The sequence below is a fragment of the Alosa alosa genome, chromosome 11 (genome assembly GCF_017589495.1).
Source record: "Alosa alosa isolate M-15738 ecotype Scorff River chromosome 11, AALO_Geno_1.1, whole genome shotgun sequence".
Classification (NCBI taxonomy): Eukaryota; Metazoa; Chordata; class Actinopteri; order Clupeiformes; family Clupeidae; genus Alosa; species Alosa alosa.
The window spans coordinates 24,302,717-24,371,159 of NC_063199.1; the positions used below are offsets into that span (position 1 = coordinate 24,302,717).

Consider the following 68,443-nt stretch of genomic DNA (forward strand, 5'->3'; position numbering starts at 1 on the left):
ACCTCGCCCCTCGTCTTTAAGACAGAGGAAATGGAGCTTGTCTCATTGGAGGCGGGGGCGGTTGTGGGTGGTGATGATGATGGTGCAGCGAGTGAAGTGGAGGCTCACAACTGTATTTAGCGTCGCTTTTAAGGGAGCCCCCATGGCTGGCATAATAGCCGGCGCAATCGCCAGTAAACGGCTGTTGCCGCCTCGTGGTCACTGTGTTTAGCACATCTTTGGGCATAAACAAAAAAAAAAACAGCGGAGGGGGTGAGGAGTGGAGTGGAGATGGAGGGGGGGCACTTTTCCTCTCGTTTAATTGCATCTGTAATTTATCGCCTGACTGCTAATTAAATCTCCAGCCAGTCGGCCAGCCGCGGCGATAGGCATGTGCCAGGCCTCCTTCCTATTCGCACAGCCTGCCACGACACACCACGGCCCAACCAGCACGGATTGGGTGGGGAGGGGGTGCATGTGCCTGTCTTTGTGAGGCAAAAGAGGGATGGATGAGAGGGAAAGAAGGAGAAAGAGAGAGAGCCAGGGCCCCTGGTAGAGGAGCAGCACAACCTGACAGCGCAGCAACACTTGTCAGAAGAGTCACCACGGTTCATACACACGCCATTCCATTAGCCTGACTGCGTTGGAAGGAAACCGATGAGTCACCCTTCCTCTCTCTCTCTCTCCCTCTCTCTCTCTTCCTCCCTCCCTATCTCTCTATCTCCTTCTCTCTCTCTTTCCCTTCCTCTCTTTCTCTCCATCACTCTCTCTCTATCTCTCTCCCTCTTTCTCTTCTTCCATCTCCCTCTCTCTGGCTTTCTCTATCTTTCTGGCAAGCATTCACAGGGGTGGTGTGATGGGAGATCAGTCCAGGACCACGAGAGAGTGGGCAGACATCATATATGTATTAGCCCTGCCTATTCCCAGCAGTCACAGTGCAAGCGGCTGCCGTGATGGCAAGTGACAGCTGCCCACTTGCACTCTTCAGCACACAGCACACAACCCACCCCATCCATGCCAACTCCGCTGCAGCCCCTTTTATCCCTGCCACTCTGGGTCCACAGTCAGGCACAGGAACAGGCACAGGCACCGGCAGTGTCGGAACATCACGTCAGTGAGTGGCTGATGATTTTTACTAAAAAGCAGGGCTGTACGTTAACTTTTTTTGCTCATGGCACTGGTGCTAAGGAGGTTCATAGTTTTGTAGCACAATCCACAAAATCTCTAGCATCGGTATAGCATACACTCTAGCTTTGTTTTGTAGCATGTGCAACATATTTGTAGCACTGTACAGCCCTGCTAAAAGGGCTTTTTTTTAGACAATCAAAGACACTTACACCATTGGGTAGCCATAGTGGTTTGTTCACACAGACAATCAGTAGCCTACACCTATAGTAACCTAATGTTCACAATCAGGGCTCACAATCGTCTCGCTTGACTGTCTCCTCTCGGTTAATGTGCATGTTTGTAGGGAACTCTAGCGGCTGAGATTAGGGCTATAAACATGAGGGATTAGGCTGGTGACACGTTGCCCTCCCAGCGCCACACCACAGCCTGACAGAAATGGAGCGGAGTCTGGGAGGAAGCAGCTAGGCGAGCCAGCCAGGGAGCTTCTGTTCTGCTCCACTTCATCACTCAGAGAGTTAGGGCCCATTCACTTCACTTAAGCACCCTCCCCTTCCCCCACTCCACCACCAATTAAAGCTATTGGAGTGTGGCAGCCATGTTCATCAAGAGCACATGCCTACTGTACTATGGCTGTTACTGCCGTTTTTGTTCGGTTCAATCAGAGTGTCCTTCATACTTCTTGCTGACATACAGAGGAGCTTTTGTCTCTATTCACTGCTGTGTATTTTCAGAACCACAGGTTCTGTTTGTTACCCAGATCATGCACATTTATCTAGCCACTTACCATATCCCCAAGTCTACCTGTTTTTTTAACGATAGAGGATTTTCTCAGGGAACATGGCAGTGAGAGAGAGAAAAGTGGGGTTGAGTTTGGGGTTGTGGATGTGCAGTGTTTGTTTCTGAAGACATCATTAAAATGTTCCCTAAGACCATATGAATTAATTACAGTCTTTCCCATGCCCTCGCAGACAGCAAGCCGAACGCTGGCATAATGAAGCAGAAAAGCAATTATGGCAGGTTGCACAGTGCTGAACCTGAATATTCCTGTCTGTCTTCGCCTCTGCGGCAGCAACTATCTCCCCACCAATATGCATTTGTTTTGCATGAAATTACAACCTCCAAGTGTCTCTTGTCTCAATTCATTGCGCACAAATGTGAAACAGTCAAAAATAATAAAATTGTCTTGTTTGCAATTCCACTGAATTTGTCGGTGGTAAGTGAAATTAGAGGCACTAGCAGGGACTTCTGGAGAGCAGGGGCTCAGGGAGAGCTACAGCCATTCTTGCCTGGTAATGAGCCGTTTTCTTCCTTCCTTCGTGGTATTCAACGGACCAAGATGTCTGTAAATGTACATACTGCATTTCGTGATAATCGGGCAAACTGCTTAAACAAGAATAGGAACAGTACTGTATGTGTGTGCGATTAATGTGTTTCAATACAACACCATTTTACTGTGGACTCGCATGCCTGAAACATGGTTAAATAGTGATGCCAGGTTGATGAAAATCCCAATAATTGTCATAACTAAAGTACAATTAAATAAAATAAAAATAGCGACGTGACCCTATCCATGCCTCTACCCCTTTAAGAAGGCACAGGGGAGTTATCTCACCACACTCTTGCCTCTACCCCTTTAAGAAGGAACAGGTCTTGGGAGCACCCTGAATACGGTGCAGCAGATGCAAATGAGCATCACTAACATGGAGTTGAAAGTTGGAGGAAAGTTTATGGCTGTTTTTATGTGATGCCCCATAGAGTTGAGCTAATATGCCAAGAAATCCTTTACTGTCTACAGATTAATGAAGAGCACCAATCCGACTGGAGGCTAGGATTTCCACTCTCACAATGTCAAAGAAGATCAGTGTAGTCATCATATCTCTCACTCTTCTTTCTCTCTCTCTCTCTCTCTCTCTTTTTTTTTGTCCTCTTTTCCATCTGAAAACAGTTCTCTCATTTCTCTCCTTTCCCCCTCTTTACAAAATGCTATTTTTTGCCAGCTCCTTCCTTTCCTTCCTCCTCAATTTAGGGCCACTGACAAGGCCGTCCTGTCGTCTGCCCACTGCTGTTTTCTAATGTGTATCATCCCAAGGTTTGGTGCATACATACAAGTGCTCAGGCAGACAGGATGGTCCAAACCCCAAACTAAAGTAGAGCCAGAGAAGTCTGATGGCCCCATCCCATGTCTCCAGTCAGTGTTATCATGCCTACATCTGAAGCAAATAATGTGGCAGCGGAGAAGAGTGAAGGGGGTGAGACAGACAGACTGGATGGAGGGAGAGAGAGGGAGAGAAACAAACAAACAGGATAACAGGCAAAAGAGAGAGAGAGAGAAAGAAAGGGAGAGAAACAATCAGGATAACAGGTGAAAGGGAGGAGAGAGAAGAGATGGTGGAGGAGGAAGGGAGAGAAATCAGTTTAATGTGATGAAGATAACATCTTTGGATGTCGGGCCAGACATGCCGACAAAATTGTTTTTTGAAGGGCATGGCGCTGCTCGTGTTGTGCAGAAAAACTGTGCTGTCGTTCTCTGAGAAGTACAGGGAGCACTGTATGAGGGAAGATATATGATGTGTCTTCTTGCCCGGGAGGAGGAAGGTGCTAAATCATTTCTGGGCCTCTCCGCCAAGTTCTCCAACAAGCAGGCTGTGTACCGGAAACAACTCAACCTTGAAATATACACCTTAAAAAAAGAGAAAAATGTTGAAGTATTTATTTTTGTGCACATTTGTGTGTTTGTGTGTGTGTGTGTGTTCCCATACAAATAACCTGAAAGTGGCAGAAGAGAAGGAAGGAAATGTGACAGCGAAAGAAACCCTCATTACCATCCCAACCGCCTTAAGTGCATTATTTCAGAAACCAGCGATGTTATTGCCAACCCGAAGCGATTTGCTCGGCACGCCGTTCAATTACGGCATTTCTGATTCCAGTCCTGCTGCAAGATTCAACTTCTTTGCCCCTGGCCATGTTCAGCAAGCATGACACATCTGCAGCAGGAGCCAACTTCCTGTCTTCAGTATTCATGGACGTCAGTGAGCGCCGTCCCTTTTGATGTGGACTTGACCTTCAGACAATGGATCCAGATGCCTTTACTCCTGCTCCTGCTAGTCGAGCTGTGTGCAAGGTTGCCTGTGAGCAAGGTCTCCACATAAAAGATCCATGTTTGCCAATCGCCCCAGAGAAAAACAGACTTGGTTTCCAGGTGCGTGCGTGCGGCAAACTTATGAAGGGGTCAAGGAAGCTCTATTCCACATCGACCTATTATACACACACACAAAACACACACACACACAAACCCACACAGAGACACACACACACACACAAATCAGACAGACATGCACATTCTCAAATTTCTACCAACTCTTATGGGCACACACAACTACAGTCATGCTCAAAGCAGGCAATGAGGCAATAAGGGCAAGAAAAGGCATCAAGGATGCATGTGTGTGTGGGTGTGTGTGTTTAAAATACCGAGGTGTCAGGCTATTCAAGACTCTTGAAATGACACAGAGACTCGTGTACATGGAACAATGAAAGACACAGCCCTGCTTCTGAGCATTCCACATCTGTGTGGGCAGTCAGAAAGACCGAAAGATGTCCGGGGCGGTCAGAAAGACTGTCAGATGTCCGTTTTACAGTACACAACCACACAACCAGTTCCTCTTCCTGGTCAATAAATCCACCTAATAAAATCCATAGCTCACCAAATAAACCTACACTCAATGTCTTCAAAACAATGGCCACTTCACATCAGACGGAATGTAACATCACTACGGAAGTGTATTAGGGCCACATGAAGAGAGAATATTTTTGCAAATTCTGAGATAAAAGTCAAAATTTTCAAGATAAAAGTCAACATTTTCAAGAAACCAAGTCAGAAATAATTTCTGAGATTAAAGTCAGAAATTCTGACTTTAATCTCAGAAATTATTTTTGACTTTTATCTCGAATATTTAGACTTTTATCTCAGAATTTTCAAAAATATTTTCTCTTCATGTGGCCCTAATACACTTCCGTACATCACAGCGCACCACTGTCACAGACATGTCAGGAGAAAAAAAGAACTCAGCTTAGTAGTGTGTGTGTGTGTGTCGGGGGGGTCTAGGAGCTGAAGCTACACTTACTTATTTTCTCAGGAAAGTATAGAAAATCCATCAAAGCAGGATGCACAGTAAACCTCTGTTATCCCTGTGTCCACATCAGCCACCACCCCTGGAGTCCAGACCCGACTGAGATAATACATCAAAGCACATGGCCATTCCTCCAGAAGCCTCTTTATGTGAGTGCAGGCGCTTCGTTGAAAATAATTGCCTAGCAACCTGCCTCTGATGCCTATAATGAATCAAGAAGCTGGAGCCCTCCTGGTTCGGTAGAGGGGTGGGGAATGGGGTCGCCTGGATATTTCAACTGCTTACTACAAGACTCTAATTGAGGATTCTTCTTCTTGTCGCCTTTTATTTAAAGGTGTAAAGTGGACAAGGTTTTCTCAACCTTCTTCTGGTTGCTGGTGTTTTTTTTTTCCCCATTTTGGTTACACACATTGCCTTGCTTTTAATCCCAGTGTCTATAAGATGGTTACTGTATGTACTCAGTGAAAAGCAATATGTTGCTGATGCACAATTTCCTGTTGTGCATCACTGAATGCACAGCTGGGACAATCTGATGGGAACATGCTTGAGTCATACGTGAGGCTTGTGCGCAAGGGCGCAGGAGGCACGGGGGACGTGGGGGATATGTCCCACGCAGTTTTGAAGAGACAGCCGTCGTCCCCCTCACTTTTGATAAGGAAAAAAAGCCTTATAGGTACGCTAAATAAATAATAACCTATAGGGTTTGCACTAACTATGTAAAACTCCCCATTAACAGCATCACATCTACTAACAAACACCATAAAATAATCCAGGCTACTTGCTTAGTGTAATCCTCAAATTATGGCTGGGGTCTTTTGCAAAGCACAGCATCTTTATTTAAGGCAAGCTGGTAGGCTATTCGAGGCAGGCTTTTTTAATTTCTAACCTGCATTTAGACATGCGTTTCGTTTGGAGCGGCATACCGGTAGGCTATCAAAAGCATAACATTTTCGGTTTGGTTTGAGATTTAATTTACTTTTGGACTGTTTGATTATATTGCTAAATGTTTAGACTGATGGGCACTGAAATCTGGGAGATATTTGATGGTTCACGGTTATGTTTCATGCAGTTGAAAAAATGTCGGGATTGTGACATTGAAGTGAAACAAGCGCCGATGTTTATTGCGAGACAAGGCAGCCATTCATTGTATGGGGTTGTGCTGTAGCCTAATAGGAAAATATTTGCGTAGCCAAGTAGCCTAAATTGAGTTATTGTTTAATTGTGCATGATTTAGTAGGCCTACTTTTTATTAAATTCGTAGGCTGGAATGCCTTGAGTCGAGAAACAATTGTGTTTAAATGTAGTAGGCTACCCTAGGCTTCATCCGGCAATTACCCTGAAAGGGGCGGCAAGAGAGTGAGCTTGAGAATGTGTGTTGGAGACCCATGGTAGGAAAACGATTTTTCTTTGCCAACCGTAGGCTATTAATCCAACCAACAATATAATAAAATATTTAGAAGAGGTGTTATTTCATTGACTTAAATCGAAACAATGTATCAAAACATCATCACTCACCTGAAATCTACAATATTACACTACATATTTAGCCTGACGTAGTCATACTCAATTCTAGTCAGAATATGAGTCTGATGCTGCTCCATTGGGACGTAATTATGGGGCGTTTTTCAACTGATACAGGGGGGGAATGCCTCTGCACTCAATTGGATAGACCTAACCAATCAGAGCAACGAAATAGCTTACCGTGAGGTGTAGGAAGAAAACACACAAACCATCCTTCTTCTCCACAAATGCCTTAACATTGTTTTCTGGTCTTTTGTAAAAGTTAGTGCCATCAATAACTCCTACAACACTCATTAGTGAAATCTAAGAGATACGCAGTAGGGTAGGCTATTAGGAAATATCCTTCTAGCCACAGTCTTTTTGTTTCAAACATAAGCCTAATCTAAGCATGCTCAGATGACGTGATAGACCAGGAGCTGTTGCTCACCTGTCCATCATCATACTTGCTCCACAATGGAGCAATGCCAGACGGAACTTCCCGACCTCAAATGTTGTGGGCGGGACTAAGTTCGGAATGGCACCCAGGCTACTACATATTAGTTGTACAATTAGATGACATGTTATGAGAGGGGATGCCTGCTGAGACATTGATTGTAAACAAGGTTTATTTCTTGTTCATCATGTTTTTCAGTGATGCTGACATACATGGCCAATCATATAATATCATATGAAACATGACTGAGAAAAAGGGCTCTATTCTGAGAGACGGAAAAATGCATTTCAGAATTGGATTAAGTGTCCAGAATTCAAACATAAGATTCTGTGTGTGTCCTTTTTAAACTGTTCCAATCATTGTATATATCATTGGTTCCAATAATTTGTTCTATCAAGCAGCCACAAGGGGGCACCCAGGTCAAAAGTATGAACCGATTCTTAGAATACTGATTATGGAGGGTACTACACGAAACAGAAGTTTACAGGCCATTTGAACTTAAAGCTGTGTGTTCCTGCTAAACTGGCGTATTCTTTATCAAGCGTATGTTCAGAGATGCTGAATTTGAGCATTTTTTGTTATGACATTCTTATTGAGACTGACAGCAATAACTGTAATAAAAGTACACAACAGAAGAACATAGCAAATGTAACAGAACCAGTCGCTCACGGCTCTCACGGCTGAGAGGTCATGTGTATTTGATTGACAGCTGAGTTTCAGTATGGCTCTCACTAGAATCACAGTCTATACCCACAGCTATTGAATTAGTAAACACTGACCTGACCTTAAGATAACAGTTGCCATGTTTCCATTGCCATGTAAGCACTTTTGATTCATCTCCATAGATTCAGCCATACGCTGTGTCTTCACACTGTTGTTTGTTTAACCCTCATTAAATGTGTCTGCTTTTGCTAGGCTGCCCTGAGGCTTGGGTCTGCTGTGAAGTGGATTACATACATTCTGTTGTGGTAAACACCATCCCCTAGAGAACATGCATCCATGCAAGTCCAGCCTATTTTCAATCCAAAGACAGAATCTCAGCACAACAACCCCTGCTGTTAAGCATATGTGTGGAAGGGGCAAAACTCGTTTCACAGACTCCTTCATGTGGAAATAATGAGTTGATTAAGGCCAACGGCATTGTATTCTGAGATACACTTTGTTTAGTAATGTGACTGTTCAAAACACTGCATCTCACCTATCGCATAGTACTGGTCTGTTTTTCTGTAGTGAGATTGACACTTGAATTGAGAGTGACACTTCAGCACCTCTAAAAGGTACAGGGACTATAGAGTTGCTGCAGGTTGAAACATGTTGACACTGTCACTGATCTACACCCATGCAGTTTTTATGTAAACTAACTATCTACCTCCAATTCATTTTTGAGTGCCTTTAACACCATGGTCTGGTGTCGCTTTAGCTTGGACTGACTACAGTCCCTTTGAATGATTGTGTAAAAGGTAATTTAAGGCACCATATTGTTTGGCTGTATCAACTGGGATAGGTCAAATAAAATAAAGCTTAAAGGTTGTATCAGCGATTTCAGGCCCAAAACATAAATGATCACATTCATCAGTAACACTCCATAATAAGGTGCCATAATAAATAGCAAACTAGTAATTACCTAACCCTTTGTTAATATTTGTTAATTGTTACTGAAATATCTATTTGGCACAAGTTAATAGTTTTTTCATCATTAATTAAATATTAGTTGTTTGCATAAAATCTGGATGTTAATGTTTTAACAAATCTATTAACTAATATTGTATTAATATTTGTTAATAGTTAACTAAATGTATTTTTGGCACTAATTAAGGTATTTCTTACATCATTGAAATGTTAAATGTTTATTAACAAACTATATGTTAAAAGAAAAGTTAATTACATATTATTATTTAAGTAATTGTTATTAAACTGTTGGTTTAAGCTTAATTCATATATATATAACTATCACTATGAGGGACCCTTATAATAAAGTTGGTTAAGCTTAATTAATATATTAGTAATATATAACTATCAGTATGAGGGACCCTTATAATAAAGTTGGTTAAGCTTTATTAATATATTAGTAATATATAACTATTAGTCAGATGGTGAAGGGACTGGGACCAAAACTGGCTTATCACATTTATTCCTTTAGGAAAAGTTAAAACAAAACATGCCTTCAGGCACTGCCATACATAAAACAGCATCTGCACAAGCAAAATAAAAAGAAGTAGTTGAATGGGCTATATTACATGCATCATTCCTATACCATCACTGTCAGCCCTAGGCTACTAGCAAGAGAGACATGCAACATGGAATATTCAGAACGACAGTAAATTCATATTCTGAGACTCACTAAACATTCACAGACGTAGACCATAGGTAATGCATAAACATAATGCTAAATTTTACAGCTAGTCACATAAGACTCTGTGTATGAACTCGTGGTCATAATTAAAACATTAATACACTTTCTCTAAGTTGCTAGAATTGCACCCAAATCCTAACAATACATGTAAAGTAATACTGTATAATACAGGTGATATATTGAAGTTTTTAACTTACACAACATTTTACAGTTACAAAATTAAAACAAAGTGAGCAGTGCTTTGTACAGTCAACCTACCCAATGCAAAGCATAATGTTGCGCTTCTGATCGGGTACGTTCGGCAACAATACAAGGACAAAACGCAGCAGAGCTGCAGTATACCGTTTCTCCAAAGGGGGCTCCAAAACACCAATCTCAATAAAGCTTAATTACGGCGAAAATAGCGGCAACAAATTACATTTGCTGCCAGGGCTAGTCTAGCAACTCTCCGATGGCTTGTGAGCTCGAAAAATTAAACTTCTATCAGGCCAATCAAATCGTGTATAGAGTTGTTAGGAGGGCTTAACATAATGATTGATGGCAGAGTTGCAACGGTTTGGCTTGAATTCCCTGCTACTTAGATAGATAGATAGATAGATAGATAGATAGATAGATATATATACTTTACTTTATTTATCCCCAAGGGGAAATTCAAGGGTCTCAGTAGCATACAGACATCACACACAACATGCACTTACAGCAGAAATGGTAAACATAAGTATAAGTATAAACATATAACTAAACTCCACTGTAGGCTACAATACAAAGACAGTAGAAGATAAGAAAGATAAGAAAACTAACAAAACTAAATACTAGATACACTATATAAATTAAATTAAGAAAGTCCAATGTGCTTGAGGGTGATCAAGCATAAGACGCGTGTAGTGACAGGACCGGGACTGGTAAGGTGCTAAAGGGAGTGAGTGTCATGGTGAAGGTGCAAAAAGTATTTCAACCATAGTCCTTAGTTATGTGTGCATGGCAAGGTGCTCAAGAGAGTGAGTGTCATGGTGAAGGTGCAAAAAGTATTTCAACATTAGTCCAACAGTGCAACAGTGCAAGAGTAAGGTCTAGAGACCAGCATAAATAATATGGACAAATAGGAGAGTAAAGTATAATGTAGACAAGGTAAAATAAAAAACTAGTTCAGTGCAAGAACAGATTGAGGTAATAGGGTTATAGCCATGCATTCATTCAGTATTGTAGCAGAAGCCTGACCGCAGCCATTGATCATGTGTGCTAATATAGCATGAAAAACAGTGTAGCAGTAAAACAGTAGTAAAAACATTAGGCTGTGTACATTAGTAAAACAGTAGTAAGCAGTAGTGGGCAGTCAGTACTCAAACATGGACATGGAGAGGGTGGAGAGGCAGACAGACTAAGCAGAGAAGTCTATCTCTCCTCTTCCCTTTAGTGAGGCATTGAACAGTTCAATGGCCCTAGGAACAAATGACTTCCTCAGCCTTTCAGTTGTGCATGGCAGTGAGCGAAGTCTCCAGCTGATCAAGCTCTTTTGGTTTTTGATAGTGCTGTAGAGCGGATGACATTCATTGTCCAAGATGTTGATCAGTTTGTTTAGGGTCCTTTTGTCAGATATTGAAGTGATGCACTCCAGTTCAGCTCCCACTACAGAGCCAGCCTTCCTTACCAGCCTGTCAAGTCGCCCAGCATCCTTCTTCTTTGTGCTTCCTCCCCAGCATACCACTGCATAGAAGAGGGCACTGGCCACAACAGACTGATAGAACATCCTGAGGAGCTTGCTGCACACATTGAAGGACCGCAGCCTCCTCAGGAAGTACAGCCTGCTCTGTACTTTCTTGTAGAGGGCATCAGTGTTGGCTGACCAGTCCAGTTTATTGTCCAGGTGGAGACCCAGATACTTGTAGGTGCTTACCACCTCCACATTGACCCCATCAATGGAGACTGGTAGCAGAGCGGGCTTAGACCTACGGAAATCCACCACCATCTACTTGGTCTTTGAAGTGTTTAGTTGAAGGTGATTGAGTTTGCACTACTGCACAAAGTCCTCCACCAGGCTCCTGTACTCCTCCTCTTGCTTGTCCCTGATACACCCCACAAATGCAGTATCATCAGAAAACTTCTGCATGTGGCATGACTCGGTGTTGTAGCAGAAGTCAGATGTGTACAGGGTGAACAGGACTGGAGAGAGCACAGTTCCCTGTGGCGCTCCGGTGCTGCTGATCACAGTGTCAGAGAGGCAGTTCTTCAGTCTGACGAACTGTGGTCGCTCGGTCAGGTAATCTGTAATCCAGGTTACCAGGTGAGCGTCCTCTCACACAACCAACCACTGGCAGTTCATGTCATTAGCTTTGTCTGTCTGTGTATATTACTAATCTGTGTAGATATAATATTATAATCTGTCTGTGTATATTACTATATTACTAATATATGAATTAATCTTAACCAACTTTATTATAAGGGGCCCCACACTGATAGCTATATATTACTAATATATTAATTAAGCAACCAACTTTATTGTAAGGGTCATATGAGGAGTGGTCCATAATGGGATATGCAGAAGCACAGTTTAATAACAAATAGATAAATAATAATATGTCATTAACTTTGATATTAACATATAGTTTGTGAATAAACATTTAACATTCAAATGATGTAAGAAATAACTGTTAATTAGAGCCAAAAAGACATTTAGTATTACATAAACTATATTAACAAATATGAATACAATATTAGTCAATAGATTTGTTAAAACATTAACATCCAGATTTTATGCAAACAACTAATATTTAATTAATGATGAAAAAACTATTAACTTGTGGCAAATAGATATTTTAGTAACAATTAACAAATATTAACAAAGGGTTAGGTAATTATGGAGTGTTACCCATTCATCTAATCTTTCCTAACGATCCGCTAGCTGCCTGCCCCATAAGCAGGCCGTCAAAAAACGCGTCTCTGTAGGCAGCCTAGGCTCCGAGATCTGTAGGCCTACACAAAAACAATTGCTACTAACAAGTGTTGGCAACCACTCAAAGGCAAAATAAAGTGTTCCAACCAATAACCGACAAGATGCGCGTTTAGGAGAGTTTCACTTGCACGGGAGGGAGGGGGAGGGAGTAGCGAGCTAGCTCTCTGTTTTGTTTGAACATCAACAGTCAATCGCTGATACAATCTTTAAGTTCCTAAGTCTCGGAGTATTGATGAATGGAATTCTAGATGAATTCCTCACATGCGCGGATCTACGGGGTGGCAAAGGGTGGCAGCTGCCACCCCTGGGACACAGTCTTGCCACCCCTGTTGCCACCCCATTTATAAATCAGATAATATTTTTTTTAAGTAGGCTATATTTTATGTTCATACATGTTGGTCTGAGAACTGTGAGAAGTTGTGAAACCCGCACCAAGGATCTTTGGTTTCACCCATCACCATCAGCGCAGTGACCCCCGCGAAATTTCACCATTGGCAGCAAGTTGCACAGTGCATGGAACTAGATGTCAACGTCTGTACAACGAAGTGGTAAGCTTTTATTTTGAAACAGCTTTTTATTTTGAATCCATCCCAACCTCGAGGTTGTAATGTAAACAGAACTAACATTAGGCTAAAACAGAGACGTGAACATAGTGGAATGAAACAACACAAAATGTTAATTTGATTGTTTCAGCACACTCCAAAAAGACCCAAGGTTAGTGTTCATTGAATATGTACTTATCAATGTGCATTTTAAGTAACTTTGGACTGTAATTAGATCATCTTTTCACTTGCTAAGTTGAGTAGGCTAAGTTAGTTTTAATTGACATGAATGAACGAATACTTCCACATTTCAAAGTAAGGCCTAGCAAGAGGGGCTTTGATTTCGGTAGGTTGATGTGTATTAAGGTTTTGCACCTACGTCATAATGTCATGTGACCGTTTGTTTACAACTAGAGTGGTAGGCAAGAATGGTAGGCAAGGCACTGCAGAGTGGTAGGCAAGCCTACAACAGTCGGGTTGCATAGGCTACACATGGCTACAAAAAGCTTCAAAATTGAAATTTGAATATCAAATATTGACCGGGATGCGGACCACTTGTGTAGGCCCTAACAGTTGGTTTTACAATAAGAAGGAAAAAGGCAACGAACGACCGTTTAGCCTACCTATCCTTGTGGTTGTGGAGGATGATCGTTAGCAGCTGTGAAGTATTTTACTCTCAAGATGGCCTAATGGTGTAGCCTACTGTCTACTTAAGACGTAGGCTAAAAATACAATTATCTACAGTCATCCAAAATGAATGCCAGAGATAGGCTATGAAGGGAAAAAGTGCAGCATTTTAAACATGGCAAGATTATTTTACCGAACAGTTTGTTCTAATTTGTCTCGTGGAAATTAGCGGCTTGTGGACATCAATCACCTATCTTCTGTCCTTCTATTTCAAGTTATCATGAGTGTCATTTGATTATCACAAAATAAATTAAAACAGAATAGGCTTATGTGATAGCCTACAGCTCAGTTAGGCTAACTACATGTTCCTTTCTGGCCAAATTTCACAGCTTCTAAGAAAGTCTATCGTCTTCGTGTAAACCGAGTTTTGAACAGAGAAAAAAAGTTAGGCTACCATAGGCTACATGCAGGTTCTCCTCCCATAACGTTATCGATACAGATCAATGCACCAAATCAGGGCGATTTTAGCGAAATAACGTTCCTGTGACAGGCTATCAAATATTGAACAATGGGATAACGTTTCATCATCACCTTTATTGATGCCTGAAATGTTGACATTGCTGAAATACAGAGATGTAGCCTACTGAGAGGCAGCTGCAGACAACGATATTCAATGGGTTCAACTTGTCCCTTGCCTACCAGGTGGATGTAAACAAAGCTATAGAACCTAGAATAAGTCACATGAAAAACTTTAATATTTTAACTGGCTGCAGCCTAAAGTGTTGACGCACGTGCATGTGTGTTTGTGTCAAAATTGTCATGCATCAACTATCCCAGCATCTATGACTATCCAATTTTGGTCGACATGTCAAATCAGTCTAGGATATCTAATCGGTGTCAAGCTGGTGGGGGTTGCGTTTTTCTTTTTCCTTTCTTTTCATGGTGTAAATCAATCTACATAAGTAAAAGTACATGACTGAAATTCTACTCAATCACAATAAGTAAATGTACTATTTTCAAACAAACCCTACTCAGAGTAGGCTACTAGACTAGGACTAGACTTGATGATGTCAAAGCACATCACATATATAGCTTAGTGCATGAGATGTAATTGCTTAGATTCCAGTTAAATCTTCCAGTTTCATTGGGTGGTAGATGGGTGGTAGATTTCAATCATTTGCTGGTAGATGAACCAACAAGCTGAGGCCAGCACAGGAGTTTGTGTTCTCAAGAAATTAACATGTTGCTTGTTCACTTGTGTTTGAGGTTTCTTAATAGGAGATTTATAAAGGTACTTTAATACAGTAACTATACATGTACTTCATTATTCACCACTTTGTGAGTGAGTGAGTAGCCTAGATTGTGAATGGCAAAACATAATTTGGCACTAAAGATCAGGGACTGAAAACAGAATGATTTTCATTTAGGTTCGTTCTGAGCAAAAACATTATTTGATATCATAATATTATAATACCTATATAATATTAGGTCTTAAAAATGCTTGATAGCCTAACTTCAGGCACAGAAAATGTCCTTGCTTTAAGCCTTGCAAATAGCCTAACCTATGTATGGTGCTACCAACTGCATGACAGGCCTATAAATATTTGCAGAGTGTCTCTGGTATTTAACAAATTGTTTCAGTAATTTAGACTACATACTTGGAAAAGGCAGTTAGATAGTGTTGGATATTAATGTTGTTGTTTTTTTATCAACTAGTAGTTCTAGCCAATTATGCAGGGGAGATACCTATTCATAACATCTGACTAAATTCATCTTATAAGGGGTCTGGGTAACACTGTGTGGGCAGGTGACTTTCCAAGCCTATGGAGTTTTGAATAATATCCAAACAAAGGATAATCGGAATGATAAATACCGTTATTAACCGGTTATCTAAAATTGAAAATGACGTTTTCACTCCGGAACAAGTGAAATTGGTTTTGCTCCCGTTTTCAGTTACGTCCTTCCAAAAACTGTGTTCGTTTCTGGTTTGCATTTTCATTCTTTGAACCGTTTCTAATCCCTGCTAAAGATATTTGGCCTTTAATTGTAGTGGGGGTTGAAGTAAAAACCTTCCAAAGAATTAAATAATTGAATTAGATACCCATACCCAGTACTTAGTTACTGTCCACCAGTGTGTGTGTTTACATGTTTATTAGTGAGGTGGTAGATTAATAATTACATTCTTGTTATGTACAATTTAAATTGTTGTATTATAATAAATCCAAAAAGAATGTTTTGACTAAGAAGGTACTTAATTGACTCAGTCTTTATTGAATCAGATGGAAATGTTTTGACAGTCACAGCAAAGGTTATCATTGAAACAAACCTGCATTAGAATCTTGTTTCAATTCAGATAACCTAAATCTATTGATGGCTTATTTTGTATGACTAAATTTGTCCATATTCCCTCAAAACTCACTAGAAGACATCATTTGAGGGGTCATGTTTTTAAAAAAAATGTCTCCAGGGGAGCATATACCCAAATCATCAGAATCTTGTTTCAATCCAGATAACCTAAATCTATAGATGGCTTATTTTATAAATGTGTCCATATTCCCTCAAAACTAACTAGAAGAAATCATTTGAGGGGTCATTTTCTTTTAAAAATGCTGTGGAGGAACATACCTCCAAACCTCCCTAGAATTGCTTTTTGGCACTGTATAATTACACAGAGAAAGAAGTTCACATATTAAGACCCACATCATCCAAAACGCCAGCTACATCTCCGATTTGCCTCCCACCTCGTGTAATGTATAAGTATATACACTCTTTTGATCCCGTGAGGGAAATTTGGTCTCTGCATTTATCCCAATCCGTGAATTAGTGAAACACACTGCACACAGTGAGGTGAAGCACACACTAATCCAGGCGCAGTGAGCTGCCTGCAACAACAGCGGCGCTCGGGGAGCCGTAAAGGGTTAGGTGCCTTGCTCAAGGGCACTTCAGTCATGGCCTACCGGTCGGGGTTCGAACCGGCAACTAGTGATGTAGTACTTGAGTCCGGTCTCGGACTCGAGTCCGGTCTCGAGACCAATTTCTGCTTTCTCGTCTCGCCTCGGACTCGTTCCTTCAAAGACTCGGTCTTGACTCGCGGTCTCGACCACAGTGGGAGGAGAAGGACTCGTAATTTCAGACCGAGTCCTCGAGACCAACGATTTTTATGTTCATATAAAAACAGACAACACATAACAACAATAATAATAAATGCAATGTTGACCGGCATTATTTGAAAATGACATCCCATGGTGCAATGCAAAGATACTGCCGCCAGAGCCGCTTTATTTATCTCTATGGCTCTGCTGCCGTGAGTGTCTGTAGGTCAGCATAGTCCATATTAAGACGTTAAGACTGCTCCTCTAAACAATTCCCAGTCTAGCTTAGTCTGTAGGCCTAACTGTTGATTATTAACTGGGGTGATATTAAATTATGAATATTAAAACTGAAATTTTTTTATGGTCTTGGTCTCGACTCGGTCTCGACTCCTAAAGGACTCGGTCTCGACTCGGACTTGCTTCTTCAAAGACTCGGTCTTGACTCGGACTCGACTGTAATTGAAAACCAACAGACTCGGTCTCGACTCGGTCTCGACCCTTCAAAGACTCAGTCTTGACTCAGACTCGGCATAGGCGGTCTCGTCCCCATCACTACCGGCAACCCTCCGGTTACAAGTCCGAAGCGCTAACCAGTAGGCCTCGGCTGCCACTAAGATAGTGACCAGGAGTGGGGTGTAGAGAACAAAACATATTCAATGAAATCCGTAGAATTTTAAGTTTTGAATAATGTCCATGGCCCCCCTCCTGGAACCTCATGCCACCCCTTTGTCACCCCAGGAAAAAATCTCTAGATCCGCCCCTGATTCCTCATGATCAGTGTATGAAAGGAGAGTTTAGGGTGAGCAAGTCACTGTTGTTAAATCTAACCGATAATGTTTTTAATGTCTAAATAGTTTATTGTTCAATTCTATTTATCAAACAGATATTTAAATTATTTTAAGATCAATGAACAATTCCTGACTTGACAAATTATATGTGCACACAAATTCATTGGTTATTTACACAGGATATTATTCTAAATTCTAGAATCCATCTTCAGTAAACGTTCTATAGAATCTTTGGCCCTGACAACCAGTGGCAACCAATCTCAAATGAATACTATGAAAATAGCATCAAAATAAACAAGATTCCCATGCAGACAAAAACATTCTGTTTTTCAAAATCTTCTACCATCTGTGAGCGGCATGGAAAAGGTAAGGTTATCTGCAGTATTAGGGTGACAGTGTGTTTTGTTTGAAGGCTTTGATATTAAGTCTCTACAGGATTAAAGGAAAACAAAAGTGATTTGATGTAGCTTTCTTCATCTCTACTTTCTGCCAACACCTGTTTATATGTACAGGATCGTGTGAAGCACTCCACTGATGACCACTATGGTCCTACAACAACGACTGGGCAACCAAAGAGCTTGGCTGGCCACTGGGAGCATGGAGAAAAACATCCACACAGTGAACATCTGCAGACAGAAAGGACATCTGACCAGCTGCTCAAGGTGATCGCTGTTCAACTAGACACCACCATTGTGAGGAGTAATGTTAGGACTTGTGGACTAGAAACATGACTACCAACCAGTTTTCAGCTAGACCTGACTTCTGCATGCCTTGTACATTTAGCTATCAATCCTTCAATAGGCATTAACATGTGATATGAAATTGTGTGACTGCTGCAGAAATGCCAGTACTGATCTAATGGTTCACTTCTATATTTCATAGTTGTTCCCTCCAGTAGAGCAAGTAATGTTAGATCTAATGTTAGATACAGCCCTAAATCACAAAGGCATGTAATGTTAGATAAAGACCTAATCCAGACTAGTGTCAATTGAACGTCTTTATCCATGTTCTAAAACCAATAGTAAACAACTCCTGTCCTCAGATTTCTGCAGCACCCCCCGCAACCCCAACAAATGATGCCAAGAGTACCTCTGAGCCTGCTGTCTCTGCTGCTGCGATATGCCATAAAGTCAAAGTGGGCAGGAGCAGGAAGTTGCTGAAGCCTCGTAAGGTGTCCAATGAAGAGACCCAAGCTGAGGGCAACCCAACAATTTCTCAAGGTGTTCTAGTGAGCAGACTTAAACCACCCACCTCAAGCAGGCACACTCTGCCCTGCAAAGAGATCAAGAGGACAGGGCGTTCTGCTGTCCCCCTCATACAAATCCCGTCTAAGACAGGGAAAGGAAAAACATGTGGTCATCTGCAGAGAAAAAGAGTGGCACCTTGTAACTGGACATCACCAAATAATGGCACACCTATCCTCTTTCAGCCAGAGAGCCCATCGATTCATTCGGTGGTGAATTAATTTCCAGCTTTTTTTACAATTTGACATAGTAATACTGTATAAATAGAGCTACTGTACAATAACTATCATTTCAATATACAGGATATCACCAAACCAAAACCATACCGGTGCATTAATCCATTGAGTAGAATGAAATTGCTTTAAAATTAAGCAGAGAATTGGGAAGCACTTAATCACCTTAGCATAGTATGAGTTGCATTTAATTTGCCCTTCTCCCCTAAGATTTCAGAGAGAAAAAAAAGTGTGCCACAGTCAAAGGATGACAAGGCCATCAAAATCCCACCAGCTCTCCCAGAGCCAACTCACCCCCTGGCCTCTTCTCAAACCACCCCCAGCACCACCGGGCAGCCAGAGACAACGGAGGAGCCCCTCCTGATCCATGGCCTGACTCTGGAGGAGTATCGGGGCGTTTATCATTCCGTGATAGATCCCATGCTACTCACAGCCTCCGGCAACTCACGGCGCTACAGCCTGGAGCTGGGCCGCATCATTAAGCAGCGCCTCTGGGAGAGGCTCTTCTGCCCTCAGCTGCACGAGGAGGTGCAGGCCGACGGCCGGGTCAAGATTACCGAGACCTTCTGCCACCCGGCTCTGTTTCAGCACCCGCCCCTTGTGGAGCTGGACGTCTCTGATGAGCCTGCACCAGAGCATGCTGAAAGGAAGCAACCAAGGCCAGGCACACACAAAAGAGGGGGCAATACTTCAGAATTCCTAATGGGTTACAACTTGTGATTAGTAATCATATTTGTTATGTTAAAATGGAAAGAGTTTGCTATAAATATAAAAAGCTTTGCAAATACATTTTATTTAAGCTGAATACCCATAACTGCCTTCTGTTTTTCTTTTCTTTTTTTCAATTTTGCATTATACTGTCAGTTGCACGTAGCCTACTGACTCTTTTTTGAGTGACTGTCCCAGATAATTAATATTAGGCCTAATTTCAATTCTGATCTGAGAAATGTACCAAAGCAACTGAGAAAAACTGCAATATTATGCATAGTTTGTTCATATTAGCCTATGTTATCAATGTGGCAAACAAGCAAGGAGATTATGGATTAAAGTGGCAATGCACCATATAAGTTAAACAGCAAACAATTTGCAGCATGTACCGGATTTTCACAAATCAAATAATCCTAATTATGAAGTATGGGATAATATAGTCTAGATAATATATCCTAATCTATAATGTATTACCCGCTTTAAACCTCCAAACCTTGCGAAGGCCTTTTTATATTGGAACTTTCTTCAGCATTCTGAAGAGGTGTACGCCTATAAAATAAATTAAGATGACATACTGCATCTAAATATCCAAAAGCCCAAGCTGCTAGCTCTCTCACTAGCACAACTCCTTAAGGCGTCGGGAGGGAGGTTTACACAACGTACATACTGCACAGCTACGTACCAGCTAGCTGCAGTTACACTCTTCCCCTAGCCTCATGCGCGATTCAGCCCGTACTTGAACCCGCACCATATGCATCACCTCGGATCATAGGTTGAGCGCGCTAACAATTGAGCTAGAAGCCCAGGCAGTTAACTTCCTTATTATCACGTCTTTAAAGTATAGCGTAGCGGCCTACCAGGAAGCTACCGTTATATCTAGCAATGAAACAAGAGATCAGGCTGAAATGTTCATACCTATCATATCATCAGACATAGGGGGGGATGTTTGTTCAAAAAACAGCCAAATCTGAGATAATAATGTCGAATCGAATATTTTAGTGTTGAATTGATATGGAATAACCGCTACTTGGCTTTCTGTAAGTAGGCCAACAGGGAGGGAAACATACGTCTCTGGAGGGAAAGTAATCTCATCGCCCCCTACTGGCTGCATGTCTGCATGTCTTAACCTAGATAGATAGATGGATGGATATAGCCTAGTAGTATATAGAGTATATACTCTTTTAGGAAATTTGGTCTCTGCATTTATCCCAATCTGTGAATTAGTGAAACACACTCAGCACACAGTGTACACACAGTGAGGTGAAGCACACACTAATCCCGGCGCAGGGAGCTGCCTGCAACAACAGCGGCGCTCGGGGAGTAGTGATGGTGGGATGGGTGTCTTGCTCAAGGGCACTGGTCAGGGTTCGAGCCGGCAACCCTCCGGTTACAAGTCCGAGGCACTAACCAGTAGACCACGGCTGCCCCCTTTATTGATCCCCAAGGGGAAATTCAAGGTCTCAGTAGCATACAGACATCACACAACATGCACTTACAGCAGAAAAAGTAATATAAGTATATAAATATAAAAAACACTCCACTGCACAATAGAGACAGTAGAAGTTTAAAAAAATACTAAAATACTAAATACTAAATATACAAAAAAAAAACTAATAAAATATCCACATAGTGTGCTTAAGGATGATCAAGCATGAGGCGCTTGCAGTGATGGTGCTCTATGAGAGTGAGTGTCATGGTGATGGTGCAAATAAGTAAGTCCAACAGTGCAACAGTGCAAGAATAAAGTCTAGAGACCAGCATAAAATAAATATGGACATATAAGAGAACAATGACAGGTAATATAAAAACTATATCAGTGCAAGAATAGGTTGAAGTAATAGGGTTACAGCCATTGGTCAAGTATTAAATAAAAAGTATTAAGTATTAAGTACGGCCACAATCCAGGCTGTGGGAGAGGGAGGGGATATGCATATGTGCTAATATAGCATGCAAACAGTGTAGCAGTAAAACAGTAGGCTAGTGGATAGTATGTACACAAACATGGAGAAGGTGGAGAGGCAGACAGACTATTCAGAGAAGTCTATCTCTCCTCTACCCTTAAGGGAAGCATTGAACAGTTCAATGGCCCATGGAGACAAATGACTTTATTAGTCTGTCAGTTGTGCATGACAGTGAGCGAAGTCTCCAACTGATCAAGCTCTTGCTTTGTAATAGTGGAGTGGATGACGTTCATTGTACAAGATGTTGATCACTTTGTTCAGGGTCCTTTGTCTGATATTGTAGTGATGCACTTGATTAGACCTGCGGAAATTTCCTGAATTTCCCCTCGGGGATCAATAAATCTATCTATCTATCTAAATCCACCACCATCTCCTTGGTCTTGGACTAAGTGTTGAGTTGAAGGTGGTTGAGTTTGCACCATTACACAAAGTCCTCCACCAGACTCCTGTACTCCTCCTCTTGCTCGTCCCTGACACACCCCACAATTGCAGTATCGTCAGAGAACTTCTGCATGTGGCATGACTCAGTGTTGTAGCAGAAGTCAGATGTGTACAGGGTGAACAGGACTGGAGAGAGCACAGTTCCCTGTGGAGCTCCGGTGCTGCTGATCACAGTGTCAGAGAGACAGTTCTTCAGTCTGACGAACTGAAGAAAGACTTTGTCTTTCTGGTCATGATGAGCAGCTATATTGCTCAACTCCATCAATAGAACTGAAGTTTTCAGCCTGACTCCTTGATGCAGCATAACGTCTATAGATGATATGGGCAGCTGGGCTACTCAATTTCAATCTCCATTTCTGCATTCATCCGGTGTTCTAGGACCACACTGCTTCCTTCATGTCACCATGAATGAAGACTATGGATTTTTGGGGTATTCAAGAATGAGCCAAAAAACGTGTTTTTTATATGTGTATATAAGTCTATTGGTATTTTTAGATTTGGTTCTACTGTTAATGTAAGCTTATTCTATTTAAAGAAAATAGCTGTAGCCTAATAAGCTTTACTCTTATGAGTCACATGTTTAGTATTTTTTTCGTGCAGTAAGTTATTTGAAGTAGAAGCTTGAAAAGTAGTCATTTACAAGATCAAGATCTGCCATCTGACCAACCAGTGACGAATTGACCAACTTTTTTCTTCTTTTTTTTTTTACCAGTGACCAACTTCAACATGGGAAACCTTCGTGTTTTCCGCTGTCGTTATCAAATAATATGATTGGATCAGATTGGATAAGCTTTGTCGTTTCAGCCAATACAATGCTGCAGCAACATAGCTGCGACGGAAGTGAAAACGTAGAGACACGCCCACAGTGCCAAACAGCGGAAATGCATGTGTTGCTCTCCCACCGATTTACTCACGTGAAATTAAGCATGGTGCGGTATCCTTATTTGCTAAGGTAATCAACAATGTCCCACGGCTTATATTTATTATTCAACAGGGTGTTACTGGATGTGTGGAAATCTCAGCGTTTTAATTGTGCACGTATAACTGAACTAATTCGCACGAGTCTACAAACTTACCATTAGCTATAGCTAGGTTAACGTAGCTCATTTTAATGTTAGTTGTAGCACATTCCAAGATAGGTTGTTCACCCTTTGATATAGATTATTTCATTTAGCGATATCATGACTCCGAGTGAAATGTGTTATTTAATAATTAAACTGATTTGTTTGTAGGTAAAGAGTACTTGTACAAGGAGTTGTTCATTCATCATGGCAACCTTTCGGAAAAAGGTGGACAATCGCATTCGAGTTCAGATTGAAAATGGAGTTTTGCAACAGCATCGTACAATGTTTGTCATTGTCGGTGACCATGGCAGAGACCAGGTACAGTTACATTTTATAATATTCAGCAACACTTCAGTTGGTCAGTTTGTTCTGTAAATTGGTAACTGTTAAATCAGCCCCATCTCAGTTTCCATCTTGTCTGCGCTTAGGTTGTTATTTTGCATCACATGTTGTCAAAAGCTACGGTGCGGGCAAGGCCATCGGTGTTGTGGTGTTACAAGAAGGAACTCGGATTCAGCAGGTATGGACAGCGGCTTAGATTAATTTTATTGCGATGTAAATTAGTGACTGCATTAAACCATAATATGTCTGGTGTTTATGACTGCAGTTTTAAGCCTATGCCATATCAGCTGTGTATGAATCAGGAACTTTGTATTCTACTGTACATTTTGTTGTAGGTAAGATGTTGTACATATGATGATTTTGTTACAGTAACCGAAAGAAGCGAATGCGGCAGCTGCAGAAAAAGATCAAGACAGGGACTCTGAACTTGAATCAGGACGACCATTTGAGCTTTTTGTTGCTGCAACCAACATCCGTTACTGCTACTACAATGAGACTCATAAAATTCTGGGCAACACTTTTGGCATGTGTGTCTTGCAGGTAAATCACTAAATGCTGCTTTTTAAAATTAACAACTAGTCTTCGCTTTCAGTATGCACATACACGATGGAGATGTCTACACACTAATGGCAGTATAAAAAGATAATCATCGTCACAGACTCCTATCTTCTCACTTCAGGATTTCTTCATGTTGTCTTCCCTCCTTTGCAGGACTTTGAGGCCCTAACGCCTAATCTCTTGGCACGAACGGTTGAGACAGTAGAGGGTGGAGGTATTGTGGTCATTCTTCTGAGGACCATGAACTCGCTGAAGCAGCTTTATACAATGACAATGGTAGGCAGCACATGGCAGCACATGGCAGATACATGGTCCTTTTGTGGACATAACGATGTATTTCAACCTTTGAAATATGGTTTATACATTACCATGGTCTAAATTAATGCTATTGGCAAATTGCAAAGGCTGCAATGAATTGTGGAGCTAGTGACTCTGACCCAATGGTTAATATTGTCACATATGTTTTTTAAATTCTTGTGTCATTATTGTGTGACAGTCATGGTCTGCATGCTTATTAATCAGATGTGGCCCATCTTAAAGCTATATTGATAGCTAGAAGTGATTTGTCTATTTAGAAGCTAGAAGTAATTTGTATATTTTCTTTTATATCCTTGGATTAAAAAGTGTTATCTTAATTGGTAATCACTTGATTTAAATGAATTATAGTGAATCTTTAACTGATTGCTGACTTATAACTCATATCAAACCTCAATCACAATTCAATATTTTCCCCAAAACTTTCAGGCCTGCTTTAAAATGCATTTCCAGAGAGATGAAGGTTTTTTTTTTTTTAAAGTTTAGTCTCAAAAACTTGTGTCTCAAAAACTTCTTCTAATAATTCTGTGGATTTTCCTTAGGATGTCCATTCTCGCTACAGGACAGAGGCTCATCAAGATGTGGTGGGAAGATTCAACGAGAGGTGAGTGACATGTCTTGCAAGCATTAGAGTTAGACATTAGACAATTAGACATTGCAACATAATTAGAGAGATGTCTTGGATTTATACTGGTTTACATTCTAGGTGATAGTTCAGTTTTTTTCCCATTTGTGTACATGATGTATTGTGTTCTTGTGATCTTGACTATGTTGGGATATAACGTTTGCTATTATATGTCACACAGGTGTGTACTATAAATAATCAAACCTCAAATTCAGTGTGTGAATACATACTAAATGATCTCTCCGGCCCAATGTCTCAATGCAGGTTTATCTTGTCACTATCATCGTGTAAGACATGTGTAGCCATTGATGACCAGCTCAACATTTTACCAATCTCCAGCCACATCGCCAACATTAAGCCAATTCCACCAAAAACTCAGGTAAGCTCACGCTGAAGCACTCAGGGCCAGATGTACTAACGCTTTTGCTCCCATTTCAGGCGTATTTGTTTCGCAATGTGCGTGTAAAATCATTGCGAGGTATGTACAAACAGGCCGCAATGATGTAAAAGCGCAAACTGCCTGTCGCGGGAGCTGAAAGTGGCAGATTGCGATTGTCATGTCATGTCATGTCATACATATGCATTCATGGGAGGATCCAGGGGATAGTTGGAGTTTAGCGTAAAAAGATGGGAGGGGAAGAGTAAAGAGCGCCTAGTTATGTATTCCGCGGTATGTACAAAGACTGCTCCTGAAAGTGCACGTCTATTCTGCGCCTAAATACTTCCGCCTTGTAAAAGCAGGTGTTAATCCACATTGCAGTTCAATGCGTCAATAAGAGAACCACTTTCGTTGGCCTTTCGAATGTCTTACTTTCACTTTCACGTCATTCACTTAAACTTTCTTACTTGCTAGATTTGACACATCTTCCATAGCCTACGTGCACAAGTAGTTTAAGTAGAACTACTGATCTTCATTATCTCCCTGCTTGTTGACATCTTATCATGTATGGTATTATTTCATGATCGCTAAACGTTTGATTCTTTTTAATGTTGTCATCAGTTAACTTCATTCAACTGGCGCTTTGTAGGCACTGCCATTCAGTTCGTAAATTGCGTTTATGGCTGGAGAAGGGCAGAGAAAGGCGCTTAGTTTGCACTAAGGATTGAACGATTGATAAATACGACGGAAACTTGGGTCTGACAGCGCTCGCAATCTGCGGTGTGTCCATGGCGCTGATAACGCTACGTTCGCAAATGTACGTACATCTGGCCCTCAGTGCAGCTATACACCAAGCTTCCTCTTAAATGAACATGGCAACTTTTGTGGAAATCGACTCCTTTGCAGTCTACTTCAAAATTAGAGAACAGGATAAATACACCAGCTACACCAGTTAGCCTATAGCTAAAAGGGAGCTATGGGCTAACACTCTGCAATATTAAGATGTACACAAATGGTTTGATTTGTAGAAATGGTTTATGGCACATGCCGTTCTGGAAAGATATGTGAAAATTGTGTTTTTCTCCACAGGATGACCCTCCGTCACCTAGGGAACAAGAGCTGAAGGACTTAAAAGAGTCTCTTCAGGACACGCAGCCCGTGGGCGTGCTTGTGGACAGCTGTAAGACCATGGACCAGGTCAGTCAACTCCGCTACTTCCATTCTTGAAAAGAAATACAAAATGTTCTCTGTTTTCTTTGACATAACTCAAAGTGTCTATGTAGTTGCACTATTTAGACTTAGTGGAACACATACCTTGAAGTGATTGTATGTTGATGATTGAAAACTAGCAAATGCATCTATTCAACACTGCAGGAGTAAAGTCTTTGGGATGTGTTTTTTCCGTAGGCCAAGGCTGTGCTGAAGTTCATTGAGGCCATCTCAGAGAAGACCCTCCGCAGCACAGTGGCCCTTACTGCTGCTCGAGGTCGGGGCAAGTCAGCGGCTCTCGGATTGGCTGTAGCCGGGGCTGTCGCTTTTGGGTACTAGTCACATTCTTCGTACTCTGCTTATAGACCCTTTCATCAATAAAACCAAAAACAATGCTTGAACATTCTATTTGGGCCCCAATCTACTTCCTCTACATTAAGATAACATATGGAATGTTAAAAAGGAAGTCTTGTGGGGCCAACTATGATGCTGATAATGGAACTCTTGAAAGGGTCCATAGACAGACTTAACACTGCACTCCCTCTCTCAGTGGTGTTACATGTAATAAAATAATAACAACAACAACAACTTTTATTGTTATTGTTATTATAAAAGTAATATTACGTGTAGTATGTAGAATTTTAAAATTATTTTGTGACACTAGCTTAATTGATCTGCCCATGATTTACTCTTAAATTGTCACAAATTACCTTTTTTCCCTTTTCTCCAGTTACTCCAACATTTTTGTGACATCCCCAAGCCCTGACAATTTGCACACTCTGTTTGAGTTTATCTTCAAAGGCTTTGACGCCCTCCAGTATCAGGTATTCTTTAAGGATGCTTTTGTTTTCATGTTATAAATAAAAGGTTTTTGGATGGAGATATTTTTCGCTACAACCAGATGGCATTTTTTTCCCTTAAATGTATAGGAACATTTGGATTATGAAATTATTCAGTCCCTCAACCCAGAGTTCAACAAAGCCGTGGTCCGTGTCAACATCTTCAAGGAGCATCGACAGACTATTCAAGTAAATGTTTACATTTGAAATAAAAACAAATGTGCACTGGCAAAGGACGAGTATAACTTGGGGGTGAGACTTCATCTGGTTTGAGACTTCATCTGACACTGACCTTATCACTGATTAGATTTTTTATTATTAAGTTGTTATACTACATGCAATTATGAAATGAAAAACAGGTTCTTGAATATCTTAAAACGTATGCTATAAAAGTAAGAGGATACATTCTGTGTTGCATCTTTTGTTTTAAGTCTTATCTTTTAAAGACCTTTTAATGTTAGTTATCTTTCTTACAACATCATCCAGTATGGATTTCCAGCCAGCTCTGATCAGATGAAAGTGTTTAATATTTTGTACAGTAGAGAGAAAGTCCCAGTGTGCACCTGTTCTACGAAGGCTCTGTTTCTGAGACCCAGCACTCTCACCCACAGTACATCCACCCAGCGGACGCTGTGAAACTAGGCCAGGCCGAGCTGCTGGTGATTGACGAGGCGGCAGCCATCCCGCTCCCGCTGGTCAAGAAACTGCTGGGGCCCTACCTCATCTTCATGGCCTCCACCATCAACGGGTCAGTAGAGCGCCTCTGTGTTACAAGCACCACTAATACCAGCCACACACACACACACACACACTGCAAAAACTGCTTATCTAACAAAATCTAACCAAGTGTTATTAATCTTATATCAAGATAAAAAAAACTAGTTGGTATTGTTTTCAGTATAAAGAGACTTACCTAGCGCTTTTTTGTGAAATCATTTGACTTAATTAAAAAAGAATTTGACTTATTTTAAGACATCTCATCTTGAAAACAAGCAAATTTGTCTGCCAGTGCGTTAAGCAAATTTGTCCTAAAAACAAGCAAATTTGTCTGCCAGTGCGTTGAGCAAATTTGTCTTGATAAGACTCCTTTAAAATAAGTTAAAGTCTTCTTAAATTAAGTCAAAATTATCTTTTGAGAGGGCGCTAGGTAAGTCTTTTCATACTAAAAACAATACCAAATAGATTTTTTAATCTTAATATAAGATCAATAACACTTGGTTAGAATGAATTTTTTGCAGTGCACACACACACACACATTCTCTCTTTCTTTCCTTCTCTGCTCCTTTGGATATCATGCTGTCATCTACTCCTTCTTTCACTGTTCCTATGTTCTGCTGTCAAACTGTTCATCCCCTCTTCCCTGCTGCTTTTGCCCATACCCATTTTGCGTTTTTCCTCTCTTGCTCTCTTCCTCTCTTGATCTCTCTTTCTATCTTGCTCTCTCTGTCTATCTCTCTCTCTCTCTCTCTCATGTTTTTTTCCTCCCTACCTGTGTGCACCCTGCAGGTATGAAGGCACTGGCCGTTCTCTGTCTCTGAAGCTGATCCAGCAGCTGAGGCAGCAGAGTGCATCCAGTCAGCTGAGCTTGTCGGCCGAGAACAGAAGCACCAACACAGCCAGACTGGCCGCAGGTAACCCACCACTGGACCGCCACATCACAGGAATCACTGCACCCCAACCATCCCAAACTCACCAGTCGTGGTAGAATTCCACACGCTTTCAAAAGCTCCCTAAAGCTACATGTTTTTAGAATAGAAATATTTATTCAAAACTAAATACTATAATAAACTTTGGATGCTTTTCTACAAATGTCCTCTGCTGCATGGATTAAATGTGTCACGTATAAAATTGATATTGGTTGTGCGCTTGCAATTTCTGCAGCTAGCGAGTGGATAACAATAATCCATATTCAGTCCAGAGTACAGACAAATTAAATACCATTCTGACAGATTTTGTAAAACAAGCCTATATCCTGCTGTGGCTTTGCCAGGGCTTTCAGATGTATAGTAGGCTTCTCAACTTTATTTGTAAGTATTATTTGTAACTAGTGTAGTTAGACATTAGACAAAAGCGTCTGGCAAATAGCATAAACATGTAATGAATTTGTTTGTCGGCACGGAAGCGGTTTGATTTTCACACAACTCTCCCCTGTCGTCTCCCCCAGCTCGTTCGCTGGATGAGGTCGCCCTGCAGGAGTCCATCCGCTACGCGCCCGGTGACGCTGTGGAGAAGTGGCTGAACGAGCTGCTGTGTCTGGACTGCCTGACCATCCCCCGCATCATATCGGGCTGCCCGCTGCCCCAGACCTGTGATCTGTATCCTTCAGTCTGTTCGGCCGTTACAGACTATAAAATGCATATATCTAGCAGTATGAATACAGCCTAAGGTGGAGTTCACATAGACATGCTTTTTTTCACCTCCAAAACACCAGCTTTCCAAAATCTCTCTAAAAAAAAAAAAAACAAGTTGGAAATTGATTGAGTACAGATTCTTGCTATGATTATAAATAGCTAGCTCCTTGACTTGGCTAAGACGGGTATCTATACAACGACCCATTGTTGAAAAAAACGTAACCTCTGTTTTTTTTTTTTTTTTTTTTAAGCGCCATACGTTTTTAAGAGCCTCACGTTTATATGTGCTATGGGCAATCTGGAAAAACTTTGAGGCTCTTAAAAATTTCAATGGTCAGGCACATTTCAATGGTCAGGTTGGATGGTTCCATGAAGAAACAAATGAATTTGAGTCTCTATATCTATGTGAAGACTGTCTAAAGCTCCCCTTGAGCAGTGCTGTTGTTTTTACTGTTCAGCTGTTGCTTTTGTGTTCCATATGGGTGCACAGAGTTGAATTCTGGAAGCAGTGCCCCTGATTCTCTACTTCTCTGGAGTGGAGGTCTCGTAGTTTTCCTTAACATGTTTTTGCAGGTATTATGTGAACAGAGACACATTATTTTGCTACCATAAAGCATCAGAGTCCTTCCTACAGAGACTTATGGCTCTATATGTCGCATCCCACTACAAGGTGAGGGGGGGGCGGGGGGTCTCAGTGTCAGTCATACAGATACACAGTTAAGCCCAACATTACTCATTTACAAATCAGTTATAGCTTAAACTAATCCGTTAAACTCTTTTGTTTTTTCCCCACCTCCAGAATTCACCCAACGATCTCCAGTTGCTGTCGGACGCCCCGGCCCACCACCTCTTCTGCCTGCTGCCTCCTGTTCCTCCCACACAGAACTCCCTGCCAGAAGTCCTGGCTGTGGTACAGGTGAGGTGTTAGAGCTCGCCCGCTTTGGCTGCAGCAGCGCTCAGGCATGGGCTCTGTGTCTGTCTGTCTGTCTCACCCAAGCCTGCTTTGGCTGCACCAGTGCTCAGTGTCCACTGACTCTCCAATCTGTTTCACCACAGGTGTGTCTGGAGGGAGAGATATCCAAGCAGTCCATTCTCAACAGCCTGTCTCGCGGCAAGAAAGCCTCCGGTGACCTAATCCCATGGACTGTGTCAGAGCAGGTAACGCATCTCCAAAAACTAAAACTAACACAGAGGCAGTACCGGGCATGTAACTGTGTTCCGTTCACGCTATGTCGGCAACAATTAACTTCCACTGTCATCAATGGAACTAGCTACATCAAACATGACAGTGGCGTGTATGTTTGAAAGAATTACACCAGTCTTCTAAAACCATTTTTACGGTCCGCAAACAGAGCACTTCAGTTCTAGACCTGATGTAGCTCAGCTGTAACACCGAAAATTGGAGTTTGGTGAGAGAATTATTGATGAAAAGGCACCACTCTGAAATTAGGTTTTGTATAGATGTGAGGGGCTGAGGGTCGGACTGATGGATAGTGTCAAACCCTGACTGATAGAAATGGATGAAATAATCTTTGTTTGTCTTTGCTTTTAAATCCTTTTTGTGTCTTATTTGTGTCTTTAGTTCCAAGACCCAGAGTTTGGCAGCCTCTCTGGGGGACGAGTGGTGCGAATTGCTGTGAACCCGGACTATCAGGGGGTAAGCGTGCGTGTGTGTGTGCATAACATGGTGTGTGTGTGTGTGCATAACATGGTGTGTGTGTGTGTGCATAACATGGTGTGTGTGTGAGTGTGTGTGTGTGTGTGTGCATATCATGGGGTGGGTGTGTGTGTGTCTGTTTACCTATCATGGAGTAAGCGTTATTTCATGGCCACTTCATGTGTCTGGCCTGATCTGGCCATGGGTTAACATGGTGCGCTCGTGCCTGGACTTTTGAGCAGGATTCAGCATAGCATCCTAATCAGTATTCTCTGACTGCCTATTCTCTCTGTCTCTCTCTCTGTGCACGCACGCAGATGGGCTATGGCTCACGTGCTCTGCAGCTACTGCAGCAGTATTATGAGGGACAGTTCCCCCTGCTGGACGAGAAGGAGAACACCACCAGCAGCAGTGGGATCACCTCAGTCAGCAGTGAGGTAAGGTGTCCCTCACACACTGGGTATGTTTGAAACGGGTAAAGTTGCTGCCTTTTAAGATATCTAACTGGGGAGCGAGGCAGCAAGTGCGGTTCGAAACCGAAAAAAACAAATTCTGCTGCCTTCTAAGGTATCTTAGAATTCCCAAATAACGGTCATTTTTGGAGGCAGCTTCGATGCACACTTCATGCTCCTTCCTATCCATAATCCCTTGCGGCAACGTCTGAAACAGCTTTGAAAGGTAAACAAACATGGCGGATGACATCGGTAATGGCTGCTGAATCTGTTTAAAAATATTATCATTTGTGTGATCTTATTTTGCTTAGATTTGCAGATTTGAGATGAGAAATAAATTATTTACTATCTGATTATGCTATTTTTGTAACCATTAATAGCGTCTGGTCTGATATATCTGCCGGCCGTAAAACTAATTTATACCGTTAGCCTGCTAGCTTACGTAAGCTAATTTAGTTTAACGTCAGGCCTTTGCTAACGCCATACCGTGAGTGTTAACCAAAGATTCTAGAGTGCTACGCTCATTTTTAAAAGATGCATTTAATCCAAATTCATGTCTAGTGAGACAGCTCTCTATGTAGGGAGGGAGGCAGTAGGCAGCTGTCTTCCGTTTCAAACAGATCCACTGTCTCTATAGATAGTCCTTTTGTGAATAACATGATGAGGTTTTGACATTTTAAACACTCACACAGGCTGTCAGTCTGCTCGAAGAGGTGGTTTCCCCCCGTAAGAACCTGCCTCCGCTGCTGCTGAAGTTGAGTGAGAGGCCGGCAGAGCAACTGGACTACCTCGGGGTATCCTACGGCCTCACCTCTCAACTGCTCAAGTGAGGGACACTGCTGGAAGAGGGGCAGAAAACTCTTTTTTTTCGTGAGTGTCATTTTGGGCTGTTTCTATATTTCATGTAGCCTTCTCACAAGTATTATTCTGCTTTCAGGTTCTGGAAGAAGGCAGGTTTTGTTCCTGTTTATTTAAGACAAACACCGGTAAGTGTGGAACTTCATACATTTTTAACTGTGTAGATAGTTAAAATAGATTTTGGGATAGATACTTTCTGATTTGAACCAGAAAAGACAGTAGTGAAGTATTCTGGTGCTGGTTTTCATGTGGCACTGTTGTAATTCCTAGAATGACCTGACAGGGGAGCACTCGTGCGTGATGCTGAAGGAGCTCAACTCAGAGGAGTCTCCTGAACAGGGCCTGTGGCTCTCAGCTTTCTGGAAAGGTGACGTGTGCTACTACTATTTCTACTGCCACTGCTATTTACGCCACATATTTACAAACACTTAACGACAGCCTACATGCACAAACTACTGATGTCTGGGTTCCCACGGGTCCTTGAAATCCTTGAAAGTTTGTGAATTTGAAAAAATAATTTCAAAATGTTCAAAAGCTAACTACTGTACTACAAACTGAATTAGTGGCACATTTATAAAAATCTACCTTGATCCGAGGCCATGTAAGGATCCTTAAATTTGAGGAACAAGGACCTAGAAAGTCCTTGAGAAGTCCTTGAATTTGACATTGAGGAAAGAGTGGGAACCTTTGTGCTTATACTTACAAAGATGGACACACACACACACACACACACACACACACACACACACACATTACTTATCTTATATATTAAGCATACGTTGTCCTCTTCCGTGTCTCCCATGTTTAGATTTCCGCAGACGTTTCCTCTCCCTGCTCTCTTACCAGTTCCGGAACTTCTCCCCCAGCCTGGCTCTCAACATCCTGCAGAATAAGAACAGCAAAGAGGGTGCTCAGTTAGGTAAGCACTCGCTATCTCTTCACCCTTCAGCTGTTACAGGTACAGTAAGCCATTTTAAGAGGGTGCTCAGGCAGGTAAGCACTCGCTATCTCTTCACCCTTCAGCTGTTGTTTGTCATTTAAAGGTGTAACAGTAAAAAAAAAAATCTGGATTCGGTACGTACCTCGCTGTTGGAAGTTACAATTCCGTTCATTTTTTCGGTACAGTAAGCCATTTTAAGTGCTGCTAGCCTAACGTTGATTGACAATATTGCAGATGATCAACACGTATAAGCCGGAATAGTATTTTTAACTAGCGTTAATTAGCTGACATATGGTCCGCCACTTCCCTGGCTCATGCTTGGTTGCCAAGATGACGACCACTTTTAACCACTTACCGTTAACGTTGAGCCCTGATATTCAACATTTCTAACATTTTGCACCTAAACAGTTATGGTATGAATATGTGTACCTTTACACCCTTATTGTCCCTGTATCTGGCCCTAATTCCAGCTTTCTGATCTCTGTAGCCCTCACCACTGCAGAGCTGACTGCCCACTTCAGTCCGTATGATCTGAAGCGCCTGGAGATGTACTCCCAGAGCATGGTGGACTACCACCTCATCATGGACATGATCCCGGCCATAGCCCGCATGTACTTCCTCAAACAGCTGGGGGATGTGTCCCTTTCTGCCGCCCAGAGTGTGAGTTAGAGGTGGCAAATACAATATGGAGGACAGTACAGTAAAAAATATCTCATTGATATTTTAACTGAAGTATTAATAACTGTGTGTGTTTAGGCTCTGCTGCTGGGTATTGGCCTCCAGCATAAGTCTGTGGATGATTTGGAAAAGGAGATTGAGTTGCCAGGTTCTCAGCTCTTGGGTCTGTTCAACCGTCTCATTCGGAAAGTGGTGCAGGTGAGGTCAAGTCTGCCGTTATGACCCTTTTGTTCTTAGTGAGGAGGTTGTTGGCTGGACAGTATGTGGATTTCTACCATTTTAGGAAAAAACTTCAAATTAAATGTCACGTTGAATGTCATTGAAATACAGCACTTTTTTTTTTGCACTTTTTTTACTGTATTTCACGATGCAGTACTGTAGAAGCATCCAGGAGAAAGCAGTTGAAGCCGAAATGGTTGCTACGAAAGACATTGCTATGGAGCCAACTAGTCGGACATTGAATGAAGACTTGGTACGACCCGCTTTGACAGCACTGTTCAGATATGAAATTGCCGATGACTAAAATATCTGTTTTGAATGCTTGTAGTAGGTCAGCTAAAAACTGGAGACCAAGCTGGTGATTTCTTTTAATAAACTGTTTTGTTTTATTCACTAGGATGAATCAGCAAAAGAGTTTCAGGACAGGCATAAACAAGACTTGGACAAAATAAAGAATATGGATCTTTCACAGTGAGTGTTATGACGATATGGAGACATTTTACCCATATTAAGGGAGAAAGTCTAATTGAAAATCGAATAGCCAAAGGGACATTTTTACCGGTGTTACTAAACTCACTGAGCACTTTATTAGGAACGTCTGTACGTCTGGAAATGGCAGCAGTGCAATGCATGAAGTTATGGCAGTATGGGTCCTGAGCTTTAGTTAGGCGGGAATCACATCAGCCAGCGGCAAGCGGAATTGGCAAACGTAACGCAACGCTCAGACCATAATACGTTTTATCTCGTTCCTAAGCAACACAAACCGTTTGTCAATTGAATACGCTCGCGTTGCGCTTTGAAAGTTGAACCAAGTTCAACGCTCAGCTTGTTTAACGCTAGCGTTACGCCAGCGTTGCCACCGTTCAGCTGCCGAACCATAGAGAACAACAGAAAACCTGCCGCTTGCCGCTGTCTGATGTGATCTCTAGCCTCGTTTACATGCCCACTTTTTTTCCTCAGATGGTTTGAAATTATTCCGATTTCAGATGTCGGGCCAACTGTTTACATGGCACAATTATTTAATCCAATCCGGTATCGGATATACACATATGCATTTAATCGGAATAGCCGCATGACATGCACACGTTTTTATTCTGTTTGGTGCAGGGTTTAAAATCTGCTGAAAATACAAATTTATCGCCTGTTCAGTCCAGCTATGAGGCAACAGCATGAAGCTAACACATGATTATTCATACTGAAAGTAAGGAAGAGAGGCGAGCACAAGCAGCTGCCTTTTTGTTGTCAGTTGTCTCAATAATGAATCATATGGTATGTTGGTTTTAGGTCTTAGTAGGCAGCATCAGCTAATTGTAATTGTTATAAAGCCAACTGCTTTCACGTAATTGTTTATGTGACAAGTAATGAGCATGCGCAAAAATTCTGCAGTCTGATTGAGCATTTGCATGGCTGTTCAATCGTATTCTAAAAAGAAATACATCACCTCATTCAATCCGAATTAAATTACAAGTTGGATTGGATTGCCACATTTTATTCTGGTCAAGGGGTTTATAGGAGTATTTTTATTCCAATTAAGGCATGAATCCTAATGTAATTGGATTAAATATGCCTGTGTAAATCCGTCTAGTGTTTTTCGACTGTGGCGTTATTATTGGTGCCAGAAGGGCTGGTTTGACTTCCTGTAACTGCTGGAAATTTCACACGCAACAGTCACTAGAGTTTACTCAGAATGGCAAGAAAAAAATAAATAAAAAAGGGCTGTCAACAGAGAATGCAGAAGTTGTGTGATGCAATCTTGACAACATGGACCAGAATCTCAAAGGAATGTTTCCAACATCTTGTGGAATCCATGCCACAAAGAATTGAGGGTGTTTTTGGAGGAGCCCTTGGATGCTTCGAAAGGCGTTGTGTAACAAATAACATCTATTAAAGGGACACCAGGCAAGCCTGATGCTTTTTCTCTATGAAACTCCCCCTCGCTCAGTCTGAAGCTCTTTTCTTTTTCTTTGCATCTTCCGTCAAGGATTTTCGCTGCTTTTTCGCCGGCTCTGCCATTATACTCACGTTTGCAACAATCGCTAGCGTTTCGTTAGCCTGCCTCTGCTGTGGATGCAGGATGTAAACTGATCCTGCTTCGGTCGGCGGGTACGATACACTGAACTTGCAAGCGGGATATTATTCCTACAGGCAGTAGGGGCGGGTGAGAGAGTCTTCATTCGCCCCTGTAATGAGTCATTTAACCATATACCGACTTGCGAAGATGAGTAATTAACACGAAAACGTTGCCTGGTGTCCCTTTTAAGTATTGTTATTACAAAGTACTCAGTGATGCTCAATGATATATTTTTGTTCTAAACTTCAATTGACAATTAAATCTATAGGTACATGATCCGTGGAGAAGATGAAGAATGGGACCAGGTGTTGAAGAAGGCGGGGAAAACAGCCATTGTCAGCATCAAAAGGTAAGAATGAGAACAGAAGAGCTCATCTAGACAGTCTTGTAATGTGAAAAGTAAGCATTACTGTAAGGTGTGAGACGTTAGCAATGAGCTATCATGCAAAAATTGGCTAAAGGTCACTTCAGACTAAACTACACGTAATGTTAATTGGCAACAAAAATGTCTTCATGCGGTCATCCAATTGTTTATTGGGGGTAATAGAACCTCAGTCTTAACAGCTGCCGTGGCAATTTGTTGCCCTATCCACTTCTCTAATTAAATTGCTACATTTCAACCACATAACTGTGAGCTGATGTTTGAGACATGGGCTGATGATGCTGTTACATTTCCTACCCTTCCATATGATTTGGAGTTCTGTAAATGGTCCCTGCTGTGTTTGACCCCCTTACGTTCTCATAGTCCACTGACTGAAGCAAAGTACTCAAGTACTGAGCCACAAACCCAGCTTAACAGTATATTCTTTAAGTTGTCGTCGGCATCAGCAACATTCTGCAGTCGGTTAGGTTTAACAGGATGGCCTAATCCCTGATATCTGATGTGTGTTTTGTATTTCTTCTAGTGACAAGAAAAGGAAGTTTGAAGGGGGAGTTCAAAAAGAGGAATTCCATGGAAAGAAGAAGAAGAACATGAAAAAGTTTGACAAAAAAGGAAAATTTGGAAAGAAAGTTTAATTGTCTGTAGGCAAATCATTTATGGACTTCAGAAGAGATCATGGACCTTTATTTTTATTGCCATGAGAAGCATCTATGGAAAACCTGTTCCCAGTTCTTGCTTTTTTTAATGTATTGTAACTGACCTGTTGTTTCATGCTGTAAGAGGGGCATTTTTGTTGGTCTTGATGGACTTGGTTGACCTGGATATTCCCCTGAATGGCATTGTTTTTTTATATTTAATCCTATAAAGCTTTTTGCAGTAATCTGCAATAAAAGGAAAAGAGTATTAAGAAATTCATCAGAGGCATCATGGTACTTAATGGCAGCAGTGGGACTGCAGTCCTTTCTGGTTATTCATAAAACCGATGTGTTGTCCGTTTACCTTAATAGATCTATCTATGTGATCATTTGAAAAGAGGGCAGAAATCGGCAACAAATATTTTCTTAGAGCGACTATTTTTAAGGCCTAGAAAAGGTCAAAAGTTGAAATGCATGGTCTCAAACATTAACCATAATGATTGAATTATGTTTTTTCTCAGAAATAATTTGAAACAAACAAAAGTAATTAACATTCATCGTTGTTAGTTCCATATTTAATCAGACTTTGCTTTTGACTCCATATTACCAAATATGTTAAACAAATAAAAATGTAATGGACAGAAATGATGATACTCTGTATCTACACTGTAATCTTTAGACACCATTACTGCCAGTAAGCATTTTCTCTAGTTTTTCTGACATGTAGTTTGACCCGCTTTTCATGACCAAACCTCCCCAGCTGCTTCAGGTTTGAAGGGTGCCTTATGCAGACTGCATGTTTCAGCTTTTTCCATAAATGTTCAAAAGCATTCAGATCAGGGCTCATGAAAGACCACTTCAGAATAGTTTTTTTTTTTTTATTTTTTTTTTTTCATATCCATTCTTGGGTGCTTTAAGCTTTGTTTCGGGTCCTGCACCTGAGACAGAGCTTTTAGAGCTTTTAGACACTAGGCAGTGCCTGATCTCCTGAGACAAGTCTCCTTTTGATTTCTCTGGTCCTCAGTGTGGTATACAAACCAATTTTTCAAAAATCATTTAAAAACCTCTTTGGAAAATAAACGGTAAATTATTTTGATTCTTTGCTTTACTCTGATAGAACAAAGGCATGTATAACTGTGTTCTGTTTGACTGGCCGCACAATTCAATTCTGCACCGCCCCAGGTGTCAGGATGGAGGTTGTTACTTGATATACATACTGCACCGCTATAGTAAAGAACTCAGATAGAACCAGAACCCTAACCAATACTACACTGTGTTCCAAATTATTATGCAAATGACATTTTTCTCAGATTTCCCTAAATAGTTGATGCAAATGACAGTCAGTATAATTTAAGACATCAACCGTTCGAGCATAATTTAAAATTGTATTGAACAAACCTCCTAATGACAACAGTATTTTTTTTCTTCAAAAATATACTCAAAATGCACTGTTCCAAATTATTATGCACAACAGAGTTTCAAGACATTTTATAGGTTGTAAAGAACTAAAAATTGTCATTTGTTGAATTTGCAGCATTAGGAGGTCATAAATTTAATCAAAAGTTATTTCAATCAAAAACATCTTAACAGGCCAAGTTGCATGTTACATATAGGACCCTTCATTGATGTCACCTTAACAATTCTTGCATTCATTGAACTTGTGAGTTCTTGGAGAGTTTCTGCTTTAATGTCTTTGCAGGATGTCAGAATAGCCTCCCAGAGCTGCTGCTTGGATGTGACCGGCCTCCCACCCTCATAGATCTTTTGCTTTATGATGCTCCAAAGGTTCTCAATAGGGTTGATGGGGGCCACACCATGAGTTTCTCTCCTTTTATGCCCATAGCAGCCAATGACCCAGAGGTATCGGAAGGCAGGGAGGTTCTTCTTTTTGTACCACGGAAGAAAGTTGGCAGTCAGAAACATACTTTGCCGAGGTCATTTTCACACCATCAGGGACCCTAAAGGGGCCTACCAGCTCTGATTCCGGCCCAAAACATGTCTCCGCCACCTCCCTGCTGATGTCTCAGCCTTGTTGGGACCTGGTGGCCATTCACCTACCACCCATTACTCCATCCATATAGGGTTGCACAGCACTCATCCGTAAACAAAACTTTGAAAATGATCTTTGTGTATTCCTGAGCCCAATGCAACCGTTTCTGTTGGTGAACATTGTTTAGGGGTGAGGGGAGAGGAACCCACCAGTGCTCTGAATCAGCAAAAAAAATTCTTCACAGTATGATCACGCATACGTTTTCGAGAAATATCCAATGTTTTCATACCTTGTCCAAGGTAGTGCACAATTTCACGCTTTTCAGCAGCAGAGATCCTTTTTCTTTCCCATATTTCTTGAAACCTGTGGCATGCTTAATAATGTGGAACATCCTTCTTAAGTAGTTTTCCTTTTGATTGGGCTTACCTGGCAAACTAATTATCACATGTGTCCAAAGAGCCCTGAGACACAATACCATGAGTTTAATTGAAAAACAAAATAAATGTTATGTGTAATAATTTGGAACATGGTGTATTTTATCAGGGTTAAGAACTTAAATTTACAACTCAATGGGCCTCATGCTAGAAGTAATGGGCCTCATTACTTACAAAGAAATCTTCTTAAAAGCTAAAATTGCTTTTATATCGACTTGAAACCGAGCAGAGTGGTACACTGTGCTCCTTAGAGCTGCGCACGATTTTAAGAAGCTTAAAACACTTGCACTTATGTTTTGGTACAACTGAAGCACTCATCTTCAGGTGCTTTTTGACAGCGATGACAACGAACAGGAAGGGAGTTCGTCCACCGTTAAGACAGGGGGTTTGTCTCTATCAAGTGCACAGAGCCAATACTGTCCATTAACTGTTAATTAAACAGGCAAGAGTGAAAAAATAGTAGTAAAAAAACATTTTATGTTACATTCTGTCTCATTTGCACCTAAGGTAAACAGTTCCACACTCATTTTTGAAATATTTGGGATTTTATGAGTTGTATTTCCTGGGATACGTTGCCCTATTGAGGTATAAAAATAATCAAAATGGTGAACTTTTCCATTTCTCATTTGATACATATAACTGATAAAATCTTGCTTTCCTTGATCATTTATGTCATAAATACTATTTTTAAAATGGATTTCATATTATTTTTATAAAATTCTAATATAGTATGGAGATGACATATCATTGGATGTTCTGAATTGACAGGCTTTTGCTGTTGACAGGTGCTTAAACTTTTTCGCAGAAATACACACAAAGTTATTAAATGAGATAACTTGGCAATTTGTCAGTATTTGTGTACATTCATCTGGCTTTTCTTTTTGATTGACCAAAATGGCAGCAAAATAAAGCCTGTACATACTCAAACATTGTTATGCTATGTGTTTAACAAGGGAACTTTGCAGGGAGCCATCCATACCAAGACCTTAAAGGAAAATTCCGGTATTTACTCAGAGTGGCTGCCAACAGGCATACTCAAACATGTCCTAAAACAACCCTTAACATTCGTTTTCAAAACTGTGCAACTCACCGAGTGGTGTTCGTTGATTATTAAAATCAAATATATCGGCACAATGTATGATTTCCAGTCTTATTTGCTATTGTGGAACTATATACGACACCTCACAACCGCGTATAAACTTCCGCTTAATATTTGAACCTGAATCATAGACGGTGGCGCAGTAATATCAACGTGCAATGAGTCTTTCAACAGAAATCTGGGATTTTACAAAATCCCAAATAAAACACGACAGAAACTGTATTTCGCTATGCTACTTGTTTTGGAACATCAGCGAACACCACTAACCACTCGGTGAGTTGCACAGCTGCACACCATAGCTGGTCAGCCTAAGGCCAAGCCTAAAACACTTTATACAGATTTTTCCAGACATCAAATGGAGAAATGAATAGGGAACTTACAGTACATCCAGCACCTGACCCCTTAGGGAGGTAGGTGGTGACTGTTGAGTTCTATAAGGGACTGCTCATTGGTTAAGCTGGTTGGTCTGCTCACTTCAGTAAATATGGCCAAATGTCCCTCAATTTAAACACTGTCACCTAAATTCTTTGCTTTTTTAGGCATTTGTTCCATTGCCTCTTCTTCCTCCTCCTCCTCCTCCTCAGCAGAACTATTCACAGTCTCTAGTTCTAACTCTCAATTCTACCCGATTATCCTCATTTAGTGCCTATGCCTGAAGAGTGTTCAGGGATCTCCTATCATGCTCATTCTCTCGCTCTTCTATTCATCCTTTTATTCCCATAAAATGAGCTAACTGTGACACCTGAAGGGCAATGTATGGTTGTACTGTCATAATGTACAGACCTGTACATGATAACATCTCTTTTTGCAGTGTATATTAGCATATGTTCCTGTTTGAGACTACATTTTCAATACTACACAGAATACCCATTGACCAAATTTTATACCCTAATCTGGCAACGTATCTTGGGGGATACATACATTTTAAAGTTACTAAACTAACTCCACAAGCACAGTTAGGCTTTTTTTTTTTATCAGTATATTTAGACAATAGTCATAATCAGTTACATAAGTTAATATGATTGATTTATTGAAAATAACTATGATTTATATGTAATTACTCACCACTTGGTTAGCATATGCGCTACCGCTGGCAGCCATTTTGATTTCTGACCAAGCTAAATGACAAACAACCTGAACCAAGTCATGTGACCTACAGACTGATAACAGATAGGACATTTGATCAATCATAACTTGATTTGGAATTTTTTTTAGAAATGCCCCCCACAGGAGTATGTATCTATGTATAAAAGTATGTATCTCCTGGTGCACGTTGCCTGTTTAAGGGTTAACAAGTTAATAAATAAATAACTGTTAGTTAATAAATAACTGTTAATGATTAACAAGTTAATAGTGTTCTGTCTTTATTGCCATCACAATCCAAACACCCACCACCCCCAACACTCACACACAATCTCTACACAGCCTAAGCTACAACCCACCTCCCCAATCCCTCAATAATCCCTCCCCAATGTCCAATATGCACTTTACAAACACAATTTCATTGCATTTCTTACACCAGTAACTATGGTGTAATTATAAACTTGTGCCAAATAGATATTTTAAATATCTAAATCGTCATAATTCTTTAAATTGGTGATGTTGCATGTGAGTGTTCCAAAGTTTGGGGGGCCAAGCACTGAAAGATCTGGCCCCCATGATGGCTAAGTTCTGGCTAAGAAGGTAGTCAGTGTGGATTGTATTGGATGTGTGAGGAGATGGGTAACCAGTTGAGTTGATAGAGAATGAGAGTGATGTGGCAGAATGTTTGGTGTTTGTGAGGAGTGGATGTAGTCCAAGAGTGAGGGATCTAGAATGATACCAAGAATGCATATGTGGGTTTGATGTGGGACCCATTGATTTCAAAACTTAGGTGGGCATGTTTGGAAAAGAAGTGGTTTGGGGCCAATGAGGAAGTTGTGGGTCATCTAGAGTTTTATGTCATGAATGCAGGCTGTGAGTGAGGGGGAGGGAAATCATTGCTGGATCGTGTGTGTTTTATGTGATGGTATGGGTAGTTGTATAGCATGGTTCGAATTACAGGGGTATAGTACAGGGTACTATACCCCCCAATGAAGACCCAGTACCCCCCAAAGAGACAGAAATATCAGTTTTGGGGGGGTCAGATAATTTTTCTGATATTGTGAAAAAATATCATTACAGTTACAATAGGCTACAATACAAGTCAACTCCTATTTTCACTGTAGGAACATTTTAATGGAAAGCGATTCCAGACACCCCTATTGTAGACTGTACCATTTTTAACCACCGTGGCGCTAGAAGCAACGGAGATAGAGAACGACTTCAGAGCCCGTTTACGGAGAGCCCGATCACTCCCTATTAACTCCATTGTACCTGCAATCTGCTGCAGTTCCGCTAGGGGCGATCACGAATAAGTGCAAAAACAATGGGGGTCTATGGAGCTAGACGGCTAAATGTGTCTCTTTCACCTGGTTGTCGTTGAAAAATCGAAGATTGGATTGTGGTTTCTGCAAGATCAATATGGATTATAGGTCAAACGTTGAATGAATGAGTACTTACGTCCTTTCGATTTCTTACAGGTTGGGTTGTTGTTGCCCACAACACACTAGCTTTCTGTTAATGAATGACGTCATTGACGCATTTGAAAGGCTTTTTAGAACAAATAAGTGACTCAAAAAATATAATACTCAGCGGTGTGTATTTTCTCTGCCCCCTCTTTTGCATGCAACATTCAAATTTCTGGGCAAAAAATTATATATCACATAAATAGAACTGTTGTTAAAATCTTCACTTAGGTCTATATTTTATTGTTTGTAACTGATCTGATTGAATTTGATGGAGAATGACACTCTTTTTACATCATAAATATGGTGTGAAACCATACAGAAACAACATTTTTCACATGGTAATATTATATATATTTCAAAAGTGGATAAATGGCCCCAATGTTTAAACAAATTGTGTCATTTGACAAATTCCAGATTGACAAAGGAATGGTAGAGTAATGTCTATGCTCAGCTTGCCTTTAAGAGCACATGCAACTCCTTACATTTGTAAGGCTTTTGTTTTTAAGTCAGCAAGTTCCATGGCCATGTCACATGCATAACGTTTTATAGGAAAAGTTTATGCTACACATACAGTGTTGATGCGACAATGTCCATAGTGTCTGTGCAAAGCTGATTTATATCAATGTAAAGTGTGATGACCAAATTGTGCCCCTTTCTTACTTTTAAAACCTTTAATGGTGCGTTATGGATGTGACGTTATGGATGTTACATAATGTGAATTTACAACACTGGGGACTTTATTATACCTCAAAGCCGATAAAACATCTGTTCTGGTGGCATGTCAGTTTCAACGCATTTCAACTTAGGCCTAGTGTTTACAACTGACATTTCAAAGATTATTAGGTTGATCAAAACCACAGGAAGGCCTTGCCTAACCATTAGCAAAACAAACATAAAATTAAAATACCTCCAGTGATTAGCCTAGCCATAGCCTATTTTCAAGTGGCCTAATAACAAAAATCTGAGCGATTATCTTCTTGTAACTGTCATACTAATGTTGTACAGTAACTGGATTATCGTGTTAGCTGGTGAAGATGGCTTACTTTGCAGCTGGAGTTAACATAGCAACCTCCTTCTGTTGCAGATCTGTTCAGCCTGCCATTCACGTCTGCTTAACACAGTTTAATTTTAAATGTGACGCGATATGACAGCATTTGAAGTGTCAGGTCCTCTGTAGCTAATACCCACAGAGTAACATGAGTAAGGGCAGCAATAAACTAGATGTACCACATAGCGGTACAAAATATGACCGCCTCTCAGTCCTGCATATTCTCTTAAGCAAAAAATAAATCACGCTTGTCAATTTGTCTCCATCTCCTACTCCTGCAACTCATGTGCATGTAAATGAGTGTGTGCATGTGAGTTTGCTTTTGTTTATAAGAGTGTGTGTGTGTGTTTTGTGTGTGTCTGTGTGTGCATGTGCGTATGCGTGCCTGTGTTTATGTGTGTGTGTGTGTGTGTGCGTGTGTGTGTTTGTGTGTGTGTGTGTGTGTGTGTGTGTGCTTGCCTGTCTGTATGTGTTTATGTGTGTGTGTGCTTGCCTGTCTGTATGTGTGCGACTGTGTGTGTGCACATGTGCATGTGCGTGTGTGCACGTGCATGTACTTTATGTGTGCAAATCACAAATGAGTGGGTATAGGTTAGGTTCATGCGGGCTCTTGAGACTAACATACCATAAATATTTTGTCATCTTGGGTGCAACGATTCAGGTAGGGCTAGTTATTTAGGGGACCAAGTCACCAAGCCACCAAGTTTCATCTTCCCTGGTGTTTCAGTAACCCGGGAATCACTGACCAAAATTGATGACGGTAAAAGAAAAAAAATTATTTATTTTTTATATTTTAAATGACTTGTCCTGATTCTTCCTGTGGATCATAGTGGGCACTGAGGAAGCAATAATTTCATCGCTAGTTTTTCATGATTACTATTTCAATTGTTTCAAAATTCACTATTTAATTATGTGTTTTATGTAGTTTGTCGAGGACTGGTTCAGTCACGTCACATCCATAACGTGAAACCGTCACATCCATAACGCCAGTTTTTCCTACATAATGCATTACGAAAATGAAGCATAGTTTCAAAAACACACTTTTTGTGTTCATTCAAGTCTCCTTCATGGTACATATATCATAGTTTTGGCAGTTTCCTTCAAAGTTCACAGAGTTTGTAGAAAACCTGTAATCTCTCACAAAAGTGTGTCCATTTCATGTCACATCCATAATGCTGATAAAATGCCTTGTATTCTTAGGATGAAATTGATTATATGAAATTTGAGGATTTCTCAGTATTCAGAGGACAGAGGTTGCATTAAAAGTTATGCAAATTAATTCACTGATACTAATTTTGCCCCCACTCTAAGGCATTTTGTTTACCAATATGAGTCCAATTGTCACATCCATAACGCTGGAACTGCCCTTAGACATTCTCTGACGACTTCAACTTCTCAAGCAAGACGTCAACGTTGAATGACAAAACACTAGGTAAATTCCTCCAGTAGTCCTAGGCTAAATTCGGTTTACTGCTGATGCATGGGTAAATGTAAGTTGCTAGCAGACGTCTAGCTTGTTGAAAATTTATTTACAACCTTCATTTATTAACATGTTTTGTTCTTTCATAGCTCATGTCACGTCTTCATACATTGAATTACCGGCTACTTACCTGCTACTTAAAGTGGACCTTGGTCAGTTACCAAGGTAGCAAGATAATTCTCTATTTAAATCAAGCTTTACATTGTGGTGAGGTAAAATCGATTGTCATTTCCAAGATGAACTTCATAGCCTAGGTGTCCATTCTCATTTTATCTTGAATAAATTATTGTGCCGTTTTGAAATGAGTTTGGCACAGATCCTGTGTTGTTTGTATGTTATGCACAAGAGGGTCTGATAAGCCTACATAACATCAGTGAAACCTGTGGAAACATAAAAAGAGCCAAGTAGCCTATGCTAGTATTTGAATTTGTTTTTAATTGGTTAGTATTGTTTTTACGTTCTATTATTTCATATTTTTAGTTTGATAAATGTAGTTTCATCTGAGAACCCTGATACTATCGCTCTGTAGTTCTTCTGTGGTAGTATGTTTTTTCATAGCTCATTAAAGATGGCTCAGGTTTCACATATCTCCAAGTAATTGTGTTGATTTGACACTGACTACCATAGACTAATAGAAAATTGGTTTCTGTTTAATAGTATATGAGAGGGTTGGGTCTTAGGCTACCTCCAGGTCTTATGAAATCTAAAAAATAAACCAAATCAATATTTCATGAAATAGGCAATAGGCTTCTTGTAAAGAAAGGTATTACTAGTAATTGTAAAGTACTTTACTAGTAATTAGAATGGTATTTCAGTGCACTTAACTTCTAACTTTTGGGAGTTGACAGTTCTCTTTTGGATATATAATAACAATGAGATATTCTGTAGCCTACTGATTATCAGTTTGTCGCATGTTTAGACCTTGTATGTGTGTTACACAACATATGTTGCACTTGGCAATCATGGTGGGGATTGATATGGTAGTGGACCATGATGGTCATAGAAGAAGTGAAGGAGCAGTACCCCCCAATTATGGTGGGGTAATTCGCACTCTGGTTGTACAGAAAATAGGGTGCCATCAACTCTTCATTCCACCTACCTGCTTAATCATTAATGAAATAGAAAGTAAAAATGCCACCTGTCCATTGCACGGTGAATAGAATAATCACTTTACCAGATTATACAACTATGGATAGACCTTCAACAAATTCTAATAGACATTCTTGAAGACTTGCCAGAAGAATATTTCCAAAGATTCCAGGCATGTCTAAATGGTAAAGTTTGTCATGACATGTCACCTATTCCAAGAAGGAAACTGGAGAATGCTAAAGTTCATGACACTGTGATCATAATAAAAGACCACTATGGTCAGCACATAATACTGGATATCACAATCCATATTTTGAAAAAAAAAATGAAACTCAATGATGCTGTTTGAAAACTGAATGAAAAAACTTGCACTGTTTATGGGCCAGGAAGGTAAAATAAAACTTTTTGTCGCCTATCAGTTTTGATTCCTCGTGCATGTTTTTGTCGAACTTATTAAATGTAATATCTTCATATATATATAATAATAACTCAACATGAGATAAGAATAAATAGCCTAGATTGCAGTCACTCAATTCCTGTGCATATGTAGCAGAAGGGCTGTATGTTAACCTTTTTTTGCACATACTGTAGCACTGGTGCTACAGAGGTTTGATAGATTTGTAGCACACAAAAAGCCACAAAATCTGTAGCATCAGTATCAAACTATCTCTAAAAGCAATCACAAGTTGGGGCATTTTATCACAGTTCATCAATTGTGGTTGGGAACTAGGCCTAATAGTATTGTAGCTACAGATGTGCATGTTTGGTTGGCAGAAGGTTCCAAGTATAAAGGGCCTGAAAATTCATCAAGGGAAAAAGAAGTGCTTGGTAGAGGGAACACAGGGTCCCCGCATTGATAGCTATTTCTTAAGAAGTGCATCAAGTCAGTCGGTTGAAGTTCAGCGACAGGAAGAAACCCACAGTTCTCAGGACATCAGCACCCCTGTTGTTGAGGAAAGTTCTAGCACTAAGGCAGAAAGAGAGGCCAGTGGGCCAAGGAGGGAGAAGATTAATGGTCATAGGCCTGGGGTTAGATGGCCAGGTGCAGCAGAATGTAGAATGTGGGAAGATGTTAATAGTGATTTGGTCAGCATCCTGGGTCAGCTCAAGGGGACGGCTGAAAGTAAATTAGAGAAAATGGGAGACATTATTTATAGCTATGGTAAGGAAAGATTTGTGACTATTGAGAAAAGGACAAAACGGCAACATGAGGTAGTCAAATCTAGGCGCCAGCAGGAGATAGATAAACTTATCAATGAGAGGAGGCAGCTTAAGAAGCAGTGGAGAAAAGCTACAGATGATGAGAAAGAAGGTATTGACTGTCTACAGGCAGATGTGAGGGAGCGGTTGGCAGTGCTAAGAAGAGCTGAAAATATTAGGAAAAATAGGAAGAAGAAATCACGAGCTCGACTAGCATTCTATAAAGACCCATTTAAGTTTGTTAAGTCTTTATTCGTAATGCAGAAGAGTGGTAGTCTTTTGGAACCTAAGCAGAAGCTTGAGAAGTATTTAGAGGGAGTGCACAAAGATAGGGAGAGGTTCAGAGAGATGGTACTTCCTGCTGATATTCCACCTATTGGTGAATTAAGTAGCCAGTGCAACGATAGTCCACCAAGGTGGAAAGAGGTGCAAGAAGTAATAAAACGTGCAAGGGCCTCTTCAGCCCCGGGACCTAATGGAGTGCCCTACCGGTTGTATAAGAGTGCACCAGATGTTTTAAGATTTCAATTTAGGCCAATTAGTCTACTGAATGTTGACAAATTACCTTGAAAGGAATAAACTAATTGATACCACGGTGCAAAAAGCTGGAATTCCTGGCTTCTCCGGGTGCTTAGCATACCAGCATGATTTGGCACCAAATTCAATTAGCAAAGCGTGAGAAGAGAGACCTGCACATTGTGTTCTTGGATTTGGCTAATGCTTTTGGGTCTGTGCCGCATAGTCTGTTGTGGGAGGCCTTTGATTATTTCAGAATCCCAGGTAGCATTAAAAGCCTAGTAAAAGCATACTTTCTGGATATTCAATTATGTTTTACTACAGCTGATTCACCACAGGGTGGCAACAACTCGAGATAGGAATCATGGCGGGATCTCCCTACTTGCTTTTACAATGGCAATGGAGGTCATTATTAGGGCCTCAAAATGGGTACCATGTACCAACAGATTGCTGGATAAGTTAAATAGTAATCTGCAATGGGCCAGAATGAAGGTGAAGCCAAGTAAGTCTAGGAGTCTCTCAATTGTTAAAGGGAAGGTAATAGATAAGAAGTTTGCTATAAATAAAGAGGTGATTCTCACAGTTCTGGAGAAACCAGTGAAAAGTCTGGGAAGGTGGTATGATGCAAGCCTTAGTGATCACAGGTTAAAGACTTGAGACAGGTCACTAGGCATTAGGCAAGGTATTGCAAAAATTGACAAGGCTGCCGTAAGTCAGGGCTGCCGTAAGCTCAAGCTGTGGTGTTTGCAGTTTGGTTTATTGCCTCGGCTAATGTGGCCATTGACAGTTTATGAAGTTACTCTGTCAAAGGTAGAGAGGTTGGAAAAAATGATCAACTCCTTTGTCAGAAAATGGCTCGGAGTCACGCTGCTTAAGCAGTGTAGCCTTGTATGGGAAGGGCATTGTAGTGTTGCCAATATCTAGTCTGACAGAGGAATTTAAGTGTGCTAAGGCTAGATTGGAAATGACTCTTACTCAGTCCAAGTGGTGAGGAAAGTTGCACCCACAGTTAATGCAGGGAGGAAGTGGAACCCAGAACAGGCAGTTAAGCAAGCTCAATCAGCATTGAAGCATAGGGATATAATGGGCCATGTGCAGCACGGGCGGGGGGGTCTAGGGGTGGGCGTAAGTAAACCCTTGTGGAGCAAGGCTTCTGCAGGAGAAAAGAGGAAAATGGTAGTGGAGGAAATGCATAGACAGGAGGAGGCTGTAAGATGTACTAAGGCAGTGTCGCAGGCAAAACAAGGGCAGTGGGTGAACTGGGAAGGGGTGGAAAAAAGATGGATTAAGTGGAAAGATTTATGGGGCATGGAAGCTGGTAGGATCAGATTTATGTTAGGTGCTACATATGATGTGCTCCCATCTCCCAAGAATTTAAGTCAATGGTTTGGTGAGGATGATAAATGCATACTTTGCTCGTGTGTGGGCAGTCTCCACCATATCCTATCAGGGTGCAAGGTAAGTCTCACCCAGGGGCGGTATACGTGGCGTCATAACCAGGTATTGAAGTGTGTGGCAGCAGCAATAGAGGATAAAAGGAGAGAAGTCAATTAATTAGCAGCTAGTAAAGGGGTAAGGCAAATTAACTTTGTACGTCAGGGGGATAAACCTTGTTCCGCGAAGGCCAGGTGTAAAACCAGCCAGTTGAAAAATGGGGCGGGCTGGGAAATGAAGGTTGATCTTGGCCAGCAGATGGCGGTACCTCCACATATAGTGAGTACTAAACTACGACCCGACGTAATTCTATGGTCGGATTCAGAGAAGATAGTTTACTTCATTGAACTCACTGTTCCTTGGGAAGACAGAGTGGAAGAAGCCAATGAGCTGAAGAGAGATAACAGCACGATTAAAGCCTATTGAAATCGGTGCACGTGGGTTTGTGGCCAGATCTGCTATTGGCTTGCTGTCTGAATTGGGCATTTGTGGTCGAAGTCTAAGGCAGGTGGTTAGTAACATGTCTTTAGCAGCAGAACGGGCAAGTGAATGGTTGTGGGTAAGGAGAAGTTACCCTTCCTGGGGCGCAAGCTAAGGTAAGCTAACTGGCTCATTTGTTTTGTGTTTGTGATGGACTGTGCCTAGGTTGATGGTACTTGGCTAAGGTTTTTTATGGTTTATGGTTCAGTCCGCATCAACGGGACGGACCAACCTAGCCAACTTAGACCATGCCTAGGTAGGTTAAGGGTATTTGGATGTTTGTTGTGGTGATGTGGTTGCAGCATGGGGCATAAGCTAACTGGCTAATTTGTTTTGTGTTTGTGATGGGCTGTGCCTAGGTTGATGGTTGGTTGGCTAGCGTTTTTATGGCTATGGTTCAGTCCACATCAACGGGACGGACCAACCTAGCCAACCTTGACCATGCCTGGGCTGGTTAAGAGTATTTTGGGTATTGGTTATTTCAATGTGGTAATATGGTGGCAGCATGGAGGGGAGTGTCTCCAGGACGCTGGTTTCACTGTTAAGCCTTCACGAGGTGTCGTGGGCCTAACTTAACGAAACATCGGTGAATGAGGGTACCCACTTGGTAACCCCAATGACATGCCGCATACTATATACTGCTGTTGGATGGGCCATTTGTATTGTGTTTGTGACCATTTGTTGGTGGATTTGTGGGTAGTGTGCTTTTTAAAGTTAAATTTGAGCAGGGGCTTCTGAATGTGTTTTTACCTTGGATTTTGGCACAAGGGATTTTAACATCTAATCCTGTGTATTAATGTAATACAAAAGTGGAACATCAGAAGTTATTGATTTTTTAATCCGTTTTCCAAGTATATGTGCTGTGGGTTCTCCCGTGGCTCCACAGACTGGAAAGATGATCCTCCTAATTCATGCTTTCAAATCCAGGTAAGGACTCCAGTGACTCCTATAGTCGTCCTATAATCCTTTTTTATCTGTGGTTGACATTATTTTTTTTTAATGGATGTACTAGTTTTGGTCTAAAACTAGCCGGGTGACTATACCTGAAACTGAAAGTGATCAGGTAACAGGTGAATCTATTTATTATGACCGCCGCGCAGCGAAATAAAATTTATTTATTTATTTATTTATTTTTTTTTTCATGTCCAAATTTCCGTCAAGGATTCCCGGGGTAGACAAAACTTGGTGGGCAACCCCATATGGATAGCATGGAACCATTGTTTTTCGTTTTGATCTGTAGCCCCGCTGGACTGCACCCCCCGAAAGGAGGGTAGGGCAGACACAGTTTTCTGTGAATATCTCGAGGACCATTTTTTTTTTGTATGTTGATCTCAAGGGGCCATGTCAACCCATTCCATAACCACTCATTTCATGTATAGTGTCACCTAGTTAAACACAAAAAAGTAAAAATTAGGTGTTGTAATCGCAGGTATCTGTGAACATAGTCAAAACTGCACGAAATTTGAAGTGTATAGGATCATTATGACACCCTCTGAATGCACGCCAAGTTTCGTGGAATTCCGTTCATGGGGGGCCACACAATAAATTAATTTATGTTACTATACACCAACTTGCCTGTAGGTGGCCGGAGACAGTTTTCTGTGAATATCTCGAGAACCGTAGGGCCTAGGAAAACAAAAAATTAGGTGTTTTCATCACAATATCTCTGGCTGACATGGTCAAAACTGCACGAAATTGAAACTGTAGGATCATTATGACACCCTCCGAATGCATGCCAAGTTTTGTGAACTTTCGTTCATGGGGGGCCTTACAATAAAATAATTTATGTGCACATTTAGTGACCGTACACCAACAAGGATTCCCGGGACACTGAAAGACCGGGGTACACGAAACTTGGTGGGCATGTAACCCCACATGGATAGCATGGAACCATCGTTTTTCGTTTTGATCTGTAGCCCCCCCGCTGTACTGGACCCCCCGAAAGGAGGGTAGGGCAGACACAGTTTTCTGTGAATATCTTGAGAACCGTAGGGCCTAGGATGACCAATTTTTTCCGTATGTTTGCCTCCAGGGGTCATGTTAACCCATTCCATGTGCACACATGTGCATAAACAGATACACACGCACACACATACTGTACATTCACAGTAATCATACGTATGACACATACTCACACAGTAGACATATGTACGCATGCATGCAGATGCACAAACACACATACGCAGGCAAACACACATACACAGGCAAACACAAGCACGCACATACACACACACACACACCCACCCACACACATAAACATAAACGTGTACACGCACACATGCACACAATTCAAGAATTTCTCAGAATTATAAACAGGCAAGATGGGGGTGGGGTTGTATAAAATTAATTTTACATGTGAAATCTATGAACTATCATGTTTTGGTACTTGTTGTCTAGCAGATACCAGTGAGAATTGAGTGTGGATAATGCAATTTAGTGAGACAGTTAGAATCATATAGGCCTTTCAGCATGATTTATTTTTGTGGAAAAAATGTGCTAGACTGGGCGGCGGTCATATTTTGTACCGCTCTGCGGTACATCTAGTTTATTACTATGCTATTAGAAGATTTATCGAGGGCTGTGGTGACTATGTTTTTTTGGGCCCTATCGTGCACCTGGCACAAAAATGGTGCAAAGCGCGACACAAGGATTATTCTTACCTTACACTCAATAGAGTGAGGAATTTTTTTCGCCATGTGTTCCACTTTTATTAAACCTTGCGCCCAGGAGTGTGGCACTTAAGTGTTGCTTTTTTCAGGCTATGTTTTCGATGGTAACCCCTTGTCAGTCAAGAGTGAAAGTAATCTCGGCTTCACTGAAAATGAGGTCTACCCTCAATGAACCTCCGAGATTAAATAAAGGTGGAATGAATGACTGAATGTAATTACTGTAACTGTTTTGGTCGTTGAGTAGACCACGGTGAAGTTAGTTTCACTTTGCCTATGAGTTCAAATAATAGGCCAGTGCAGATGTGTGTAGGCTATACTCTGCTAGTCACAAACAAATTTTAGTAAAGCAAGGTTTAGTAGAATCCCTGTTTCATACAATTTCGTGTGCAAGCAGATTCCTTCAAATTGGGCGATGACTATCAAAATACCGATGCACTGTTTGAAGCTGCACTGCTTGTTGTTAAAGGGAATGATAGATTTCATTCTCATTGGTTTAAAGGATGTTACGCCCAAACACACTGATTAAGAAACATAAGAACAACCCTTTTGCGCCCAGCGCCCAGCACCCAGCGTTGATCACAAAATCACGCCACTAAATTATTGTGATAGTGGATTGGCCACGTCTTTAACGTCTATAAACTTTGCGCCTCTGACCATCCATTTCTGATCGCCAAAAATAGGATCCTTTACAATAATTAGAATAACATGTAACATCAATAATACATAATCAGTGAATTGTATTACGTTTTTATTAAGTGAGTATAGTGTTTACAATAGTTGTATTACATTAGCTCAAATAACCTCATAATGGTAAGATAGTTTTACACTCTTTTTTTTAACTGTTTTTACCTGAGAACTTAGGAGTGTCAAATAATAAGCTATAAATTGATACTTATACACTGCATTCATTTGATGTCCTAGTTGTGGAAACATTTTGTATGTGTTAAAATGAAATGTAATGCCACTCATTTTAATTTTACAGATTTTGGGATTTTTTTTGTCTGTGAGGTACTTGTTCCACCTTTATAAACCATGTGGCGTGGACATTGCTGTGGAGCAGTTGGAACTTAAGTCATGAAGCAAATCCTCATAGAACTGATGTTCTAGAACTCTTTTCTGTTACTTTGTGGTTAATTGGTATTTGTCTTGGCTTTTATGGCAGATTTAATTAATTGTTGAATCAAGTTTACTGAAAGATTCAAAATTTGTTTGAATACCTGCTGATGGCTCATTCTGCGCATTTCTACTGTCTAGGCAAAGGGAAAAATAATTTGATTAAAATAAAACATTTTTTTTCAAAAATGGTAAGACTGCTTGGCTATGATTGGTTTGTTGAAGAAGTCTGGATGTTGTGGACTGTCTGTTGAAAGGCAGCACTGCCGTATTTTAATGTTATTCACTGCTGCTAGAATAAGGGGGGGATTAAGAGTGGGCCCCTAATTATTTTGGCTTTAGTTCTGGATTAACCCTCTGTACTGTCGACTTCAATTCACACTCGCCATTTGATGAAATGTGAACTGACATAAATTCCGTGGCTCACTTTCAATCCGATTATGCAGTTAATTCACCCCGATTCTACCCCGGGCATAGGACGCTAGCAGTTCCCTTTTCTGCCACTCCTTCGAACAACTGAAAGCCCCTCCCCAGAACACAGGGACCCACGCTAGCTCTTCACAGACCCACGCTACACCCTTCACCCTGCATGAATGGGCCCCATTGACGAAGGTGACGCTCACACAGCACCGTCTCAACCTAAATATTGTTTTATGACTAGCAAATAGGTGGCTCCCCTCTGAAAGAACGCCTGCATGCCCCTGGCCGCTGGAATTCGCAGCGCTCCCAGGCCATGGGGAGAATGGACCGCTGCCACAATGCTACAATGACTGGTCCTGTGTTCCGCTCATTTAAAATTATATAATTGGAGCGGTAACAAGGGTGACATCTAAGCAGGGGAAAATGGTGAGAGAGCTTTACAGACTTAAAATGCATTTAACTGTAATGTGTGTCAGCTTCCAGCACACAATAGCATTTGAGGAGGATAAAGTGTTCACCAACTGACAAGGGTCTTTTTTTCCTCCACTTTTTCCACAAGGGGCTATTTGTCAGAAATACCCTATGCATTTTTTAGGAGTTTTTATGTTGTTTTTGTGTGTGCTATTTTACATCAATGTTTACAAAAATGTATTATTTTGTTCCATGCAGCTTTAACAATAAATGAAAAATGTTTTGTTACTTCAGAAAAGAAGTAAACTGATCTAAAGGTGCAGAATGTGAAATTAGAGTTAATACTTTCATATTGTTTTGTATCAACACAGTTCCACACATTCACACAGTTTACTACTGAAACTTGTTTCAAAGGTTTCATTCATATTCAGCATTTATTTTTTTCTTTATTAAACTTTAAATGTTATATGCACTCACACATTCAGGATGGAGTATACTTTCATTTCTTTTCTTTCTCTGAAAAGATACAAATTAGACAGAATGGGTAAATATAGCCATGGGCCTTATTTTCTTTTCTTTTCTCTGATTGTCTACATTCTGTAAAGCGCCATGATACATGTGTAATGTTTTGGCGCTCTATAAGCCCAACAAATAGAAATTGAAATATAATGGTTGCGGTTTATAAATAACATTTAGACTATTGAATTGATCTCAAGTTATTGTATTGATGATTACAATACATGAATCAGTATTTTCAGTGAAATTATAGAAGCTTGTCATATAAAGGTATGAAGACATTTTAGCTATGTAGAACAAAATATATTTGAAAATATACTTTAATGAAACTTTCAATTTAAGTCTGAATCCCATATAGACACAAGAGGGCAGTATGGACCCTGTACACTTGAGACATTACAGTGGATTTGAGGGAAAGGGACATGATATTGGAACATATTCAGGTCTTTCATCTAACACATTTTTAAATGATAAGAAAAAGATACTAGTGAGATTTATCTTCGCGATTTACTTCCCAGCTGAACAAGTGGAATAAAAATAAATATTTTCTATCATCATATCATTTCTAACATGAAAAAAGGCATTTTATCTATATAATGTTATGTCCAAACTCTGAATCAAACAGACTAAATCTAGGCTTCTAGGCATTTTTTTTTTTTTGGACCAAAAAAGTTGGCCAGGGCGCTTTTTTTATTTGAAAAAATGCTGGCAGCCAAACTCTGTGGAGGGAGTGTTTTGCTGCCATAACATAACGTGTGCTAATCAAGAGTTAATGATAACTAACATGCTCGTTTTTCAAGCAACTGTAACAAAGACACACACTGACCAGAAAATATGGGACACATCCAGTTTAATTTCATAGATGGATATGGTGATACGGTTTAAATCACACTTCATGTAGCTCATTGTGCTCAAAGTCTTAATAAGTTTCTCCACTGCTAGAGTCTCCACTGCTGGTTACAAACATCTCATTAGCTTCTACTCAGCTTATAATTGGTCAATGTCAATGTGCTTGAAGTTTTTTGAACTTTTTTCAACTTCAGAAAGATGCTCTGAGCTGCAGGAAAAAAAAACTCTGGCAACAGTGTTTTGAAAAAAGCTGAGGACATTTTTGAAAACACTCCATAGGATTAGAATATTTAAAACGGACGATGATAGCTTAAAAAAAAGAAGCCTAGTCTGAGTGTAGCATTACTCCAGAGGACTCCTGATTTCTTGGACCCACTCTGTAAATAAAACAAAATAAACCCTTTCTGTCACACAAGACCAGACTAAATGAGTGTTCACATGTTTGATCCATCACATCCAGTTCAATTAAAAATCCTTTCCTTGCCTCTGCTGAGCATGCAGTTCCACAGTATGATGTCATTGGAGGTCCAAGGGCGAGTCACACTTGGCTTCCAAACCTCCATTAATTTCCTCTTGAATGCATGCATAGACTTCGAAGGATTTATGAATGTATGCATAGAGCAAGCCTACACCATTATTGACCATCAATGCTTGAGATAGACAAGCATTATACTGGCATAGTATGAGGCCTCAGCTTTTAACACGACAGCTCAATGATTGGAGGAGCCATTTGGTGTGAAATGTATCAGATACAATATTGCAGAAAAGTCAATATTTGAATGTGTCGGTGGACCCATCCCGATTCTCATTTGAACACAAATCTGACATATAAAGTGTCTCTCTGCATGATTAAGTAGCCTGGCTAGTGAGAGGAGGCGCCAATCTCAAATCCTCTCCATCACTTGCTGTGTTTTGGGACGAACACTGAATAGAATCAATAACTTTTTTTCTAGACTCCTGCCCCTGCAGTCTGAGCAGAGGGACAGGAGGTTTCTGCATCTGGAGATGAGGGCCACAGGCGCTGCAGGTTATTTTGTGCCCCTTTTTGTTCTGGTTCTGGGGGAAATATGTCGCCATCATCATCTCACTACTTTTAAGAGAGCTCTCCACACTGACTTTAAAGGGACACCAGGCAACGTTTTCGTGTTAATTAATCATCTTCATAAGTCGTATATGGGTAAATGACTCATTACGGGGTGAATGAAGGCTCTCTTGCCCACCCCTACTGCCTGTAGAAAGAATATCCCACTTGCAAGTTCGGTGTATCCTACCCGCCGACCTTCAGTCTCACAAAGTCTCAGACATCGCAAGAAGCAGGATCAGTTTACATAGGCTTACGCAACGCTAGCGATTGTTGCAAACGCGTGTATAATGGCACTTCAGAGCTTCAGACCGAGCGAGGGCTCGCACACGTATCGACACGTACAGGTGGTAGGGGGAGCTTCGTAGAGAAAAAGCATCAGGCTTGCCTGGTATCCCTTTAAGGATTTTTGGGTTGAATGCAAGTGACAGCTCGTATACTTTTGCCATGCCTGGGTTGGGTTGTAATGCAATCTGGGTAAACCCATCACATGGTGAAATAAAAAATCCTTGATTTCTTGGTTTCAACCCTCTCTGATGAAATTTCACCAAGATTCTGATACCATCCTAACAACATCCTGAATACTGTCCCCTAGCAACATCCTGGATACCATCCTCGCAAAATCCTGGATGTTGCTAGGATGGTCAGATGATCAGAATCATAAGTTGGTGAAATTTCACCATGTGGAGGGATTTCCCAGATCCCATCACTTTAATTAATAGCAAACTGCCGTGTTGATATGGCTATGCTACTGATGAAGCTAGTGAACACCAGGTAGGCCTCAGTGCTAGTAAAAACCCATAAGCCCTGGCACAGATAGACTGTAGCCTGGTAAAAGCAATTTCACAGAGTGAATAGAGTCTGGTCACTCATGATTGGGATTTGTTTACAAGCTAGTGTGGGGATCTACACAAACAGGCACACATAGCTGCATCACATCCACATAACACCTAGGATCACATGATGTCTTGAAGTCACATGACTAATTAGGAAGTGATAAGTGTTTGCTGGCTGCAAGTCAGATTCTCTTTGCGTTGGTGCTGGACACTATTGTGCGAGTTGGGCTCCCTTTTCATGCAGGTACTGTTGGTCATGGTAGAGAATGTTTAATCACTGCCATTTGAATTTTAATACTTATTTATTTCATTTTATCAGGGTAGTTTCTAGAAGGTTGTGTCTACTCTTCACGGAGGACACAGGCTTCTGCATGGAGTTTTAACATTTGTGATCACCTCATTGTGACCTGAGCTGCTGGGCTGCATTGGTAAATTTCTTAATATGCACATTTTCCATTAAATGTTTTATACCTGCATTGGAACATGTCTTAAACTACTTTCTCTGTCCGTAGCAACGGAACATTCACCTTTTTGCCCTCATGTGTCAATGAGCTGTGGACAGTTGAGCATATTGAAAAGTAGGCCTATATTTTCTAGCTACAGTATGTTTGAGTGGACTATGCTATGTTGTTTAATGAGGCTGGCAACTAACATGCTTGTTCTCTCCTAAAAAGGGACCAGGCCAGCCACTGTTTTCTTGTAATAAGTAGGCATTTCTTTATTGTGTTTGTTTATTTGTTTGGTTATCTGACTTTACCTCTGGGCCTACTACCCATGTGCCCCGATCATAGTAGCATTGTACATTAACAAGTGGTGCTATTGATGCTGGTGGTTCTCCTCCCTAACTATGTCCTCTGCTTAGGCTATCGCTGTACAAGGCCAGATCCACACTAATGCTTTGCCCCTTCTTGCCAAGGGACCACATTGGGAGACACTGTCTTGGTGTGTACTATAACTACAACACGGTGTGATATTTTGTAGTGGTATCGAACGACCTTAAGTGTGTAGTGCTTGCTGCAACAGGACACGTGTGACATTTTGTAGTGGTATCTGAAGATCTTGAGTGTGTAGTGCTTGCTGTGTTGCATGCTTCGTTTGGTGTTGGGTTGCTGTCTCCTGTTTTTCTGTCTCACCAGGGTCCTCCTGAGCAGGGGTTTTGCATTGGCTGATCCGACCTTCCTAGACTGAGGAAAATCCACCAGTTTATAGCAGTATTTTAAGATTTAGAACTTTTCTACTCCTATTGTACTAAATTGTAATAAATTTGAAATACATTTACATATCTGCCTCTTGTCTACTGTCCCTTTGCGGGGAACATATAGAATTAGCCACACTACATTCAGGGAAAGATCTGTGGGTCCTCCTGCCCATCATCAGGGGGTGGCGTAGTCAGACTGTAAAGAAGGTATCCTGCTAGACGGGTACCACACTAGCATGGTGGCGGGCGGAGACATTCCGTTAACTTTGAAATCATTGGTCCAACCTAACCAATTACATTGATCAGAGATTCCTAACGTTACTTACTACTTCGCCTTCCAACTTTACAAACTGACAATTAACAGCATCGGCAGTTAGGAAACAATGTATGCGGGCCTATACCTTTCCTGTAAATAAATGTATGCATTTTCCAACTTCATTTTTTGATGTTTACAGGTGTTGCTCCACCACCCACACCATAGGTGTATCTAAATTAGCTATGTACCAAAAATTGCATTTTACCGTGACTCGAAGAGCTGTAAACAGTGTTGTAAGGCTGCGTGTACACAACCGCTTGGAGCTCCAGTGGAATTTTAATTTCACTTTAATTTCTAACCGTTCATGTGCCGTTGAAATGGCGTAAATAGGTGACCCATCAGGCCAGCACTATAACTCTGAGCGTGGTAAACAAAAACGGATATTTCAGGCAGTAAATGCTCCTGTTAAGAACCAAACCAGATTTTGTTCAAATCTACACACCTATGGCTACTAAAAATGGAAGGTTCATTTAGCAAATGTTATTTTGAAGTGTTAGAATTTCTGAACAAAAGTGGTGATAATTAGGGGTGTTATGATGGGTCTTTTTTTATATATAGCGCATTGTTCATGCAGAGTGCAACACAAAGCACTCTAAATACAGACATAACAAGCACATTAAAAATTTAAATAAATAATAAATACATTTAATGTTGACTGATATTTAGCAGACACTTTTATCCATATCCACAGATTCACAATGGCAGGAATGGTCAATTGCCAGTCGGTGACATAACCACTGCTTAACCACGTCTGCTAATGAATAATCCATAAGTAAAATGAGTTCATTGGTTACATTCAAACAACTGAAATGTCCAGGACGGCTTGTGTGCCATGAGGAATCGGAGTGGACTGGACAGAAGGCATCACACTATCCAGGTCAAAACCATCAGGCCCATTATCATCAGAGCAAATTGCGACACCAGATGGTTCAGCTGGTGACCGACAGGTACATCAGCACATGAGACAGACTGGTTCAGTCCTGCGTGAAAGGTCCAACTGACATTCTGGTGTCAAGAAGAATAGATTTAAAACTTTGCAGATATTGCCAGTTCTGAAATAGCAGATGTCCTTTCCACACAAACTCTAGACTCACTTTTAATCATTAGCATTGATGGCAAGCAGAATGCCACGGAAGGAATAGGAAAATGGCCATTGAATTTCCTGCACTCAATGACCCCCTCCTTGTCGTGGTGTTGGAGGGAAACCTGTAGAAGCTAGGCCATGTCTCTTAGATGTTGGCCTCCCATTCCCACTGTCCCTACAGGAAAATGTCAGTACATTGTTCCTACCAGTGGGCATAAACTAGGGCGAACAGCAGGGGCAGTGAATGTCAGTTCAGTGTCTGACTCCCTTTATGTTGCTTTAATGTAATTTATTGACCAGAGCACAGAATAGCCAACAGGGCCAACATTTTAACCGATTCGGTTAAGGCGCCTTTTCTGTCGCGTCTGAGTGTGCGGGGGTCATGTGAATCACTCCATAAGAGTATGACAGCGAGCAATTTTTTACAGCGACGGATCCACAAGTTGATTCAAAAAATGCCCCAAGTCTTTTAAGCTGCATTTCTGTGTCTAAAACACAATGTTCTCCTACTCTTAATTGAGTTGGTTGTGGTGAGGGTTCGTCTCTGTATTTCTCATCACAGAGGAAGTGGATTTGAATAGACAGCTGTATTCCAGTCTGAGCCAGACAGCCAGACCAGACAGTAAAATGGCATTAGAAAGCTTTCCTGTGATACACCAAGGATGTTCTTACATGGCTCTTTTAATTGGTGACCTTGACAGAACTAACACAAGTGTTCTGATCACTCACACAGGCCCTCTTGAGCAGCTGACTCTATCTTGACATGCTGTTCGTGCCATAGAAAGCCTATGCCATCACTGTCCAGTAGTCTTTCCTCTGTTATTTTTTTGGGAGGCAAAGCAAAAATGTATTGCAGATGTGGATATCTTTGAAAATTCGTTTGCAGAATCATCAACAATAAAACAAAGTTATGATTAAGTCAATAGTTTTAGCCAGTTTTGTAGGGCAGTGTTTTTGCACAGCCAATGTATGTATAAAAATACTTCAGTTATTCTGTTGACAATGGTGGTGCATGACTGTTCAGGGAGGGAAATTGTTGTTGGGAAGTCCAGCTGAGATTTCTAGGATTTACAACATCTTACTCTGTTTAATCAATCAGTATGCCTATGGCCACTGCTTCACATGTTGTTTGATGATGTTGTTTTCATTACTTGTCATTAACATGTTTGCATGTTTAAGAATGCGAATCAACCACACAGAGTGGTGGTAACTGACTCACCTCAGCTCAAACTCTGGTGTGTAAACAGAGTAACAAATTACTCTGTAAACAAAACAATCACAAAGTGAAAGAGTTAGCATCAACTGAGGTCCCAACTTTAGGGCCCAATTTACAACAAGCGCCTGTGTTAGTGCACCAGCATGGTAGGAAACACTACTGTCAGACAAGCAGTAATCCCGTAAGCCCTCTCTACATTTCCATATTCTTCATTAGTGTGTTTGGATCTGAGGGACGCAGTATGTCACTGCTGGAGGCCTCCATTGCCGCACTGGGGCTGACTGGGTGGCAATGTAATGAAGTAATGCTCCTGAATGTGAGGTTTGTATGTTTGCAAGGGATATAGAGACTTAGCATCACTGTGAACCAATGTGGCTACACTTTTCAACACGGGATCAGAGTAATTGCAGGGGTGGAGAAGATGGTCGATCCATTAGGATTGGTGTGTTTGCTCAGCAGTTAGATGACCTTAGGTTTTCCAATTTTGCACCACATCCCTGCCCCACCCCTGCCTTTAGTTTTGCTACTTTTGGGAACTTGTCTGTGTGTGTTTGGGCAAGAGGTTTTTTTTTTTTGTCCTATGTTCTTCATAAACTCTCTAAACCAAGGAAGTTGTAAAGAAAATGTCTTGGAGTCTCAGGAAATTGTAAAGAAAATGCCTTGGAGTCTAAGGAGATGGTTGAACTTCTAGTGATGAGGGAGGAGACACAAAAATGCAGTGGACATTTCAAGTATCACTTGAGAGGACTGCCCAATCAGACCACACAATCTGTGCTCCAAAAGCGAGTGATAATTGAAAGTTATAAATGCCTCAAAAGCCCCATTCTTATTTTTTATTAATTCTTAGCTTTCTTAGCTTTTCAAATCCCCCGCATCAAATGTGCCGCACGCTACTTCAAAAGAAATGGAAATGTTACAAAGTCTGCATGAAAAGAATAGAGTTATCAGGAGGGGTGTTCACTCCCACGGGTGTAATTTCACTAAGCATTGTAGTTCTGTTTGGATAACTTGGGGAATTCTCACATTATACTCGAAATCATCAGCCTGGTCATTATACCCCCACAAATGAATGGAACTCATGATGCGGACTTTACTTATATAGAACTCAGTTGGTTCACACATCAAATTCAGTGCTTCTTCTCTGTACACTTACAGTTTTAATGGTAATCCTGTCAATACTCTGAAAATCTCTTACACAGTCATTTTGCTCATCAGTTGTTCTATGTCATACACATCCCAAAAAGCCACAATAAACAGTAATGATAAAACAATAATCATTATAAACAAGAAAGTAGCATTTACCCATAATCCCTAACTGCAGTTAGGACCATAATTTACAATCTTAAATTCAGCCCACATATTATTGAGTTGACTTCAAAAGCAAAGTTGAAAACACTGTTAACTCATGAAACATAGTTGAAATTACATTACTTACTTTTATAAGTTGAAGTAACCTAAAAAAAGACTTTACTGTGACTTATTGGCCAAAACCTTTTTTACAGTGTAGAAATAACAACAAATACTATTTTACGGGCAATTACACAGACAAGTTATTTGAATAACAGTAGTGAATCACAGTCAACTTGACAAAAGAATAGAAGTTAAGATAACACCCAGGGCAAATATTTTTTTACAGTGTCATGTTGGTCAAAATGCATTATACTGGTTCCCTGCTGAATAGGCCTACCCCATAAAAGAAATTGGCCTTATTTCATCGTTTGAGTCATTACATGCAAATGTGTTGAATTAGCTGTCATCAGTAGTTGTCATACACAAGGTTTACTTGTCCCCTAGGTAGCCCCCTATATAGCCCCCCTATAGCAAACACTATAGTGAATGAGTGAGTGAATGAACGAGTGAACAATTCAAACACGGCTATAGTCTGTCTAGCACAGTGTTTCTCAAACTTTTTTTCTGGGGATCCACTTTTTAAAAATGACAGACTATCGCGACCCAACTCGTGACTGTGGTAGTTAACAAACTAGATCCTAATAGAAAGCTGTTAGCTTTCCTAAGCTATATAATGTATAAGCTAGGGGTATTACACAACATACATTGTCACTATACTAAAAATGGTCAAATTTATTGAAATAATGACAAGTTCTAAATATATCCTCTTCAACAGAGTTAAAATCAGCTGGTGCTGCAGATATAATAATAAATAAATAAATACATAATAACACACATATTTCTGTTTTCCAGCAACATATTAGGAAGCATAGGCCATTTTACAGCGTTGTACAATATAATGAAATACCAACATGCTGCATTAAATGGATCCATAATCCAGTCATACTGAGCATTGCTGGTTGGGAAATATTTTTGAAATAAACTTTGCAGAGATGTGATGTAGGCCTACTGTTTAACACATGGGATCACAAGAGTGGCTCCCGAATCAGACGTTTCAGCGATTTCGCTCAGAAATCTCAAAGGCATAATACTGTCGCGATCGAGGCGCCTGTCCCATACCTCAAGTTTTTTTGGTGAATGCATTCATCTTTTTTGCTAGGTGAGGTAGGTGCTTGTCTTTGCCTTGTAACTGGACATTTAACTCAAATGTATCGCTAAGATATATCAAATATATCGCTAAGATAGGCCAGCTTCGTCAAGAAATGTTCATTAGTGAACGTGCTTGCAGATTCAAACATGCCCTCTTCCTCCAAGAAGAGGCAACTCGAAGCTCAAACACGCGCTACAGCACTTTACCTCGGGAAAGCCACCTTGCCTCGCTGTGAAACAGTACAGCCTTTTGGTCCGCTACCATCTCTTCGCAAAGTGCGGAGAATAGACGCGCTTTTAAGGGCCGGGGTTTGATGAAATTCACCACTCTCACAACAATGTTCAAAATCTCATGTAGGTCGGGACTAAGCTGTCTTGACACGAGCGCTTCCCTATGAATAACACAGTGCATCCATTGCGCATCGGGTGCTGCCTAGGCTACAGATAAAAAAATACAAAAAACTCCTGTTTTTCACGTCAGTCCGCGACCCACAGTTTGAGAAACGCTGGTCTAGCATAACTGACAGACAGGAATGTCAGGATGTATGGAAAGATGTACAGTAGTGCACAGCTCTGACCAAGCCGAAAAAGCTTTATACTGTCACAATGACGGTCAACAGTAAAAACTTTGAAACATATCCACTGTCTTGCAATCAACCCCCTCCACACACAATAATTAGAAAAACAGTGACAAAACAGAAAACAGTGCTGTTTTGCGCATTGTTCATTAGAAAAATACTTAGATAAACTGTAAGACAAAACAGTTTGACTATCTTGACATAAAGGACTTTTCATTGGTACAAATACTTGCTTTTTGAGACATAAACAAAGCATTTTGAGCAAGATACACACTTTTGCAGGTAATCCACTATGCGGTGCAGTTTGCACTAATTGTTTTGAGAAATGTACTAACTGTTGTGCAAATGTTAATCATGATTCGATAAATGCACCAAAGTGACTGAGAAAAACTGTAATATGGATAAGAAGACAACATTCCACCAAACATCCCATGCTGTGTTTAAAGGTGGTGATAATGCAATTATCTGCAATTTTCCTCTAAATAATCGTCATATAAAATTTAGCAAAACAAACTTAGAGTATGAATATAAATAAACAAACACTTGAAATATCAGCAAAATATTGCCCTTTTGTTTAAGACCCTTTTTAATGTTTGCCTCGAATCCAAGAGCTGCTACAAAAGTAATGTTGTACAGTATAATTCAGAACATTTCTTTTAATTCCCAGTAGTTTCATTATACCCATTAAGAAGCAATCCTATCTCAAGTAGTATAATTAATTAATAATTCCATCAATTACATTATCCACTTTGACTCATCAGCTCATGTCCATGTCACACTGTGTTTAGGATAGAGGCACCATGATTAGCGGGTGAGGTTAAGTGGCTATTAGATCAGATGTCTTCCCTAATAACATCTGTGTGACTGTGGCTGACCACAGAACCCCTCGGTGCTAATTAGGCTAACAGGATGAACATTCCAAGAGACTGGTGGGGCAGGGAAGAGGGGAGAGGACCTAATGACTGATGAGAAAATAACCCCTGCTGCTGCTGGAGGTGGAAGTCTCATCTGAGACTTTTCTGTGTGCTAATGGTGCTAATGCAAATGCTATCAAGGCAGTATGGTATTTTCTTTCATGTATTTGTTTACTTGAAATTTGAATTAATTGATAGACAAAATGATATGTGAGTTAGCTCTGTGTGCTAATTTTCATCCATTGTCCCTAGCTAGTTTTTAAAAAGGCAGCCTAGAATAGAAATAATAAGATGATATTGGATTACATTCAACTTTAACTTGTCATTGTGCAAAGTACAAGTACAAAGACAACGAAATGCAGTTGGGAATGATATTGGTTGGTATGTTGATATGTTGCTTATCGGATCTTAAACGGCCACATCAAAGATGACGAATGACTAAAAAATTTGTAATATTAGTTGGTGGTTGGTATCAAAGAATTTGTTGGTATTTGTTTGTGCCCACATCAAAGGTTTCCGGTTTGGCTAGCTATGTATGTTACTGAGCGGATCATAAACGGATGAAAGTTCCAGGAGACTGGTGGGGCAGGGAAGAGGGGAGAGGACCTCATGGTTATTGAGGAAATAGCCCTTGCTGCCAGAGGTGGACGTCTTATCTTTGTGACAAACCTGTGGGTTGGAGAAAGTATGAACTGTGCTAATGCTAACTGTTTCAATGCTGTCCAGGTGATGGGAGAGAGTATGAACTATGCTAATGCTAACTGTGTTAATGCTAACTGTGCTAATGCTAACTGTGCTAATGCTGTCCAGGATATGTTTTTGGCTTTGAGTTCATTAAGGCAGAATCACAAAACATGCAAACTACTTTTATTATGGCCATCAACTACTGAATGGAAGTAGCTGTACCTGTAGCTGATCGTACCTGTGGTGTTCCACATGGCTCCATTTTGGGACCTGAACTAAACTCATGCTACTACATAAATGGGCAGCACCATGAGAATGTTCATTTCAAAATATTTGTATACTATTTGGTAAATTGTTTGTTTCTTAAAACATAATGAAAAGTAACAAATATGTTGATATAAATGTTAATTGAACATTTGAACAATTGAACATCCTGAAAATGTGCCTAGGGTTATGCTATAGGCACAGTCCACAGTTTATGATGATATTGCATTCATATGGCTCATTTTGTGTTCTCAGTAAAACATTTGCAAACATATGTTCTGCCTTGCCATCTCCATTAGATGAGTTAAGTTTAGAAATAGATTCTATGAGGTTACCTTTAATGCCTAATAGCTTTTCATAAGCCCCTCCCCATCTGATGCATGAAACTGAAGACGGAAATCAAACCTGATGCCTGCATACGCATATGCAAACCTGTGTGGCGCATCCCCTGTATTCTGTCTCTTGACTGCCCAAAGCAAATTTCTCCATTTGGAGACAATAAAGGCTTATCTGATCTGATCTGATTAGGGAGAAGTGTGTACACAATACATTTTCTCTTGTCTTCTCTTCAGATGTAATCAGTGATCTGTGTTCTCTCTCTATAGATCTCTTCATCCGAGGGGTACCCGGTGCCCCAGCCCAGTCCTGCTCAGCCCCCTCTGACCCCCCTGGGCCGCGTCACCGTGGTCGTCGTCACCATGGCGCTGCCTCCTCCGTGCGCTGTCAGAGTGGATGCTTAGGCGGGTGAAGGATATGGGAGGCAGGTGGTGTGACT

The 68,443-nt window shown here is 40.8% G+C and overlaps 2 protein-coding genes and 1 long non-coding RNA gene across 5 annotated transcripts; all 3 read left to right on the forward strand.

Moving 5' to 3' along the window:
- Positions 1-17,805: 17,805 nt before the first annotated feature.
- LOC125303768 (uncharacterized protein C22orf31-like) lies at positions 17,806-19,822 on the forward strand. Of its 3 annotated transcripts, none has more exons than XM_048257671.1 (4): positions 17,806-17,906; positions 18,053-18,202; positions 18,583-18,996; positions 19,228-19,822. In XM_048257671.1, the coding sequence occupies exons 1-4, from the start codon at positions 17,898-17,900 to the stop codon at positions 19,735-19,737; spliced, it is 1,083 nt and encodes a 360-aa protein (XP_048113628.1). In that variant the 5' UTR covers positions 17,806-17,897; the 3' UTR covers positions 19,738-19,822. The 3 variants fall into 3 exon arrangements, with proteins under 3 accessions (XP_048113628.1, XP_048113629.1, XP_048113630.1); XM_048257672.1 differs by having other exon boundaries at positions 18,583-18,993; XM_048257673.1 differs by having other exon boundaries at positions 18,583-18,768.
- A 3,143-nt stretch (positions 19,823-22,965) lies between these two features.
- Positions 22,966-38,797, forward strand: nat10 (N-acetyltransferase 10). The gene is given in 30 exon segments (XM_048257859.1): positions 22,966-23,079; positions 23,360-23,509; positions 23,620-23,711; positions 23,903-23,970; positions 23,973-24,073; positions 24,245-24,367; positions 24,949-25,010; positions 25,296-25,410; positions 26,500-26,607; positions 26,818-26,951; positions 27,350-27,443; positions 27,549-27,647; positions 28,070-28,206; positions 28,965-29,089; positions 29,623-29,773; positions 30,383-30,479; positions 30,609-30,725; positions 30,866-30,967; positions 31,392-31,466; positions 31,784-31,903; positions 32,611-32,744; positions 32,856-32,904; positions 33,047-33,143; positions 33,585-33,695; positions 34,204-34,376; positions 34,473-34,592; positions 34,768-34,866; positions 35,011-35,084; positions 36,953-37,033; positions 37,590-38,797. Coding segments are annotated over 29 exon segments (3,084 nt in total). The 5' UTR covers positions 22,966-23,079; positions 23,360-23,395; the 3' UTR covers positions 37,702-38,797.
- A 16,543-nt stretch (positions 38,798-55,340) lies between these two features.
- On the forward strand, positions 55,341-59,497 carry LOC125303033. Its single transcript, XR_007195006.1, has 3 exons — positions 55,341-55,414; positions 59,235-59,343; positions 59,428-59,497. It is a non-coding gene; the product is annotated as an uncharacterized LOC125303033 (long non-coding RNA).
- The last annotated feature ends 8,946 nt before the right edge of the window (positions 59,498-68,443 follow it).

Bases quoted from the DNA above. Each gene is read 5' to 3' on its own strand.
- LOC125303768 (XM_048257671.1), top strand. The intron at 18,203-18,582 runs GTGATCGCTGTT...TCCTGTCCTCAG, and splicing joins CATCTGACCAGCTGCTCAAG to ATTTCTGCAGCACCCCCCGC. The intron at 18,997-19,227 runs GTGAATTAATTT...TTCTCCCCTAAG, and splicing joins GCCCATCGATTCATTCGGTG to ATTTCAGAGAGAAAAAAAAG.